Source organism: Chaetura pelagica, unplaced genomic scaffold, assembly GCF_000747805.2.
Source record: "Chaetura pelagica isolate M959 unplaced genomic scaffold, ChaPel_1.0 scaffold90, whole genome shotgun sequence".
NCBI lineage: Eukaryota > Metazoa > Chordata > Aves > Apodiformes > Apodidae > Chaetura > Chaetura pelagica.
The window spans coordinates 11,560,747-11,619,885 of NW_009953496.1; the positions used below are offsets into that span (position 1 = coordinate 11,560,747).

Below are 59,139 nucleotides of genomic sequence, written 5' to 3' on the forward strand. Positions count from 1 at the left end.
TAGGTATAGAGCATTATATAAATGCAAACATAAAGCTTGTAGCATACATCTAGCAGAAAAGGTGGGATGCACAGGACCCTATATTGCCCAACCCTATTGATGCCCATTCTTGCTCCCAGGAGAGCCAAGACAATGTTGAGTGGTTTTGAAAATTCTGTCTTTATCCCTGGTGAGTGATCTCAACAAGGGGGGAAAAGGCATGGGATTGGTGTGTGATTAAGTAAAAAAGAATCCCAGTGAAGCTGATTGAAAGAGACACGTATGGAAAATATTCTCTCCTAAGATAAAAGGAGATCTAAAGGTCCCTTTTTGCTGCACCTAACATGCCATCAACTGGACATCATAGAGCAGGTGAGTTTTGTGGGCAATCAAACTGATAAATGCTGGTTTCTTATAGTATTCACCACTGTTATCTAAAGTCTTCAGTACCTAAATAGGACAACTTCTAATCAAATCTTTTCCTGCAGTTAGGATTTTGTAGCCTGTCTCCAAGATGACTCTTTGGTGTTCAACATCAGATGAGTTCACCTGGCAGCCATTTCCTGAGGAGTGACTGAGGGAACTCTATGTTCATTACCCACTTACATCTTTACACAAAACGTTTTAAAACTCCAGATCCCTGAGACCTTCTGTCACACCCAGCTGAAAATGGCTAAAAGGTCCTAAAGTCAGCAGAAGGAAATAAGGCATGCAATCACATTAGCCTTGTCCTTCGAAAACAGGGCTAACACCAGAGGCAGGCACTGCTTGAAAATTGTCTGCAAGTGGCACCAGAAACAGAGCTTTGGGCCTGTGTAAAACTGGTCAAATGTAAGGCCCACAAAGCACCAGAGCAGGTATTCCTGGCATCAGCTAATAGTGGACAAGCCACAGTACAGCCTGGTGTCAGCAAATTCAAGCCCTGCTTTATCTGAAGTATGAAGTCAACGGACACTGAATTCTTACCTGTTAGCAACCAACCAGCCCATTTCAGTTTATTTTAAAATAGTTAAGCAGGTTTGTCTCATGGGCTAGATTTCTATTCTATTTCTATTCTTCTATTTACTCTAAAGCAAAAATTGTTAAGACTTAAAGAAGATTCATCTTAGTTATTAGTATAAACCATATTTTCAAATAATCCATTTAAAATATCCTACAATTCAAAACAACGGCCCAGGCAAATCAATTTCCAAGATAATACAGTATAGAATACAAATCAAAAGTATATAATTAACTCAGCTTGTGGGAGTGACAAGATGCAAGAGGCAAAGCTTTAAGGAGAAACCTGAGGACACTGCAGAGACCAGGACAGTAGTCTCAAAGAGGATTTTAAAAGAGATTTTATCACCAAGTGTTTGGCATAGTGTCAACACATCAGCTGTAATATGTTTTTGCTTTTGCAGTGCAAGCTTAAGGGATCCAGAATTCATCTTCCACTTTCAGAAGCTTCTGGCAAGAGGTAGCTAAAAATCAGTACTAAAAAAAAGAAAAAGCCTACATCAGGGACAACTAGAAACTTTTCTGCTAATACAGCTGGGAATACTTAGAGGAGATACTGAACCATACCAAATAAGTCAGAAGTTACTATATTAGCTGTTTTTATCTAAAGAAGAAAGGAAGTGATGCTGGGGTAGAAGTACAGAATGGGACTAAATAAAACAATCTGATATGTATAGGTGCAGGGCACTTTGTAATGAGGAAGTTAGTATTTTGCTGGTTTATACCTTCTTCTGTGCTATAAACACAATGAACTGAACATATTGCTCAACTTCCATTTTACATAATGTTTGTCCTTATCATTCCAGTCACACTAAAGAGTGAAGCAGCAACAAAGCTGGATTTGTGGCTTTTTACATATGCAACAAACCTTTTCTTCACTAGATGGCACCCACGTACTCCTATGAATCAATGTTAAGTATGGCAAAAAGCAACTATTTTAATTTCAATAGATTAATATAAAATGATAAAGGATTTAACCTTTAGTTAAATGCTTTTCCTGCTTGTGTTCTGCATCATACCCCTTATGTACTTTCACGGGTAAGGTTTCACAACATACACTTACTTAAATTATTTTATGTTGTATATTTGTGTCATCGATTATAGCCCAGAAATTTGCTTGAGAGATGTATCCATTACATCACCTCAGATTTCAAATAAAAGCAGTCAAAATAAATTATAAACATCAAAATACCTCCCTCTTTCTCTCCTTCTTTCTGAAATCTAGAGTTTATTAAGATACTGTGCCAACTCCTCAGCAGGTATAAATCAATTTGGCTTCACTGAAGTTGATTGATGCCAGGTGAAGATCTGCACCTGCAATTTAGATGCTGGCCTGCAGAGCGCAGCTTGACTTGTTTTCTTTTTAACTCAAAGGCATGATAATTGAACTCATTTGGGCTTACTTCTCACTGCTTAGTCTAAACTCCCACCTAGGCATTGGACTTAAAATCAGCGCTCATCTCTTTGTTAGAAATCTAACTAATCTTTTCATAAAGAACAGAAGAAAGCTGATGAAAGACTTCAGAGCTGGGAAATTCCTTCGTCAATACCACATCAGTGATTGCACTGCATGACATAGTATGGCCAATGTAAGCAGACGCAAACTACTGCTCGGCTCCTTCATTTTGCCTCCTCCAGCCACTAGATGATAGTATGGCAACACATATCCTTCAGCTGCACACCAGATTTTCCGCTGCTGAATTCTTGGCAGTATTCACACTTTCATATGTAAGGAATACGCAGAAATTCATCAATACTACACAGCTAGCCTTTGAATAGCAGTGTTTAATTATATCCCTAGTGATTTCATACATTAACATACCCAAAGAGTAGTGGATTCTATTATTTGGCCATAGACACAAACTGGGCTTTATTTAGGCACAGACATTACACTAAGTTGGTCACCTCCCTTTATTTTTGTAGCTGCCCACTCAGAGCTACAGTGAGATGTTTTGACAGAAAGGGCAAGAAAAATTCTATTTCCAAAGCAGGAAGCAGGAAAATGGATGGAGGTAACATTTACATTCCTCCTCATGGGCAACCCACTTGCTGCTGGTTCTGCACATCCACTCACCACTTCTCCCACCTTTTCCATTTCATGCTCCTCTTCTTGAGAGGACTTCCCTCTTCATCCAATTGAAAAGCTTCCAGACAGGAGGAGACATATCCAGGAAAGAACCTTGAGCACACAGTTCTCATACACTCCACAAACCCTTTTTCTCCCAATTCACATAGTTTGTATTCTCCTAAAACAGCAAAATTAAAAATAAACCGTTCTTTTTCTCAGCTACTCTGTAAAGTAAATAGTCAAAACCCTTCACTGCACATTTTTTCCCCAAGTAAATCTTAAGCCTCTGGTTTCGTCTTACCCACAATAACAAGGTCATTCCTCCTCTCCGTAGGCTGAACTGCCTCTCTCCAGCCAGAAATAACATACCCTAGGGAACAGGTGAGTGGCCAGCTCTAGTCCTGCACGATACCTCTCACATGAGAGGTGGTTTTAGGGACACACTTGCATTTCTCAGAGCATTTCTAGTTCCTCTTAAATGGCCATAGCCCCACCTCTTGGTCCATAACCTCTGGCAGACAGGTTGAATGACAAGAACCTACCTGCTGGCACTACAGGGCAAAACTGAAATCCAGAACCTCCAGTGAAAAGAGAAAGACCCTTAGGACAAATTTATGTACACATTTCTATACAGAGCTAGGTAAGCAGAATACTTCAAAATACAGGCCAAAGGAAAACATTCCATAAAGTGCAAGGGGCAGTTCACATATAATCAATGTTTGCATTGTAGGCTAACTTTCTGCTCTAGGATTTGAATCAGCCATACGCATCACAAGTCACTAAGTCTCCCACAAAAATTACATCTGGGTATAGACGTAAGCAAAACCTTGAATTTCCACTTCACTGGATTATTTATTACTTTGACTTTTTTGTTTTTTAATTTAGGCTGCAAGTATTTGTAAGATTTTCATATTTTAAAATGTTTGTCTTCTTTAATGAATGGACACTTGTAATAGTGCATAAACAGCTACTTATATGGCATAATGCTTAAAAGAATAATTTTCATAATCAATAAGAATATCTTCTATTTAATATTGATTGAACTATCTATTGCTTTGTATTCAGTATTTACACTACCATAGCAGTCCTGAACACTGTTAATTATGTGGTGTAAAACATTAACCATAATAACAATTACAGAAAAGCCCTTTCTAGCTCAAATTTATTCTTCAGAACTCACAAATTAAATTATGAAAACTTGCAAAAGGAAGCATCTTGAAAAATGTCTACTTCAAATTTGTTTTGCCAATTCTGAACCTTCATCATATGATACAATAAAAAATGTTTTATTTTAATTATATTCACTTTCATAAAAAACTGTAACCAGGAAGTCTAACCAACTGGTATTTTGTAATGCATCTTTGTACCGGCATTTCCTGAGCTTATGAAAAACAAAGCACTCCATTTTATTTTTATGAATAAGGATGCTCTATACCCCATGTATCAACAGCAATTATTTTTTTTTTACAGTTCTTCTCTGTGACACACAACATTTTAAAACTCCCAGCCAGGAAGAAGTTCTGCTGCTAACCTGCAACCTGTCACAAGACATATTTTCAGGGATAATTATGTCAGCTGCCAGGGCACAGCAAGGGCCAGCTGGTCCATGAGAGATGCAGAGCAGAATAAAAAGGCAAGTGGGAGCAGCACCTTCCACCAAGGAGCCAGGATGCAGAGCAGCAAATCAGGATGGCAATCAGGGTCAGACTTTATCCAGTGCTCTCCCAAGACATGCACAGCAACACAGGATTCTCACTAGCAATGGAGCTCCCCTTGGACTCAACTAAATACTCACCTCTGCAAGCTATTTCGTAGAAGGGGGATGTACATCTGGCCCTGACATCAGTAATACAACAGTCTTAGCAGCTAAAGGTGTGGGATATAGTTGAATGAAATATGCTTTTTATGTGAAGATGTCATTCAAAAGCATGAATGTGTGACTGTATTGAAAAAAACTCCTGTTATTTTGGCCTTCTTAAAATGCACTAACACGTCCCTTAAGAATAAAATAAATAAGGGCTACAGGGAAATACTTGAGGGGAAAAACCATGCATCAAAAGCAAAGCATAGAACAGCCTAGTGCTTTCCAGACAGACATTTTCCAAAGAGTTCCATAGAGCCACACAAAATAAGATACTACAATGCAGTTTTGCACACACATGAAAAATAGCCCAAATAGAAGAGGTTTATAATTTTTTTTTCCTAAAACAATAGCTTCAAATTGCACTGAGAGTAATGGAAATCTTACCATGCACATCAGCAGGCTGAGCGCTACACACAACATTGATTTCTGTGTCCAGCAAGCGCCCATCTATAGGGCTCAGCAACTGGAGGGTGAAAGAAATGATGAAGGACTCATTCATTTCCAACCCCTCCATCATTTCTTGCTGAGTTCCTTGCAGGACAGCTAGAGACCTTACAGAATAGCCTGGTTCCCCTCACCCAAAAGGTGAAATAAGGACTGTTGTAGCCAAGATACAGTGCTCTGACAATAGCACTGATTTCCTTTCTCAGGAGCTGCAAAAATACATCCTGAAGAACACAAAAATTGGGGGGGGAGGGGAAATGGGTTTTCCATTGCCTTTATTTTTCATCTTAAATTTTATTAGAAATTGAGACTGCTTAAATGCTGTACACATCAAGGCAACCTTTATAAGCACAGTGTGACTTCCATCTAAAATATGAGCATTTGCCATCTGAAAAAGCTTCCCATGTCCTCAAAAGGCCTCTTTTCATGTTTCTGAGGAACTTGAACATTATAACTGAGACTTTCAATACCTGGTTGAAAAAATAAACAGTTAGCAACTTTGGCACATACATACTAAGGGAGTTCCAGATATCTGTAACTCAGGTTTGGACTGTTTTAATACAGGTACAAGGATTTGACAGAAGTATGTCAGAGAACCTGTTTCTGAGGATTTCTATAGCAGGCAGGAAATAATAACATTCAAAAGGTGTTATTCTAAACAAACAAATAGTTCCACAGGAATTTTTAGCTCCCTCCAAATTCCGTGAAGAGTCTTTGAATATTAGCATAGAACCATATTCATATTATTTAATAGCTTTCAATATACAGTTGGAAGAACAACTAACATACAGGTATGACACCTACCTTTTATGAGAAACAAAGTAAAGCAATCAAAATACTGTTTGTATCTTAAAGTTACTGCTCTGGAGCTGAGCCGATATTCCACTACTACAGGAATTTGCTACTGAACTCCAAAATTAATAGCAAATGTATCAATATATGATGGATTCAAATTCACAGAGTAAATATAGCAAGCAAAATGGTTTGTTTTCTTAGGTATATAACAAGAGCATTGCATCAAATCATGTCAGACACTGTGGATATGAACAGAATTATATGGTCATTGATTGTATGTATGCTACAACATTGTAAAGTTGATATGAGTTGGTCCTGTCTTGCTGTGGGGAAATCTCTGGGACCACGTGCCACATCCACTGTGGATATCCTGTAGACCAATCTCTCATAATGATCAGATATGTATTTTGATTACTATGTTACACAAAGGTTCATTTCTGCGTTAACATACTGTGCAAGGTATTCCTGAAAAAAGAAAGTAAGATATTTTGCAGTCATCTTTCTATGCCTAACAGCAGATAATATAAAACTGGCTCCCAGGAAGATGCAAAATAATTATTTCCTTTGTGAAATGATGCTGATATTTTTTTAATACATTACATTTTTCATCAGAATCAGACACAATTGTAAATTGGGCATATAAATTATATATGCAAAATTACTTATTTTTGCTGTACATGTAATCAGGAAAATTTTGGAAACTTCTGCTGCTTTTGAGGGGGTCATCCTTACAATCCCAGTTAACATATAAGCTGTTTTCCTGCCTAAACAGCTAAACAGTTTTAATGAGATTCATTTACTATTTGTGAAGTCTGCCTTAAGTGATAGAGGACTGCTATTTCATTTTGTAATGAGATGCACCAAGATCATCTTATACAAATGCAAAATGTTCTTACTTTAAGAATTATTTGGGACCTGAAATAGTTCATGCACTCAATCGTTCCAACTTAAGAATGCAGAAGAACAAAATCTTAATTTTACCTTTAGCCAACCCCAAAATACCCATCTGGCTACAATCTCTCAGTACTAAATTATCAGAACTTGGTCCTCCTTCAGCACTAAAATTCAGTTTACTTAACTGCCTCCTTGTCATGTATCTGTGAACAGGCTAATAATGAAACATTGTAAGACTGGCAGGATTCCTGATGTGTTGATTTGCTTTGGCTGTTTTTAAAAAAAAAAATTGAAAAGTTGTAACACCTTCTCATCCAAAACACTTAAGTCGTATTTGTACTTATTAACTGGAGTATACAAAATATTTGCCTTATTGCTGAAATATCCCTGTAGCATTACAAGCAATTAACATTTATAACTACAAATTTTGCTAAGATAAAAGAATATCAGGAATCTACTTCTTCAGAAATAATCCTTCTAACAACTAGAGGCTAAATTCTGCCTTCCCTTACAGTCATGCCATCGCATTTATTAACTCTTGCAAGGGCAGAACCTAGCCCCAAACCATTTTTTAATCTAAATACATTTTCCTATAAAAAAAAAAAAAAAAAAGCGCTGTCTTATCACTGCTCTTCCCTTCTGAAGGGTAAATACTGATATTTGAAATACCTAAATTGTATTTACAGCTGTACAACACTGATGCAACACACTTGCAAAATATCACTTGTCCTCTATAAACATGGGGTAACTTGTACAACCAGCTTAAAACTTCCCTTAAAATAAAGAGTGAGCAGAGAAGCCTAGACATTTTCTTTGTCAAATTCACACACAAAATACATGGTAATATGACACGCAACATCATTCCACCCTCCAGATGCCACCATCTCCACACAGTCCTCCTCGTCATAAGCATTGTTGGGCTCCCCACTGCGCCATTTGTTGAAGGTCTGCATGGGCGATCGGTCAGAATAGACAAAGTTTCCCTCTTTCTCTAGGTCGTTAATCCCAATGAAAACTCTGGTGAGCCCAGCTTGGTTGATGTACGAAGCGATCAGATTGTTGGCAGTCTCATCTTTAGGCATGCTCAGTGTCCCTCCTCTTCCATGACAATAGAGCTGGGCTTCCTTGTATCTTTTCTCTTCCTTCACCAGCAGGTAGATCTTATTATCTGTCTCGCGCACACCAGCAACAGCTGCGGGGGAGGGCAGTGCTGAAAAGTGAGCACTCGCATTTCTATAAACCAACTTACTGCACACCCCAAAATAGCTTTACAAATCTGATGCAGGATGGTGATGCTCTCTGCGAGCAATGACACCAGCAAAATGCAGCAAAAAGGAAAATGTTTATATAATATTAACATACCATTTTTAATGAATTTTAGTTCCGTTGTTAGCTGGGCCACTTGGATATCCATTTCACCAATAGCCTTCCTCAGCTGGCTGCACTCACAGGGGATACCTGCAAAATGACAGACATACTAAAAAAAGTTATCTAATTTCAATAATTATGAAAAGGTCCAGCCTGGCTGCCCTGAAAAGAACTGTCTTGCAAATAACAGAACCTACAGCCTTCACTACCCTGTGCCATCACACGGTTCTCATGGGTGTCTGGCCCTATCCTGAACAGATCAGTTCACTTCCCATGAAGCTTCAGCCCTGCATTATTGTTAACCTAAACACAGACAGATATTCCCTGAAAAAAAAACAAAACAAACCCAAAACAAAAAACAAACAATCCAGATTCTTCTTTTATTATTATTTTTTTTAAACTAAAAACATTTACAGTAAAATTCTCCTCTTCAGTCCTCTCCAAAGAGCACTTTCACACAGCAAAATCTGCACGCTGCACCGTTTGCCTGTACCTCATGAGGAACATAACACAGCAGATCTAAAAGGCAAATGTTGCAAGCATGGAGTGCACATAATTGCCTGCAAAATGTAGTCCTGTACTTCTGAAAGTACAGAATTTACAGTATTTCTTTCAATAAAGAGAAAGCCAAATCAAATTGATACTGGTTTGACAAAGATAATCGGAGAAAACTAAAAGACTAATTGTTACATCAATGAGTTAAAAATCTCAAAATGAGGCCCAATTACAGTTTGCAGTTCTGTGTGCAATTATTCAAATCTGCATTTGACTACCCAATTACTCATTTTAGGTGTCTAAGTCAGCCTAAGCACAAGGTACTTACAGTGCAAATTTGTGCTTGATGACTAGGTACATGGTACTCTGGCTCAAGAATTGGAGTGACAAATTATGTTCTCAGGAGAAAACTAATTGATGTTCACCCCCTAGAGCACCCTGACAAGAAGAGCCAAATTGAGTAAAATCTGATTCTGCTATTTTTGGAAGGCTTACACTTCTTATGCCAGGCTTTCCCCTTTTTGTCTGAAAGATCAGTACTCTCGGTGGTCTCCTGCTCCTATAACAATAATCCTTGGAGTGACAGGAGCTTCCAACCTGCACCTTTGTGTTGTCTGGAAGCCAGAGTGGTATATTCAAGAGATGACCCTTTGCACTAGCGATGAATGGTATGGACAGTTCCATGTCAGTTCATGTAAGTCTTCTGGAGTGATCATAGCTCTGAGCAGCTCTGAGACTTGGTTTCGACAAACACACCACAAGTCCAACAACTACTGCAGCTTTAATAATTAAGCAATTTGAAAATATTACAGTGCCTATACAACTATTTACTTGTTCATTATTTCCCTCAGTATTTAAACAGGCATATATTTTTGGTGATGATGCATGCATCTTGGGAAACCCTTCACATACACAAGGTGTGTCATGGATTACCTGGGTCACCATTAGGACCTGGTGGTCCTATGTCACCATTATCTCCTTTTTCACCTAAAGACATGAAAAATAATATAAATGCAAGGCAGCTTTTTGATCAACAATTAACTTAGCACTTGCTCATTTCTTCTCTAGTAACATTCAAATGTGAAAAGCAGAAATACACCCAAGCAAAAATATTTTTCTTTCCTAGTCAATCCACAAAGGCCAGCCAAAGCTATGAAATCTGAACATAAAGAATATATAACCAATATCCATTTTTTCATATTCATAAACTTCAATAAACCATTAAGTTCAGGTGCTGTAGAGGGAAAAGGACTGGATATGCTATGCTAGTGTCTAAATCTAGATTAATAAACAAGATGTTTAAGTAAGCATTGATCCAAATGACTTAAAGTCACATGGGAAGCCTATGGAGTAGGCAAGATTAGAATTCAAGTCTTCCGGCTCTTTAAAGTCTGTCAAAATAAAAGGCATCTTGCCATTTGCTTCTCTTAACTGTCCACACTTGTGTGATGGTGCACAAGGTTCTTTATTTAGCTTTAAACGAGGATTCTCTTCCCACTCTAAGGCTAAATATACTGCAGTCAGAGTGCAAGGTAACTGGTTGAGACACCTCAGTCATCTGGCTGACTACAGTGTGAGAAACCCTGAGACTTGCTAAATCATTTTTCAAGCCCCTGACATTTTCTCAAACATAAATCACAGATTTTTCAACTGAAACAAATGAAAAAACAACTGAACTAAGCATACCTTTTGAACCAATAGGACCAATTTTTCCATGCCGTCCCATGCTGCCTTTCTGTCCTTTGTCCCCCATTTCTCCTATACATAACAGAAAGATGAAAACCACAGGGAGCAATGAAGTCTGATTCATTCAGATTCTAGCATGCTTGCAATAATCAGTTTTCACAATGAGTGGAAACAGGCTATGCCACAAATATTCACTGAACTCCAGAGTTCTATATATAACAACACAGATAGTGATTTCATCTTTGCAAAGTAATAGACATAAACAAGGCATGCAGGTGTAAATGAAAACTGATCTTGCCTAAGAACCGTGGGAAAAGCTTTTGCAAACATTATTCAGATGTTCATGACAGAATTATGTTGAAAGTGAGGAAGGAAGCATGTAAGCATGTGAGCATGTAAACACAGATCAGTGGATTAAAAATTATCATAGAGTTGAAAAGACCTAAAGGATCCAAGTATAACTGACAGTTTCATCTAAAAGAGTAGCCCCACTGTAACTGAGAGCTGAACTGGGGCTTAATGGCTTATTTATACAATATAAACACTGTGGAACTAGTCACATCCTCATTCTTTGCTCTTAAAGGTTACATTAATGAAAAATTAAAATTAGACTCATGCACTGACTTGATCACTTGCACATGATCAGACTCACGTCTAACTCAAACCAGCGATGCTGAATGTTACTAATTTCAAAAACAGTTCTGCAGAATACTTCACAATGCAGCTGTAGGAAACAAGATGCTATTTTTTTTTTTCCCTCAGCTGTCTTTTTACAATAAAAGGCAACTGTCTACCTCATAAGGTTAAATTAAATTATCAACAATTCTGCATTAACCAGCCACCATGACCTGTGTCCATAAGGCATAAGCAGAAATATAATGTTTGATTCAATTCATCTGATTTTGACCTCTTTTCTCTTAGTTGTACTTTCCTGTGACATGTAAAGTGAATATTAGAATGGCTTCAGGCAAAACAGAATTTGCACTGGAATAGGCAGTTTCTTTGTCATCACTGTCTTACAAACCAAGCTGAAGCACTGTTACTAACGTGTGCCACAGTCCAAGTACTGATGTCACTGATGTGAGCTCCTCCAGAGCTCGAATTATAAAACAGATTTTAAAATGCCTGTTACTTTATACAGTTTTTCTGGATTGTGTTTCTCAAACATTATGAAAAATAATTATCTTAACAGTGTGAAGCTGAGAGAAGAACTTTAACCTGTAACAGCAAAACCTTATTCAACCTCATGTCTACAGAGCTCATCTACCAGCTTAGGGAATCAGCAGCTGAAATTAATAAGGACCAGTCAACTCATAGAGTAAATATAGCAGGCTTACGCCTGACTGAAGGTTTTGGCTTAAACCAAGCCAAATATAGTCAATAAACTCTATGCAGTCTAAGCTCATCAGAATTTTATTTCTAAATGATATCGGAGTTTGGGTGTTGGTTTAGAGATGACTCCCTGATTTATTTCAGGTAGAATTTTTGAGAGCTATGAAATGAGAGCTATCTTTTGTTACAATGACTATGTAGTGACTGTGGCAGAGACTGCCTGATGCTGTGGCTCCTTATGGCCTGAGGAGCCTCAGGAAATAATACTGCATCTCAATGTACATCGGTGATACCCATTCCCAGGTGCAACACCTGAGCAAAGCAATGCTCAGGCCTCTTTGTATCATGATCTTTATAGAATCATAGAACCATTCAGGTTGGAAAAGACCCTTGGGATCACCAAGTCCAACCATCATCCCTACTCTACAAAGTTCTCCCCTAAACCATATCCACCAACACAACATCCAAAAGACCCTTAAACACATCTAGGGATGGTGACTCAACCAACTCCCTGGGCAGCCTATTCCAGTGTCTAACCACTCTTTCTGTGAATTTTTTTTTTCCTGATGTCCAGTCTAAACCTCCCCTGTTGCAGCTTGAAGCTGTTCCCTCTTGTTCTGTCGCTAACTTCCTGTGAAAAGAGACCAGTACCAACTTCTCTACAGTGACCTTTCAAGGTAGTTGTAGAGACTGATGAGGTCTCCCCTCAGCTTCTTCTTTCTTAAACTAAACATTCCCAGCTCCTTCAAGAGTTCTTCATTTATTCTCTAGGCCCTTCACCAGCTTTGTTGTCCTTTGTATCAAGGCCTCTGTATCATGATTTCAAGGAGAAAGGTGCTCTGAAAGCAGCACAGTTGTAGAAGTATGTCATATGAGATACATTTGCCACTGTACCACACAATATTAATCAAGACAGGTTATGGAGGGACTACAGAGATGAGAAGTCAAATGCCTACTGAGGCTCCCATCTTGCAGAAACCCAAGACCAAGACTGCTTTAAGAATTACTGATGCCATTTTTTCTATGATTGTTGAAAAGATTGTTTCTTTGCTCCAAGTAACATGCACTATTTGATTACACAGGAGCAAAGCATCTATGAGACTAATTGAGAGAAAAATCTATGATAGGTGCTTCTGTACCTATAACTTGTGCAAATTGTCATAACTCAGCCTCAGTTGTGTAACTACGACAACTGAAAATCTGTTACTGTCTGTTATTGCTGCAACTGGACAGTCACCCATTTCCTCTACATATTTTTAAAATATGGATAATTTCATGACTCATTTAATCCTTACCTTTAACTTAAAAGTGTAATGAGTAATAAGTTCCAGAATATAAACTGATCACCACTGGGCTATGAGATGCCCTCTGTATTACTCCATGATGTCTCAACTGTCACTTGATGGCATGAGTCAGGAAGAAATAATTTCCTCTGAACTGGTAGAAGCTAAATGTATATGTCTTGTTGGTCTAATTATTGCCAAAATGCCAATAATCAATTATTTTCCTTTGTTATCAACAAGGATCAAATTCAGTCACTACCAGACATGGATGCAATTAAGAAATTTTGCCTGAAATAAAAAATATTTTTCTCTTATGCTGTATGTCCTACTGGAAGAATGGAAGTAATCCACTCAGCCAGCTGAAGATCCACTTTCTGGAATATAGCTTCACTTTCAGAACAGATCCATGGTTTGCCTTAAAGATCATAGAATCATAAAATCCTAGGGGTTGGAAGGGACCTCGAAAGATCATCTAGTCCAACTCCCCCTGCCAGAGCAGGCTCAGCACATCCCACAGGAACGTGTCCAGGTGGGTTTTGAATGTCTCCAGTGAAGGAGACTCCACAACCTCCCTGGGCAGCCTGTTCCAGGGCTCTGTCACTCTTACAGTAAAAAAATGTTCTTGGATATTCACCTTGAACCTCCTATGCTCCAATTTGCACCCATTACCCCTTGTCCTATCACTGGTCATCACTGAGAAAAGCCTAACTCCGTCCCCCTGACACTCACCCCTTACATATTTGTAAACATTGATGAGGTCATCCCTCAGTCTTCTTTTCTCCAAGCTAAAGAGACCCAGCTCCCTCAGCCTTTCCTCATAAGGGAGATGTTTCGCTCCCTTAATTGTCTTTGTAGCTCTGCGCTGGACTCTCTCAAGCAGTTCCCTGTCCTTCTTGAACTGTGGGGCCCAAAACTGGACACAATACTCCAGATGTGGCCTGTAAATTCTTCCCATTTACCTCCCCACCCATTCTTGCAGGAGGGATGGAGGCAAACACTACTTGCACTCCAGACCCCCTAACTAGCCGTCCCAGGGCCCTGAAGTCACTCTTCAATGCAATCCATTGGGCTGTGCAGGTTATAAAGGTACTGATGCTACCACTGGATATTTATCCATTACAGGCAGGATATTGAGAGGGTATTTCCTTGAAAAAGTCTGAAGTATCAGCTTTCAATTAATTGATCAAGTTGCTCTGAAATGGACCTTTTTAGTTTTGGTTATTTATGAATTGAGATTACCAGAAGAGATTGCCAGGTGTTTGAATGCTTTCTCTGTTCAGGCTGCTACATCTGAAACTTAAATAAACATATAGGTCTAATGCATAAATAGTATATAAAATTGCTTCACTTTTTTTTCATAAATACAGCCCAGAAAGGGAACTACTTCTTAGTAATAGCCAGCAAAAGCTATATGATCTGTTCAGAAGTAGAAGTGTGTTATCTCAAACAATGAAAACATATGTAAGATCTCCTGTGCCCATTAAAATAATTGTTTGAATTTGGTTTTCTTACAGTGACTAACCCCTGCTTCTACTCCAGGGGCTTTCTTATTCTGCTTCTTCTGCAGAATAAATTACAAGGTTTTAAGAGAGACTCATCTGCCTTGAGGGTTTCAAAAGTTTTAAAACATTTTGTAAAGTCCTTTTTAGTGGCATTATGATTGCCAAAAATGCAGTCTAAAGAGTCTTAATGAAATCAGGAAGTGAGAACTGGAAAGAAATGAGGACAATGAAAGACATTAAGTCTCCATAGACCAAAAGTAAGAAATCTAACAGAAAGTTTGAATTGAAATATGAAGCAAATCATTAGTCATCTCTCAGATAAAGATGATATACACTTGAACCAATTATAGAAGACTTAAAATATTTTGGTAGATACTGAAGAGAATGAAACTGTGAATTATCTTCTTTGTGGCCTCTTCAGGCCCACAAACAAGAGAAGAAATAGAATACCAGAGATGAATTGTGGGCTGCACAACCAGTGAAAAAATGAGGTCTTTGGATCTGTACAACACTATTAAATAGGGGGTTTCATCTTTATGGCCAGTCTCTTCAGACAGGATTAATTGGAACAGACAAGAAGGTATAAAACTACCTTAAAAAAAAAGTGAGAAGATGACAAATCTAGTAGACAAACAAATTCACCATGTCACAGACAAAGTGAATTAAATAGTGCCAAAGGGAAGAGAGCAGTGGTTTACTTCCCAAACTTCAGGATTTGAAGACATATGAGATAGAAATTCTTCATGGTTTGACACAGCGGACATCTTGGAGACCTACTTAACAATGAAAAGTTGAAGTGAACCAAAGCAGAACCAAGGCCACTTCACTCTAGTACCATTTTTGACAGCATTCTGCAGAGGATACTTAGAAAAATAATGTGAGATACAGATCAAGCTTTCAATGTCTTCCTCCTGGTGTACCTCCTTAGTCTTGCAACAGTTAGTATTCCCAGTGCAAATATTTAGCCTGATTTGAATAAGAACAGTTATGGTAGTAATCTACATTCAGGACACAACTTCCTAAAACTATTGGCAACTGGAAATACAAAAATTCTGAACACACCAATTCTGAACACACCAATTGACCATGGTACATTATGCTAAATAGTCTGTATTGTGCAGAGTTTTGCATTTGGGGAAGAACAACACCATGTCCCAGTACAGGTTGGGGGCTGAACTGCTGGAGAGTAGTGTAGGTGAAAGAGACCTGGGGGTCCTGGTAGACAGGAGGATGACCATGAGCCAGCAATGTGCCCTTGTGGCCAAGAAGGCCAATGGCATCCTGGGATGCATTAGAAAGGGTGTGGTTAGTAGGTCAAGAGATGTTCTCCTCCCCCTCTATTCTGCATTGGTGAGGCCACATCTGGAGTATTGTGTCCACTTCTGGGCCCCTCAGTTCAAAAAGGACAGGGAACTGCTCGAAAGAGTCCAGCGCAGAGCTACAAAGATGATGAAGGTAGTGGAACATCTCCCTTATGAGGAAAGGCTGAGGGAGCTGGGTCTCTTTAGCTTGGAGAAAAGGAGACTGAGGGATGACCTCATTAATGTTTACAAATATGTAAGGGGTGAGTGTCAGGGGGACAGAGTTAGGCTTTTCTCAGTGATGACCAGTGATAGGACAAGGGGTAATGGGTGTAAACTGGAGCATAGGAGGTTCAAGGTGAATATCCAAAAAAAATTTTTTACTGTAAGAGTGACAGAGCACTGGAACAGGCTGCCCAGGGAGGTTGTGGAGTCTCCTTCACTGGAGACATTCAAAACCCACCTGGATGCGTTCCTGTGTGATGTGCTGTAGGTGACCCTGCTCTGGCAGGGGGGGTTGGACTAGATGATCTTTCAAGGTCCCTTCCAGCCCCTAAGATTCTATGATTCTATGATTATCCTTACCACTGCAAGTTGGTGATAAGCTAGGGAACAGTGGTTACAACATGGTTATATCTTATATGAACAAACAGTAGATAATCCCTGGTGGTACTTTATGTAGCTGAGGCAAATTAATTTCACCCAGCATTAGTCACCTGAAAGTTAGGTTTTTAGTGTAAGCCATTTATGTAAGCTCCCTTGGTAGCAATGGAGAAATAAACCCCTCTCAGCAGTGACCCATCCCACTCATGTCAGATAGGTATCTTAATGATAAAGAGAAACTATAAAAGCCTTGTCAAACAAATAAGGGGCAAAGAAAGAAAGAAAGAAAAAGGGTAAATTACTATCAATTCATGCCAACTAGAAATCAGAAATGCTAGAAAATTTGGAAAGGAAGCTAAAGAGAGTAAGAAAAAATCCAATCTAGGAAGGCAGCTGAAAAGTTTATAGGATTTTAACTTACATTCAAGACAAAGAAATGGAAATATTATGGTCCATTCCTGAATGGAGCAGTGTATATTCAGGTACACACAAACAGCTGCCTTATGAAGCACATATCTTGCCAGAATTACATTAAACTCATAACACCAAGATTGTTCAGACTAGCGACTTCTCTAGCCCAACACCCTCATTCCCAGTAGTAGCAAGAGCTGCCCTACAGGGCGGTCACAGCCTCAGCAACTATTTGCAGGCCATTGCAGAAGGAGCTGCTGAATTAGTCCCCCGCCCCCCAGCAGTTTCAGGGACTGCCTCCTAGTTCAGGCATGATGGCATCTAGTGGACAGCAGGTCACCTCACTCACTTGTTTTGTGATTCTATAACCTGGATCATAAGCTCCTCAGACTCCTCCATACAAATGCGAGAGTTAAACTTTCCAGCTTCCCTTGATATGGCAACTCCTCCAGCTTCTTCACTTTTCTGACCTCCCATGTCATTTTCAAGAGACAAAGGCCAGAACCACACTCATGTCAGGTGCATGTCAATCTTTTTTAAAGCAAATCAGCTGCAAAAATGAACTTCCTGTTTTGTTCTTGGTATCTTTTTTTGATGGTGGGCAGTAATTTGTTGGGTTTGGGGCTGCTGCTTATGATTTCAGAGTAGTTCTCAAGTTTTAACTGATAGTTCTGTTTTTTGGCATCAGGTCAGTATGAATTAAATTATGTATCCCTAATGTCCCTAGGCAATACATTTATTTACACTGAAGCCCATCTGCCATCCTTTGGTCCACTCAGTTTAGCATGGATTTTTCTCAAACCCCTGTTGAGTTCAGGTGGAACAGAAAGGCAGTTTTGAACCAGATACCCACTTTGTGAATTCACAACTGTCAATGTCAGGACTCTTACATGGAATCCTGCCTGCAGCACTCCTTAGTGAGCAATAAATTCATGTAAAAGTTGACTCAGAAATTTAAAGGATTGATTGATTACATATTAATGAGCAATCAGTAATACTAAAATATAAATTAAGATGATATTACCTCTCTTTAGAATTTGATTATACAAATGACTGAGCACTCTGGCTCCAATCCAGTTAAATTAATGAGTCTTCTCTCATACTTAAGAGGCTATGCCCGTACTAGTAAACTAAATGCCTGGGACTGTTTCCTGGCAATGGGAACCAGGTGGCTGGGAATCGTACACTCCACGATATTGAATTGTCTTATTCTTCAAACCAGGATAATCACTTTCAAGCTGTTAATCTTGTTAGCTCCCCAAATGTGCCCAAAAACTGTCTGGGAAAGTGTTTGCTGGCACAAGCCAAAACCACACCAGGGACTGTGCTAACACTGCAAAGGCAAAAAGAGACAGTTGAGTTCCACACCCAATAATAGCATGTGACAACTCTGCTTCACATATCAGCATAAATAAAGTAAGATCCATCAAGACATCAGATATTAAAAGGCCAAAATAATATATTTTCAACTGGTTATGGCTCTAGGAAAATGCATAGAATCATGTAATATTTTGGGTTGGAAGAGACCTTTAAAGGTCATCTAGTCCAGCCCTCCTGCATTGAGCAGGGACATCATCATCTACATCTGGTTGCTCAGAATCCTCTTTGCAACATGAAATATATTGAAAAACATATTTATAACATGCTATGCCTTTGATTATGCATTCCAATAGTAAGTTTACCATCTTCTCCTTATTTCGATTGCTACAAAACAAACATATCCTACTCTGGGAATGTTCATGGTATTGTATTGGTATTGAAATATCTCTAGAATGTGTATACACTGAAATTTCGGCTTCCCAGGTAGAATCACGACTCAGTCAAATACTTGAGTTCACTCCCAACATGGGAGTACAGCAACCAGGGCAAGTGGGGAAGGTTAAATCTATTAACTTGACACCAAACGTGCACTACAGTGCACTCTAATTTTGTCTGAATCAGCCATTTTACTTGATCTAGCACTCTGTGCCTTGCATAAGGCCAACATAGCTTTATATTCTGCTGACATGCTATGCATCATAATTGACCTATACAATTAATTAAAAGCAATGAGGAAAGTAAGTGGAATTTAACCTTAATCAGTGCCCAAAGACATCAGGATGTCTGATGTCACCCTGAAACATCAGGACACTCAGAAGCAGATTTATTTCTGGTAAGCACCTGAAAGTTTTAATATTCATAAGTTTCTCAACTACAAAAATCTGAAAATATCTTGAGGAAAGGATACAATAAAACACCTGCAGTGCTTTGGAATCTTGAGATTCTCATTTCAGGTCAAATACACCACATGAAAAACATTTATCTTGTATACTATGCACTTATAGATTATTATATACCTAAGGAGTTCAAAGAAACTAAGAACATTTTCTTAGGATGAACTTGCCTGAGAAATTAAACAAGGAAATGAGGAAAAAAAAAGTTACTGTAATTCTGATTATGCAAATTAACATAAAAGGTAGAAAATTCTACAAATGTTGCAGAATAATTGCCATCTCTCATATAAACCATCACTTACTCAAAAAGTAGAAAAATACACTGAAATCTAGCAGTTTCCACAAACAGACAGATTCAAATATAAGCCCAACAAGAAAACAGTTATCAGGTTTAAATAGAAATGCAGAGGGTCCAACACATGTTGGCATAATGACTGCAATTTAACAGGCTACTGCGCAGAAAAAGAACTGCTGTGGTCATCAGTGTATGCTCTTAGAAACAGGTAAATGCAAAGTGACTCAACAATTTTATCAATTTTTCATTATCCATGAGCTGCATGTTACATACCTGGATCACAGATCTAAGCTTTACACCACCTGAGGACATTAATGTATGCCCATCAAGAGATAAAAACCAGAGCAAAAAAGGAAAGCCAAGAGAAGGTCAGGAATGGATACTAGATAATTAGTCCAAGAAAAAGGGGATGAACTGGTTATTTCTGAGAACAGCACAGCGAACCAATTATCAGCCTTTAAATGATGCTTAGTTCTTAAAAATCTATAAATAAGATGTACAACCAAATAGGAAAAAAGATATCAGCATGTTGGATATTTCTGTGTTAGTGGCTCACATGGCTTTTCCCAAGAATATCATTATATTTTACTTTTGCCTCAAAGTTCCAGCTTCTGGATAACAAACAAGGAAATCCTTGAACTGCTAAAAGAATCTCAATTGAGAGAGTCTTTAATTGAGTTTCTGTCATTCAGCTTGAGAGTCTAGAAAATTATTTATGTATGAGCTTAACAGTAGTTTAGGCACTACTGTCCGACTCCACCCACTGTGGAGGTTAAGCAGAGACTAAAAGATTAGAAGACTAAAGTACTGCAGTCAATGGACATTGCTCTAAATTTAGGAAGGACAGGCAGGGAAGATGAGGAAAGGGTTATGCTCTGCACAGCTGGCACCTTTATATATGGCGATTTACTGCATAACAGGTAACTGGTCTTTTGAAAGCATGTAAATCAGATTTAAAGGGAGGCCAGCAAGGGAACATCATGGTGGCATTCATTACAGACTGTCTTGTCAAGAAGTGGGACTGGATGTGAAGAGTTCTTTTAACAAATGTAAGAAGCTCTGTAATTGCAGACTAGCAACTTAGCCTCTTCTGAAAGATCAGCACCACGAGGAACAATCAGTCCAAAAAGTGCATCAAGGACAATTATCCAATGTAAATACTGGGTCTCCAGCTAGAAACACTTATTCTAGACCTGTTACTCACAGGTTATAGATATGATAGTCAACAGCAGCCTTGGCAGTGACCATGACTGCCTTCATGAGATTGGAGCACTCAAGGTTCTGAAGGAAGTGAGGAAGATAAGCAGCAGGATAAGAGCTCTCAGTCTTAAGGAATAAATCCTTAAGTATATAATCCTTAAAGTATAAAGTATAAGAACTATCCATTGCAACGGGCAGAAAATGAACAGATATGGCAGGTGGTAGCTTTGCTGAACAGGAAACTGTTGACTGAGACCAAATGCAGAAAGAAAGCATGAAGTAGATGGATAAGAGGACAGGCTACCAGAAAGTAATATGGAAGTATACCCTGAGTATGCAGGGATGAAGTCAGGAAGGACAAAGCTCATCTGGTGTATGAAGGATAACATGAAAGACAGGTAAGGCAGGAGTAAAAAAAGAGACCAACATGGGCACTCTGCTTAGGAGGAAGGCAACTTAGTGACAAAGGACAGAAGAAAGGCTTGGGGAAGACTCGCTACTCATGCTAGAGAAAAATCGAATTACAGTCTACTTCACCTGGGTGTACACAGGTCAATGGCACTGGCCAGAAGGCATTCAAGGGTGCTGAGAGGGCTAGCTGATGCTGTTGCAATGCCACCAAAGTCTAATCAGCAGCCGAAAATGAGTGCTATTCCTCAGGGACAACTCTTTCAACAGTAGCAGAGAGGAAGAAGTGGAAGGATCCTCTGTGAGTCTGCAAGAAACCACATGCTGGCAGGAGTAGCTGGTGCACTGGATGGCAGTGTTGCCGGCAAGGAAGAGCTCAACAAGTTACAGGAATATGCTGACAGGAATATAATGAGTTCAGCCAGCCATGAAGTTCCTCACCTGCAATGAACTGATGAAGGCCTGCCAACAGCTGGCTAGAAAACTCCTTCACATAAAAGGACCCCGAGATTTTTCAGTCCTCATACAAGAGGAGCCAACTGGAGTCCATCTGAGGAATATGGATTTATCTCACTGGAGTAGAAAAAGTTAAGGGTGGAACCTAATTGCAGTCTTCCACTAGTGACAAGTGGTTTGTAGAGAAGATACAACCTCTGTCCTCAGAGACACACAGCAAAAGAACAAGAGGCAATGATCACAAAATATAAGAAAAAATTCAGTTGGTGCTCAGGAACAGGTCTTTCACAATGGCACTGAAGAACAGACCTATGAAAAAGGATATGGAACCTCCATACTTGGAGCTTTTCGAAAGTCTGCTGGACAAGAACCTGAGCAACCTATTTTATATTTGCAATCTGCCCCATTTTAAGCAGAAGATCAAACCAGATGAGCTCTTTTAACCTAAATTATTCTGTGGTACTTCAACTTTTCTTCATGCTGCATTACCTTGCAAGTTTCTGTTTATTTGTTTTATAAGGGCTGCACTTGAAGGGTACATACTTGCCTAAAAGAACTACATAACGGATCACGCACCATCATAAGGAAATGTAAATGATCACTGTGATTTCTTTGAAAGGAAGCCTGTAAATTCAGTTTAGTAAAAAATAACTCCATCATTCTGATGACAGGAATGTCAAATGTTTAATTTCAATACTGAAGTAACAGGTTTTGACTACTCCTAATGCAAATTTTTCAGGATATGCATCTCCCAGAAAACCTATGAAGGTCAAATATCCTCCTTCTTTCAGGAGAAAAACAAATGTGAGAAGACAATTTCTTGCAAGAAAGAAATACCACAGTTATTCCAGCTGTATAACTAAGTTCTGTTGAGCACCATTCCTCTCAAGAGCTCCAAGTATTTTGAATTACAATGAAAACAGTGTTACTACCATCCTTCCATACATATTACTAATGGTGATGCAAGAAATGTGGAGTTGTTCACAGACATCTCTGCTTATTACTGTTTACACTGCCATCCCCTCAAGTTTTAATTAAGGTTTTGTGAGCATTCACAACTATAAATAACAGGAAACAAGAAAATTGAGCCTCATTTTTTCTCTCTGAACTAATATAAAATTTGCATTTGCAGGAGGCAAAATATAAAGATGGCATTATGATGTCTTTCATCACAGACACCCTTCAAAAAAAAAAAATCAAGCTTTTTTTTTTTTCCCCAAAAATTATTCTTATTTGCCAGAAAGCAATAGCTAGTCTACAAATGAGTGCATATGTTTGTACTGCTTTTGGCTAAGAGAGAGTTAATTTTCTTCATAGTAGCTGGTATGGCTTTGTGTTTTAGATTTGTGACCAAAGCACTGTCAATAGCACTGGGGTATTTTCATCATTGCTGAGCAGAGCTTACACAGAGTAAAGGCCTTTTCTGATTCTCATGCCATCCCACCAGTATGCAGGCTGGGGGTACCCAAAAAACTGGGAAAGGAAACAGCTGGGACAGCTGAGCCGAATGACCAAAGGGTTCTCCCACAACATATGACATCATGCTCTGCATATAAAGCCTGGGGAAGAAGGAAGGTGAGGGAGGTTTGGAGGGATAGTATTTCTCTTCCCAGATCACCATTAGGCATGATGGAGCCCTGCTCTCCTGGAGATGGCTGAACACCTGCCTGCTGATGAGAAGCAGTGAATGTATTATTTGGCTTTGCTTCAGTGCACAGCTTTTGCTTTACCTATTAAAATGCTTCTGTTTCAGCCCATGAGTTTTCTCACTTTTACATTTCCAATTCTCTACCCCATCACACCGGGGCAGGGTGAGCAAGCAGCTGTGTAGAGCTGAGCTACCTACCTACTGGGGTTAAACCACAACCATGGTACATGATAATGCCCAAGGATCGCTTGGTCACACAGCAAAGGGAGAGAAGATTGCCACCATCATTACCTCCCAAGAAAAGGCAACACTTGGTCAGGAATGACTTTCAAAAACACATGTTTTTTAACAAAGTTACCTTTTTCTCCTGGAGGCCCAACTCTGCCTGGACGACCTGGAGCTCCTTTCTCACCCTTTTGTCCAGCCTCCCCTGTTGATACAAAAGGAAACAAAAAGAATATTATTTAAAACCAGGACTGTTTTCTATTCATGGGTGTGACGAGAGTGCCATTCTCCCCACTGAAAATAAAACCCTGCTATGACAAGAAGGGCAACATAAAACTAAATACAGTCTGACCTAACAGCTTTACTTGATGCATGGAGAACAATTTCCTGCAACTGGCATGGACACTGACAAAACCAAAGTCAATGTATCACTGAAGTCTCATACAATGAGTCTAGTTTTGTAGAGGTTACTTAGGTTGTCAACCCCTCAAAAGCTCAACAGCACAATTCAGTTAAGCAGAAGCTTCAGAATTAGACCCTAACTTGGGAAACTTCTGGGACCATGTTCACCAAACACCTCCTGAGTATCTGCTCAGGGCATGCTAAAGTCTCAGGTGAATATGGTTTAACTATAAACTCAAATTAAACAACAAATAGTAATAATAAATAAATGGAAAAGTTTATGCATTTATGAAGTAAGGATGGATCAGGTCTATACCACAGGCATTACTACATCACTTCTTTAGAGGATAACTTCTAAACGTGGAGAAGCATCTCCTAATGCACATTCTCATTTATATACTGTGCCTTTTAATCTCTGTGGTATGAACCAATGTGCACTGTACTTACATGAATATGGCTTATGGTGCATTATTATACCCAGCATATTTACACATCAGTTTCTGTAAATGTTTGCCTCTCCCCTGCCTGCCTTCCATTAGAAAAATTGGGAACGCTTACCTTTTTTACTTGCTCCTTACAATTTCACTACTATGGCAGTTTGCCACTGACATAAAATTAAAATCTCTTAAACAAATAGAATTTTAAAGAACAATTTACATAGACACCTTTACAAAAAAGATTTATATGAAGGACAGGAAAGCCCTCTGGCTTCAAGAGGAAAGAAAATGCCAAGATCTAAAATCCAGAGCTAGCATAACACACCTGATGCCTCAAAGCTGTATTTCTACAGAGGACAGTGAGCATTAGCTGCTCTCCAGGAAGTTGAAGGGAGCATCATAGCAGAGAAGTCAATACTTATCATGTACCTCTTGAGCTCTGCACTTTGGCATAGCTGACAGCTGTGGCTCAGAGAAGGACCATAGAGACAACATGTAAAAACAAAGTGAAACACTGTATGTTTCAAACACACAGCCTCCATATCTCTCTTTATTGCAGACATAGCTGGCTGTTAGCTGAACTTGGCCCTCCATCTGTTGTATTTTCCTTTTACAGGCTGCCAGCAGGCTCCAGACCACTTTCCCTGTCTTCAGACATGCAAAAATAGGCCAGTCTCTGACCTTAATGAGGACAAACTTCACATAATCCCCAATGAATAATCTTGTTAGTATGAAACAGGCTATTATTTGGCACATTTGGGAATGTCACTTTTTTATTATCAGGTAACCAATAGGCTTTGTATGATTGCCTTTTCCCCCTCAGGGCTGGTTATGAGTTCTTTGCTTCCCAAAGATAAATCCTGACAATGACTTTTTCCTGCTCTCTGGAGGCTGAGAGCAGGCTATTACAGCCTATTGCTTTATACGTTCTTCGGAGTGAAAGCTGTGCATTAGGGATCAATAAAATAGATCACCCTTGCTTCAGGCCATTACACTTGCCTGCATTTATTCCTGTAATAAGATGACACTGCATTCCTTAGTGTGGGTGTTTAAAAAACTTTTCCCGGCAGGAATTACCCTATTAGAGGCCAGCTACAGACCACTCTGCATTTTTTAGTATCAGCTGTTTTGAGCAGCAAGGCTTTGCCCATGAGGGACTGACCAGTGGTCCAGTTCAGCTTTGCCACGTTTAAGTCCCTGTTTCTGCTGTACGTACATGCACTGAGTGTTGCGCAAGCTGAGGAAGCAAATCCCGTGCAGGTGTCATGGGCAACAAAACAGTTTTCTGCCAGTGAATTTCAAACAATTTTATCAACAACTAACACTAACTTTCAACTTTTGATTCCTGAATTAGGAAGAAAAACACAAAACTGAGAAAGACACCCCTGCTACTCCCTTCTGGTGTTCAGCCCCTCTGCCACACATCACACCCAGTCCCTTCAGAGCAGAAGTTCAGGTCACAGCACTGCGGTACCTACCCACTTGCTCCAGCACGGCCTTGTCCTCCAGCCATAGTCCCTTTGCATTCCTACCTTCTTTTCACTCTCCTCTCCATCCCTTCCTGGGTGGCTCTTTACTCCAGCCCTACTGCAAAGAGTACCTTCTTCAGTGCAATGGAGCTTTTGCCCACACAGCTGAGATGAGGTGAGATGGTTGTGATGCCCCACACCCCCAAAATAAATTTAGCCCTGGTACCAAACTGAGCTGCAGCAAGATTGCAGATATCAGGCACAATCCTGATGCTACTACAAGTTTCTTGTTCTGTCACCACTGGCAGATATCTTTCATAAATCAAACAACATATCTTGCCACTGCTGCCAATTTACCTCTTCTTGTGAATTCTTAGGGACAGGGTTTGTCTCTGATTATGTTTCATCTTGCCTACCTTGAGCTGTCATATCTACTGCAATGAGTACAGCACATCAAATACTAATTACATAAGCTATTAAGCATTCCTAGGCTGGTGATAACTTTGTGTTACTCATATAACCCATACGAGTAGAATCATCAAGTATGGGTGTAAAAAAATTTGTTGCATTTTATTAACATAGCATCAACTTTTTCATGTATTGTAGACCACTGAGACTATAAAGACAATTCCTGCTTCAGATCCTAGAAGGGAGACAAAACAAGGTGACAAATGGAGAATTTAAGCATTGAAGAGTTGCTCCATGTTATTTTTTTCTCCACAATGTTTGTAACTTCAATCTCATAAGCCTATCAGTAGAAACAGGACTTCAGGAAGAACATGAGTGAGCAAAGTAGTGAGGCTTCATCATCCATCTCTTCTTCACACATAACACACTTTACTCATCTTTAACAGTGTTAGCTTTCGGTCTGCTGTCTTGATTCTCACAGCCATGGTATTTTTCCCTTCCACATTTCATCTTACTCCTTTATACTGTTGAGGTTATATATAAAAAAAACCCCTAAACCCTAAAAAGAAGTCCATAAGACCTGTGCTGCTGACCTTAAACTCATTTGTGCCTTTTTCTATTCTTTGTGTCTTTACTGGCTTTATTTTCCATTTCTAACTCCATTCTCATCTCCTCCCCTTCCGATTCCCCCTTTTATTCTGTGAGGTCTTAATTGGCTTTGTGTAATATTTTTATTTTTTTTTATTTTTAGTTTCTAGTCTCTCCACTCAATTTCATTCTTTGTGCACTTCTTTTCTCTTCTCCCTTTATTTCCTCCTGTTCTTCTAAAATGTATCCATTACACTTACCTACTTTTCCCTGGTGTCTTTCTCCTTCACCACCCCATGTGGACTCCACTTTCTGCACCACTTCACAGGCTTGACCCTTTCTTTCTATTTTTTCCCTTTCATATATCCCATGGTCTCCCTCATTTCTTCTATTTTTTCCCTGTACCTATTTTTCCCAAACCCTGACATCAGCCCAGAATCAATGCAGGGCTGTTCCCGCAGCACTTGAGATGTCGCCAGCAGCCCAGCCAAGGAAGAGATGGGGCAGATCTAAAAGCCACAGAGAGCAAATCCCACTGCATAGGAGCTGAAGTTTGGGTGCACAGCCACATCTATGCTCAGTTTAAAGGAAGCCTTGTCCACCGACGTGGGTTGGAGTTGTGCCAGCAGGGGACAGCAGTATCTCATTACCAGTTCTCTGAGCCAGTCCCCCTGACAGCACAGCTGGAGCATTGATAGCTTTTTAGGGATTTCACATTAACTAGGGCTGTATCAGGCCATTTTGTGCTTCACAGAATTTGTACATCAATCTCTACTTTCACAAGGCTCACATCTCATGAAGCAGAGTGAAATCATTAACACATGATGGTTTTCAGGCCTTTTCATTGCTTCCTGGCTCAGGATTGCCTTCTAACAAGGAACCAGGGTCCTGCACTGTTTATACATTTTAAAAAACTCTGCAGCATATAATAATAATAATAAAAGCCCTTTCATAAAAATGGTAATCACAGTTGTAAATTTTGATCGATTACACAAATAAGGAAACTAATGCAAAGAACCTATAAAACTTGTCAAAAACTGTCAGCTTTTTGAAATGAAAAATAATTTCAAAGCTTCAGTCCTCAATACTGTGGAGCCTGACCCTTTGACTGATCTTCTGTGTAACTTTAGATAGCATATATTTAATGCGTTCTTCTTTGTGAATCACATCAACAACATTACCTCATGCTTATTTCACAGCAAATATATCGAACAAACGAAACAACCTTACTCAAGATTTACTTAAACCTCAGAAGACCTGGATATAGCATTGTTCTTTCTAACCAGATGTTCTAGAACAACTACAGAAGGCATAAATGTTATTAATTCAAAGGCCACTTATTGAGGTAAAATAAAGAACATACAGATTTTAGTGTAATTCAGGTAACCAAAGAACAGGAGAGATTTTTTGGTCCTGAAGCCAACTGGCCAAGCCCAGCCCACATTCCTACAGCCCAAATCTCTTGCTTCCAAGGCAGCCACATCCAAACTGGTCAATATCTGGAGAAGGCAGTTTACACCACAGGAAAACCAGACTGCACACACAAGTTAATTGTATGAACAACTGCAGGACAAAACTGAGCATTGCCCTCACCAATCAACTCCTCAGCACAGATAGAGCCTGCAGTCCATACTGTGGTCCTCAGGCAACTGGGTAAAGCCCAGGTTTGCACTAAATAGTGTTATGGAAATGATACTGTTGGGTGAGTTTTGTGATACTACAATGCATAACAGAAAAATTGGAAGGCTAGCTGTGCAATTTTTAAACAATGCAATTTATTTATTTTTTTTAGAATCAATTATAAACTAGTGGTTTCATGGGGATTTTTTTGTCCTAAGTTAACAGGTATTTCCCCACACTCACAGATGTTACACTTCAGTAGAAAAACCATAGCCTCTATAAGGACAGTTGACTAAAAAGGTTAACTCCTTGCAGCTCTGGTTTCCTATCTAAGGTACTTTAATACACATTTTGAAAAAATAAAAAATTATGAATAATTTACCTACCACCTTTTTTCAGCAATAGTTTGAGAGCATATTTTTTAAAAATGTTGCTTTTGCCAACATAAACAATAGAAATGCAAAAATCTAATTTTTTGTTTCTTTTAAAAGGCAATTCAGCATTTAAAAATCAAGGGAAGACAAACATAAACTAGAAAATGCAAAATACTTCTCACTAGTACCTCACAAAATGACAATTAAAACCTCTCCTGGTATAAATGAGGGCTTGATTTTACAGTCTTTGGGTATTTGCACCATTCATGAGTATTAACACAGACAAAGCAACCAGGCAACATATCAGAACAAAAAGCACTACTGACCAGGAGTGAGTCTGGGAAACTTTGGCACACATTCTCTGAATCATGTTCATTTTAACAGACTGAAGTTCATCTTACAAACCTTAAAACTTCATTTTTAGGTAGGCTACAAACTAGACGAATAAAAGGACAACTGAAAGGCACCTTCTTTGTCTCTGTTAGAAATAGTGGTGCAAATGAGCCTGTTAGAAAGAAAGGATTAGTATTTGAATGATGGAGTAGACTTCTACATTACCTTTGAGGCCTGGAACAAGAATTTGAACAGAGCAGGACTCCTCTGCAATATGTTGAGGATATCCAGACCTTAACAGTGACAGGAACGCAAGGCTAATTAGAGTCACCAAGAAAACCAGATCTCTCTTCATAATGAGCACTTACAGGTCACTGACTCCTAAACAAAAGAATGAATAAACAGTTATGAGAATTCCAAAGAGTTTCAACAGTTTATGAACATATGCAGCATCCTACTATGAAGACAATATATTTTTGTATGCCATAACCTACAGAGCACGAGAAGGACATTTGCAGGTCCTCTGAGCAGGTTGTGTGTTCTACAGGAACACATGAAACCTGCAGCAGTGCATTCAGCAGTTTCTTTTGGTGTTAGTCTGGGTAAACTAAAGCTCAGAAAAACATTAGTTAAGGAAAAGTAAATCAGGCAATGATAATAATGGGCAATTCTGCCTTCATTATTTCTCACTGGAGGTAGAGATCTGGAAAGGTGAAAATGCAGTACATGTGCTTGCACTGAAAGATGTTAGTATTAAGTTGTCACTTAGAAAGAGTACATACTGCTCTACAGAGGTCATTCAGCAGACAACGAGACCAACCAAAAAGCCTGAAATTTCACTTCCCATCTACCTAAGCACTGAAATTTTGCCCAGTCAATTGTTTGATACAATAGCACTGATGTAATTCATTGAGGGTAGAAGGGAGATATTCTACTATATCATGCAATGAAGTTATATCAGAGCCTTCAATAAATCCTGAACAGATTAATCTCTGAAACTACCCTTGTCTAAGTTTACAACTGAAATGGCCTGCCTGATACTATGCTCTGAAGAGATCTCTAAGAAAACAACAGTACAGAAATGGAGTTTGTGTGAAAGGACCATCAAAAGCTGGTATTTAGGGGGTCAATGGAAACACTCTTTGCCAGAAGTGTAATTTATGTAGTTCTGGCATGTTTTTCCAGTACTTCCTTCAATAAGGCTCTGTACTACACAAACAAGCTGAAAGTCAAATCAGGGTTTCAAGAGAAAGTAGCTGTATATCATCTATAGCCATAATAGAGACACGAGCATTTTTTATCTAGAGCCAGAAGATTGACTGTATCGCTCTCCATTCCCTGATTTCCTTCAAAAATTAGCCAAGTGGGGCCAGTACATAGGTCTGTGTCTCTCAGCATGCTAGGGGTCTAGGAGTGTGGATCTATTATATTGCTGATAGCCTGAAGGATTAAGTGTGCTTCAGCAGGGACAGAATAATAAGCTTCAGGGTGACAATGGGCTGGTGAAGCAAATTCCAAAATATAAACAATGGAACAAGATGGGCAGACTGACCTCTGTGTGCAACAAAATTCAGTTTTGCCTAAACCAGTACATAGGTTTTAAAAGCCTTGCTCTAATTTAAAATTCCATCATCTGATATGTTTAGTAACTGTCTTAGCAGTAAGATTAAGTAGATGACTTTGGAGTTGGAGGAATAAATTATCCCCCTGAATTGCTGTCTAGTATATGCTTCCATTATCCTCTAGGATATCCTTCTAGGAGATAAAATTAATAGACTGCAGCAGGGGGATCAGATGGGAGCAGATTTTGTCTCCCTTTCTCATGTAGGGAGCTACAGGGAAGACTGCTTTGCTTCACAACACCCTTGATACACCATCTACACTGCAGGGGAGCTGTGCTCCATAGAACACTCTCCAGTTCTCACCAGTCCCCCAGGTTTGAGGCAGTATGCTCTGAGCCCCTTTTTTCTCAAATCTGTTTCCCAACTTTTCTTCCAATGGAGAGCAAGATGACACAAAGGTGACTCTAGAGAATGGCAATAGCTGGGAAGGGGGGAATGGAGGAGGGAGGGGAGAGCAATGAAAATTTGTATGTAAAACTTCTATTGCCATAGAGAAGCAGCAACCAGCCCTGCTCCCCAGGGCTTTGACAGGCAAAACCAACAGCAAAACATTTGCTCATGCTACTGTCCTCTGCTTTCTCGGGCTGCTGCCACCTTCACCTATGCACAGAGCCAGTCCTGATTGCTAGAAGCCAGTCAGGCCACTGGCCACTCTATAGCTATTTTCTGAGGTCATACAAACTACTGGATCACAGTCATGATACAGTTTTGAAGTATCAGAGCTCTGTGATAGCACTTTTTGCCTTCATATTCTCATCTGTACACCAAATTACTCTCCATAGATTAAGCCTGAATCTGGCCACACCTCCCCAGTAGGAGATTCCTAACCCAGAGATACAAGGCACTGCATCTTGGTGTACCTCAGGATCTAGAGGATCTCACAGTACCAACAGTGGATGGTCCTGGCTCCTTTTGCCAAGTCTGTGATTCATAACAGTCAGCAAGCAGAAGAAAGAGCAGCAAAAACTAGCCAAAAGGAAAGGTGGAGAAGAAGGGCGTTTCTCCAGAGCTTCCCTTCCAAGGCTTGTAGGGCCAGATTTGGCATTTGAATAGTTAGGCTTTACTATGCCAAGTTAGGGATTCATGCTGTCTACATGGGAAAGCAGGTGGTTGTCATTGCCTCGGCCAGCCAGGAGGGTGTGGTGGAGATTCCTACTTGGAAGTCTCTTCCAGATACTTGAATGTAGGTGTTTAACCCTCAAAAGTATCACTTTTGAGGTACAGTGAGTGGTACCATTCTGGATGATAGCCACACTCGTACTCCACAGGCTGAGCAAACAGAGGACATGGGTCCTGCCTGCCTGCAGCTCCCATCCTACAGCCCAGGAGAGCACCTGGCCACCAGCCTGCAGGACACCCTAGAGAAGGTGTTGTGCTTTTCTTTGTAGGTGGGGCACTTTGAGATCCAGAAGATCAAAGAAGCTTTCAAACCAAGTGGTTCAGATACTCAGATGAAAGTCTGGAAATTAAGCATTTTCAGCATGAGCATCCACCAGCCTGGTGATAAAAGATTCTTCACAGATCAGTCAGAAAAGACTGAAGAAATGGCCTGAGACAGAAGAAGGAATTAAAATTAGGAAGATGCTCCAGTCTCTGCATTAATGGCTAAAAAGGCAGCATTACCTTTTCTGGTTGCACTTTAAGAGGTGTTAGATGTATACAGAATACAACTGTAAGATCAAAGCCTCCAGGTATGTTAAATATTCATCTGCTTTGCAAACTCCTACACACCTCAGAAATGAGACCAGCATCAAGCAGCAGGAAAGCAGGGAGCTCACCCTATTTCATGATAGCTTGACTTGCAGAGAAAAGGGACTCATTCTAGAAAACAGTCTCTTAGTGTCAATTAGGTCACAACACCTGGACCCACATGAATACTGGGGAAATTACCTTGGTCTGAGAAGAGCCACTAACAGAGGAAATCGCTGAAGAGGTTGCAGATTAAATACTTTATAGAGTCTGCAGCTGCAGTAAAAGGATACATTAGTAGTAGAAATCAAACCAAAAGCACTTCAGATATCACTTTCTCCACCTTTTCCTGCTTTAAAAAGAAACCTTCCCTTCTGCAACTAAATGCCATATACGATTGAAATAAGAGTTTGATCTCCAACTATGTGCTTCAGCAGTAGCTTTTTAAAATTTTAAAATCCTGGAAAATTCTTTGCCTTTCCAACCTACTTTCAAGTCCTTTCAAACCCAGGTTAGTAAAGGCACTTAGAACACTAAATACCACTGAAATTGGTCCTCAGAAAAAGGCAGCAGCATTTTTTTTCAAACATGATCTTAGCCCTGGTATTTGGCGTATCCTGTCTGTTGGCAAAATCAATACCCAAAAGAAATCTGGAGATGTTCAACACTTGTAAAAGTATAAATATTTTCTCACTGTCTACACAGGTCAGGAGTCAAATTTGCAGAAATTGTAATGATGGCCATGAAATCAGCATAAGCTGAAAGCTTTGAAAAAAATTAGAGAAGGAAAAGACAGCATTTACATGGTCTTTCCTTTAATAAATAAATAAATAGATACCCCTATTCCCATTAGGAACAGAAATATACCAATGCAACCAATATGATCATTTCAAAACAACTTTTGAGACCTGTCAACTTTAAGGAATATGTCTCAGTTGCCAAGAGAGAAGAGTTTTATTAAGCCAGGCTTTAAGTGACAAATCCTTGAGAGGTCAGAGACTTACCAGGACACCAGAGGTTTGCTCAAAACTGCTGCAGGATCAGCCAGGCCAGCTGGCATCCCACACTCCTTGAGCTCCACCATTACCCCACCCTCCCATCTCCAAGCTGTGAATGGAAAGCTTAGAGATCACTTCAGCCAGCAAACATCTCGCACATGAAGACCACGTATCTGCCAGCGGCTGCTCCACATACTAATATTTTGGACCTAGAAGCAACAACACAGATGATCTGCCTAGTTGAATCCAAATGGCTGAGAAATGCAGAAGGAAAATTATGCTTGCTGGCAGTAGTGCTCAGCCAGCTAACAGCTATGGAGTAGCTATAATCCTCTGTATAATCCTATGGGATTCCTCTTTGAGCTCTTTTCATTCCCCTATTACTGAGGTTTTTCCACTCTTATGATTTTTGTATTATTGTTTTAAAACTATACTTGATTCTCAGGACCTGAGCTTAATTATCTATGTTCTGAACAGAGTATGCTCCTCATACACACAGGCACCCAAGCATGCAGAGCCATAGCCACACTGGGTGGGTGATTTTCCCAAGCAGGCTTGAGTCAGCACTACAAACACATTGGCAGCTTTCAAGTTTTCACTCCCTTGACTTTCCAAGCCTTCACTGTCCACATTCTGACACCTCCCAGAACTATCTGGCAGCCTGTGTATCCTTAAATGCTCCAGCAAGCCCTAAGCTGCATCCTAACGGATGCAACACATGCCCATAAACTCATGGCAGCGAAATGCCAGGCTGTCAGGCTGTCACACAGACCTCATAGCATTTCAAACAGATAAAAGAAAAAAAAAAGTAATTATGTCCCCAGGCTACAAGGGTAACACCAGTGCAGATCCAGGGATTCATTTTGGGGGGAGGGAGAAGGGACAAGCCTCCAGCACTGTGCATGCTGCTGCTTTTCACCCCTTGGCTCAAGGGCTATGGATCATTCCCTGGAGAAGATGTCTTTCACTCTGGAGATGTAACCTGTGTCACTGACCCCTTCTTTCTCCATTACAGCCTTCCTAACCTACAGATGTTTCATGTAGCTATGCTTTTATTTTATCTAGGCACTCTCTCATTTCTCCTCCTAGCTCCTCCATGCATTACCTTTGGTAATCAGACCATTTAGCTGGAATATAAAAATCAGAATCAATTATAAAGCTGCTTAAACAATGGGTGATCATTTTCATAACATTGCAAAACCCTGAAGTGAAATGCTACATGTTGCTTTAAAGGTTAAAGCAATGGGCTTGAAAGATCAAAAAAAAAAATCCTTAAATGTTAATACCATAGAATTGTAAAAATTAGAACCATAACTGCTGCAGCTAAGAAGTTTGTATGAAATCTATGGAGCATGGAGTAGCATAAAGCAGAGACATAACACATTTCAGGTCCTGATGATGCTGAAGAACAGAGAGGTTTGCTGCAAAGGACAAAAGAGTGAGCCTAGACTGATACCTAAAAGCCTAACTGATAGGAAGTCATTGGTTACTCCCCAAAGTGCACTTAATTCTGGCTCAATAGAGCTACTTCCTCAGAGGATGTTTGTGAGGTGTGAGAGACTATTATTTTTGTCTGCAAAACACGGGTGCCCTTGTCATACACAGGAACAGCAGCCTCACTTCTCATCAAGAAGAATGTTTTTAAAAATTGAGAAAAGTTTCTTCCTGATGTAGTTCTGCTGAATTCAACGAGTTTGTCAGACTTATTGTCATCTGGACTGAAAATATAAAATCAGGGCTTCAGCAAGGGTGAGGTGAAAATAGTGCCAGAAGGGGGCAAGTATGTTTTTAAAATCTATAACTAGAGATATTATTTCTTGCCCTAAGTCTCTCATAACATCTGTGTGTTTTTTAGATGGTAGAGAGTAACACTCGAGTAGAATTTTTTTCTTTTTCTGTGTATCTGTCAAATATAACCAGAAATGCTAAACAAAACTTCTCCTACAATGTTTTAAGATGACAAGATCTCTGCTACAGACTTGTTTGCAGCTGTGATTTACAAAAATAGCTTGTAATTTTGGGTGACATCCTTAATATACATGAGATCAAATTTCAAGAACTTCAAAACAAACAAACAACAGGGTCCAAATATAGCTGTCAGTTTTTCTACAACCTGTATCTAAATTGTCTCTGTTCAGCCCTGCTCCTATAAAGCATCCTCATAAGAGCCTAATACTATTCCCACACACTTATCAATAGATCTAAACCACCAAGGATTCACCAAGAATCAGTGAAGAATGACACAGGTATTTTTCTTTACATGACTAAATATGTATTATTTACATATGCATTTGTCATCTTATTTCTGAAGCTTTAGGGCACCACTTTTTAACCCTCCACATCAGAGGCTTAACACTGGCTGCAGAAGCTGAGATGTTTATGCAATATTTAATTGCTTAATGCCCATTTAACCAACTTATGGTTTCTAACACTGGATGGTCCCAGTTCCACAGCTATGCTCTCAAAGGTGCAGAGATGAGGCAGAAAGGTCTATCAAGGCCCATCCAACCGCTCCACACATGAGCAGTGGTGTATGCCTTCAGCACAACAGAAATGCTGCTCAAGTATTGCTCTGACAGGTGAGAAGTACTAGCTATGGAACATCCTTAACTTAAAAGGATTTGAACCCACAACTCCAGTTCCCCAGGAAAGCCATTGCTCCCATTGGATGAACACAGTAGGTGACATTAGATCGCACTCAGACATGCCTCGTTAGATGATGGAAAGAAAGCGGTGAAGAAGCCAGCTCAAGCCTAATGATAGAACACTAAACTAAAAAGGGGCAAAATTAGTGTTTTCCCTTCCTTGCTTTCTGTTTCTAACTTGCGTATAAACACACAGACAGGTCAGGAATTCCCAAACAGAAGACAAAAATCTAAGCAAAGCACCGTACAAGGCTAGATGAAGAGGAAAGACAATAGAAGAGACAGAATGTAGATTACAAGAAAGCTGAGGGGGGGGCTTTCACCACAGAGGGCAGAGGCAGGACAAGGAGTAATGGTTTCAAACTGAAAGAGGGTAGATTTAGGTTAGACATCAGGAAGAAATTGTTCACCATGAGGGTAGTAAGCCACTGGAATAGGTTGCCTAGGGAGATTGTGGAAGCCCCTTCCCTGGATGTGTTTAAGGCCAGGCTGAGTGAGGCTTTGTGAAGCCTGGTCTAGTGTGAGGTGTCCCTGCTCATAGCAAGGAGGTTGGAACCTAATGATCTTTAAGGTCCCATCCAACTTTAACCATTCTACGATTCTATGACTACTAGCAACACAAAGCAAAAATGAAAAACCAAGAGACCTGACCAGGGGAGAATGACAGTGAAAGGACAGAGGGAGAAATGGAACCATCTCAGAGTGCAAGTGGATAGGAGAAAGATTGGCTTTCAGCTGCCCCAGCATCCTACTCCTTACTGAGGAGAACAAAAACAGAGCAAAAACAGTTTTTGCCCCCATTTTCTCAGACACTAGATATGCAAGTCACATTTAAAGGAGGTTCTAAGAATAAAGGGAAGTCACTTGACAGCTGTCCAGCCCTTCTCGATGCTCCAAGTATGACACATCAAGAAATGAAGCACAAGAGAGCACAGCTGGCATTAGGCCTATTTATCAGGGCAACATTGCTTAGATCCGGATCTCAAGCTATCAAAAGTTATAAGCAGACCTTGGGTGGGATTAAAATATTTTGGCTTAGGTGCTCAGTCTGAGAACATCACCCCGAGTTCTCTGCATAATCAAGTCAGAGAAAGGCACTTTGGCATGTGGATTCATTTCATTCTAAAACAGGAGAGATAATTGACTCTAGAGGTATCTATTCCATTGCCCAGTGTGACCAGCTTAACCTTGTAGTTATGTGAAGTTAGGAGAAGGGAGGCCCACCATCACTAATTAGCTAAGCCAATCTACGGAAGGGCTAACAGCAGCCTGACCTCCTCACTGCAGTTGCACATTACACCCCCTCCCCCTTTTCTTTGGACTGTCACAAACTGCAAGCTGATCCCATCATGAGCTAGCACAGGTTGCTGTGCCACCAGAAAGCTGTTCTTCTTTTTATAATGTTATTTTTAATTTGTTTTAGTTCCTTGGTTTCTGGTGAGGGTAAAACAGCCATCATTCCTGTGAAAAATGTTGCCAGTCAGGAAAGAAATGCCCTTGGCAGCAGCTGAGATGGCCCTCAGTGTGCTACAAAATTGTGTCCTGGCAGGTCAGCAGCATACAGAAAACAAAAATGTGTAAGTAAAAGAATTAAGAGACTAAATTCACCAGGAAAAAAAAAAACAAAACCCAACAACAACAAAAAACCCCAAAAAACCACAAGCAAAACAGCACATAATTGGAGTGGGAACATTTTAAGAGGAGGAAAGATATGGCAAAATACCAGGCTACAATGGAAAAAATATCCAGGAAAAGATACAGAGCATAGGAGATACAACACAAGGCATTTTGCAATAGCATGCAAGCCACCAAGAGTCATGGAAATGATCCAAGAGTGTTATCCTCAAATGACAAGGACATATTGAGGACATCATTCTGAGAAGTATAAGAAAATACCATGGTACATAAGCATGCATGGTCAGAATCTTGCATTTGAATTGGAGTGGTGTCAATGCAATTCCAACAAAAGGTTATTTTTATTCTCAGGCTAGGGATCTGCAGAGACCAAATAATACTCTAAGTGTGACCCTACACTGAACCTTTCATATCACCTACCAGGGCCCTGGTAAAAGGAGGGAAATAAGTTATTTTGGCGACAAAAAGACCAAAAATACCTTCAGTAAAATGGCCAAGTCTCAATGCGAGAGAAAACAAGAGCATCAGAACAAAAAGCAAGCCTCACAGTAAACAGCTGCATGTCTTCACTGGACAAGAGAAGGTGAATCGATAGCAATAGTGTTATTCAGTGACCTTTCACTCCTAGAGCCCTGAAACACCTTTCCAAATGCAGATAAGGGAAAGAAGAAAAAAGGAAGGAGCAGCTCCCCAGATTAAGAGGAAATACGTGGTTGGTACATGGAAATGGTTATAGAAGAAAAAATGCAGTGGGGAAAAAAACCCAAACAGGTTTGTATTGATCTGATGTAATTTGAGTAAAAGCACATGCAAAGATATGTGGTTACTGAAGATGACTAGACACTAACAAAGTCCTCAAAGTATTCTTAAACTTCAGCAGACTTCCACTAATCAATCTATATCATTGGCAAATAGTCATGGTCCTACTTCTGAGGTCAGTTGAAACAACATCCTTCAATGGTGAAACTTTTCACAGAGCAGTTCTTTGAAATCCTCTGCCATGTACAATGCATTGGTCTACAAGGATTTAAAAATACTGAGGAAAAAGTACAAGTTATTGCATGCAAGTTTGAATGCTTTTTACAAACTTGTCTCATTTTGAAAAAAATGTGAATTCAGAAACAGATGTAATATGTAGAACATATCAGAATTCATATAAACTGAAGGTGTTACTTCCCTTATCCATATGCCAAGATGCTTCTGCTACCAAAAGATTTGTGAGGATGACAACTCCCTTTGGAATTTTTTTATTAAAGTCCCTCCATCTAACCAACTGCCCTGAGAGATTTCTTTATTTTAATAATGTACATTTCTAGGGAACAATATAACAAGCTATGTTAAGTAATTCATAATTACTGACATCTCTCCTGGCGTTGGTACTCAGCAAATTCTCTATCAATAGCAGCAGATACATCTTTCACACAGCTAGAACTTGACCAGAGTCTGACTGTGAACAAGTTAGGAAGCTGCACATCAGCTAAGCAGTGATCACTTGAACCTCAGCGTGTATATTTTTAGCATTTATGGGGCACTTGCAGGAGCAAAAACTAACGCTACTTCTCTAATTATGCAACTACTAGCAAAAGAAAAGGCTTCAGAGGTGTTAAAGACTACAGTGACCTTGCCCTGGCTGAAAACCCAGCTTCTGCCAGTTGGCTTAAGCAAAGGAAGAACAAACAACAAAATTAAATTTACCACAGTTACTCAGTGCTGCCAAAAGGTGCAAAGGAATCAACTCTAACATCTAAATCAAGTCCAAACAGGTAAAACTCTAAACATCTTAAATCCACGTATCCAACACTGTAGTCGCAACATTTTACATCATCTTCCCTAAAATCAAGGAACAATGTGAATGCAATTACATGACAACGAAGTCTAAACGGCAAATATATGTTCAAACAGAAAGTTGCTTCAAAAACAGGAAAAAAAAAACTTATGACCAAATCCATTAACAAAGCAGCTGACAGACTGGAACGAAATGCCAATAGATTTGTTTTACACTAAAGGACGCACACGCATTGTAGCTGATATAACATTTTCCCTGGGTATATCAAGGTGGCATTGCTTACACAAGAATCTTGACACACACCACCCAGAAATTAAACTTGGGATGCCCAACTGATCTCTTTTCAGGTGGGAGAGTTTCAAGTTGACAGTAAAATTGCCCCAGCATCTATAGAGCACTCTTTTCAACAGTGTACTAAGGTACTAAATTCCAGTACACCTGTAGCACTGCAGAAGCAGATAGATGTAGCAGTGGCCACAGGCTGTGTAAAAATCAATGGTCATTTAAAGCACTTCTGGTATATAACCTGTTAGTCCATCTCCAAAGAACTTATGAAGATAATACAGTTGTGTCCACATATGACACAAACAGACTTAAATAATCCCACCTGAATAATTCTGGAGAAAAGATACTCAAGACATTAAGATATTTGGAAACAGGTAGAAACTCTCACATTCTACCTAAGAATATCACAAGGACTTCTTTAGACAGATCAGGCTGCTCTTCACTGTTTCTTCAACAAAACAAGTGAAGATTATCTCTCAATGCTCTGTGAAGAAATATGCCTTGTCCTTTTAAGGACTGCCCTTGAAAATTCAAAAGAAAGATGGTACTGAAAAACCTGTATTTCTCCCTCAAAGATTTAAGACTTAGATTATGTTCAGAATTATTTAAATGGAGCAGATGTAAGGAAAGAGCTACTATTTAATTATAAATTACTGATACCTGCATCATACATTCCTGAAGGTTTTATATAACATTCATAAAAAAGGAAAGCAGAGTGACTACAGAGCTTTTGGTACTCCACAGTTATATGAAGGGCAATTCTGACATCAGCAAAGAAAGGAAACCTCCAATAAAGGGGTTTTTCAGCTGCAGCTCATAACATGGTTGTCATTATGTCATCTTACTTCATCTCTGTGTTAGTTTTAAACTGTGAATTCACTACACAACTACAGAGAAACACTGCAAATGCATCTGTGGATGCTGACAGATCTACCACCCTGGAGTCTCTGCGGCACCCACAAGCACTGCTTCTCTTGCTCTGCTACACATTCTCAGTATCTGTTCCCTTAACATTTCTTGTATGCAGCTTCACTAATCATTTCGCCATCAGAGACCTATTTTCTCATTAGTACCATTCTGACAAGAGAGCATCTTGAGAGACATTTTTCTCTTCCTATGTAATAAGATTTTTTGCTGTTTCCTATGATAAGTCTTCATTACATTCTTGTATAATGTTTTTATTTTGATTGGCTGTAATTACCACACCATCTAACGTTGCCAGCTCCTTCACATGTTCATTTTTTTAAAAACTCTTTGGTTTAATTTACAAAAATTATAAAGCCTTCTCTGAGGATAATAATAAAATTCTACTTTATAGAAGCACCATCAGAGCCAACACAGGAGAATTTGGAGGGATCCACAACTAAGCCTTTAAATCACTCAATTTAAACTGAAAATCTCAGAGTGCTATCTGTGGGATTTCTTGTTGTTATTATTTATGCTTATTCCACAGTTAGCGAATCATATCAACACAACCCAAAAAAAAATAATATCACAGACTTAGCCATGTTTAAGACCAAAGACAGGCACCAGTATCGTGAATACTGCTATGGACACAGGTTCATTCTTCAATATCCCTACTCAAAAAACATCTAGAGTGGAAGCAGTTTCTCTTTCCACTCTCCATCCTTTGCCCCCTATTCTTCATGCCTAAACCACCATGTAAGAGCTGCTTAAGTCAGCACTGGCAACGCTATCACTGAATTGGTATCTCTGACCTCTTCCTAAATTCAAACAAAGCATTCCAAACCATCTCCTAACAACTGGGCCACCTTAAGAGGCAGGAGGTACCTGCATTTTTGTCAGAAAACTTACTTGGGTGCCTAAGCTTTTCTTACTGTACAGAGCAGAGGTGGCCAACGTAGAACCACAGAATAGCTTGGGTTGGAAGGGACCTTAAAGCTCATCTAGTTCTAGCCTCCCTGCATGGGCAGGGACACCTCCCACTAGACCAGCTTGCTCAAAGTCTCATCCAACCTGGCCTTACACACTTCCAGAGAGGGGCCATACACAACTCCTCTGGGCAACCTGTTCCAGTGTCTCACCACCTACACAGTAAAGAATTTCTTCCTAATGTCTAACCTACCTCTTCCAGTTTAAAGCCATTACCCCTCATTCTATCATCACATGCTCCTGTAGAAACTCCCTCCTCAGCTTTCCTTAGCCCCTTCAGGTACTGGAAGGCTGCTGTAAGATCTCACCCAGAGCCTTCTCTTCTCTAAGCTGAACCACCTCAACTCTTGTTTCAGGACAATAACAAGGCAGTATTCTCCCACCTAGCCCATTTACGCTCATGAAGGAAAATAATCCAAATGCTTTTATTCTCCTCTAAGCACACTGTAAGCAGGAAGGTTAATAGAAAACACTGCCATTCCTTTCCAAAACACAGTGGGGAGGTGCCTCTCTCTCGCAGACTAGTTTAAGAGAGTGCTCATGCCAAAGGAATAGAAAGCCTAAACAGACCAGGAAAATCTCTTTTTTCTCTTTTAAAATCAAAGTAGTATCAACAACAGAAGTTGTCTTGGGAGCTGTGGACATAATCTTGGATGTTCAGTGGTCCCACTTCCAAATATGACTGTGCCAGTTACTGACAGGGCACCTTTCCAGCAGAGGGGAGATGGAGGTTTGAAGCAATGCAATGAGCTGCAAGCACATCCCTCACTTCCCTGTAAGTACTCCCAGCCAGTATATTATTACATGACAGCTCAGTAGCAGTCATCCATTTTTCAAAGAGAACTGTAGAAAACCCCTTTTTCAGAGCCTGTTTTGGAAGTCTCCATGCCTGAGGTAAAACTGGGCACACACATTCAAAGCAAGGTTCTAGCCTCTGGAACTCAAGTTCCTGAAAGCACTTGGCACTAAAGGTTGTGAATTTATCCACTCCCACATTCAGCAGAGGGAATCCCAGAGCATCTCCACCAGAAGCGTTTTCCACGGGACTGCTGTGGCCATCACACACTTGGCTGGCTGTGGTGTCTTTCTTCAGCACTTAGCTCTCCTCCATTTGCTCCATATAGCACAAAATCATCGTGGATTCTTGGCCTGGAGCCACATATCTAACTTGCAGCACTGTGAACCAGTTTGTCCACGTTTTTGTTTCATTCATGTGCTATTTTGTTGGACGACATGATCTTTAAAGGTTTCTCCCAGTCCAAGCCATTCTACTATTCAGTGTAAAAAACAGAAAAAGTAAAACAAGGTAAAACATAAAACTCCTTGCTACCTGTCTTACTGCTCTGTCCTGGAGTCCTGGACACCTTATGGACCTCCTAACCAATCTTCTGACACAGTTTTGAGGAAGCAACATCCAAACAGTCACAGCAGCTATGAGTTGCTGGATCCTAATAAACAAGTAAGAGACTGCTCCAGTGACTGATAAAGAACTTAAGACTAACCTCCACTCCTTATTGCTTACAGACATCTTATATAACTATAGGCAAATCACTCAAGACTAGGTTTTTCTGAAGCACTTAAGATGGGTGAGATGAGATCTTATTGGATTTTCAAAATCACCTCTTTCTAAAGCCTCAGGTTCCTAGTGTGTTGTTTTTCTTATGTTTACCTAGCTCTTAATATCCTGCTGCACTCACTTGCAGCATTCAGTTCCAAGTATATAAAATAGAGCATTTGTAGCATGAAAGTTGGCAGAAGCACCAACATAACCTTAGAACCACTTTAAAATGTTTTCTCCCTTTACAGTCATTTGCATGGCTGAAATCTTCAAAAGGCTTTAAGCCTTCTACCAACATATCAAATCCTCTTGAAGGATCCTACTCTTAGGACCCACAAACAGTAGGGTCTGTGGCTCATGTGCAAACCAGAAGGAAGCACTTTAATTTTAAGAAGCTGCCAGCTAGTTATCGACCAGTAATCCAAGGGTTTTGCCTCCAGTTGATGTCTCATGAGTTCAGTCTGTGCCTCTTTCACTAGACTACCCTTCTTAAAACACATCCTAACACTCCTCTTATCAAGGGAAATGAAACAGTGAGACCCTGACCACTTGGCCTATGGGAAACACAATTCAGCTGTGAAGTCCGGGCAGTAGTGAAATGCAACACAAAGCACAAACTACACTTCCCAAGAGACACTATGGGAGTATTTTTGGCTAAACTCCTCTGGTTTTCAGCCAAAATACTTTGACAAAAGAACTAAACTACCCTGGAAAACTGACACTTTTCTTTAAAAAGCTACTTTGCCAAAAGCTTTCCTACTTCAAAAGGATTCTTGTTCAAGAGCTTTTGGATGGCCCTAAAGATAACTAAATAAGAGCATTACAACCTGTGTAAAATAACTCAGAAGTAATTGGAAAAAAATAGCCTTCAACATAGTAAAATCAATATATTAAACAGTAGATTTCTGCTGTTTCCACAGTCCAATTGTCTGCTGACTCTAGGACCATGACATGTTTAAAATGGCATTTTGACTATGAATTCAAGTTAAATGTTCTCTTTCATGTATTAATTAAAACAAAAATTGTAACATATACACCTAAGTATTTTCTGAAAGACAGCCCAAAGATTTTTAAAAGGAATACTCAACTTGGAAGCATTATTTTTTTTACATCATCTGCATGCATTATTTATGCTATATCAGTAGCATAATAAAACTTCATAGATTTGTCTAATGAGTAGTCACAGATTAAAGTATCTTGATATCATTGCTCTAATTGAGAGCATCAAATCAGCGTTCGGTATTCTCTGATCACTGTAATGGCTTAGACGTTCACTATAATGTAAACAATCATCTAGATATGAAGTGCAGGACAATAGTTTTTACATTTGCTATATTGTTAATTCTTAAAATACCAAAGGATGGAAGTTCTAGTATCTTCTGGGGCTCTTTCTGTTTCACTGTATGGTAAGGGAAGTTGTGCATTTCAGTTCTCCACTATAACTTAATTCTCCTAGAAAACAATCCCCCTCCTAAATTTCACTGTCTGTATTAAGCATTCATAAGTCCCTTTACAAATCCTGTATTTCATACCTCATGACTGAAAAGCAGGTATGTGGCCTTCTGGTTACTGTACTCTCATATTTCAGCACATTTAGACCAAGATTTTCTATCTTTACACATCCTTAAATCTCATTAAGCAATCCTATATATTATTTCCAATTTTATTTGGTTTTCACCAAGTTTGCTTTTAATTATCCAGTGGTATAATTCCAGCCCTTACTGGATCTTCTGTCACCTCTTCACTTCTGCAGTGAGTTCTCATTCCCTGCTTTGCAGATGTATTAAAAGCTCACTTTTTAAAGTAGGTAACAGCCAGATGTTTAGAAAAAAAAAGTAGAAGGATGGAGAAAAGCTCTTAAACTAATACTAGTTATCTATTATCAAAAATTACAAACCATTAGTGAACTACAGTAAGTTTCAATTGTAGAAGTTACAACTCATACACTGTTTTGCCCTTTCCTGCTCAAAGGAGAACCAGCTCTTCAATGGCATTTGTACATTTTAATACAAAACAACACCCCCTCCACCCCCCCAACAAGAACTCAGTAATGTAACCCACATGGGTGCTTCTCAAAAGAAAGGTCCAACTTTGATATAATTGAGCAACCTCTTATTTTCCTTACCTCTCCCTACTATTTGGGGACCAACAGTTGTATCCTGCCACTTACAAGGCAATCTCCTTAACAAACATCCAGGCTTTTTCTTCTATGTGCTTCTGAAGAGTGAAAATATAAGTTTCTTACCTTATGGTTGCTGAGAAAATGGGAACTGCAGAATGCTCCGTGCCTGCAGGGACACTGCACAGATGAACCTCATTGCTGCTGTTTACAGAAGTCTGACAGTTTTTAATTTGAAAAGAGGTTGTCTTTTGCTTTTCGACAGTTCAACAAATCAGACAAAACAGTTACAAGTGTTATCTGTAAACAACTTCCTGTTTGAAATAGATCAGCTGTCCTGCAGGACAATAATTAGGAAAGAAGTGTGGGAAAGCTGAAGAGGTCCATGATGTAAGCTTTTTATTTTGGGAATGTACTTTTTTGGGAATGCACTCTTACTCTCCCCTCCTCCTCTCTAGCAGAGAACCCCTTTTTAACCATTTACATCTATTCAGCTCTAAGCCATGCACACAGACTGTCTCAGTATAGCACTTTACTTGCTTTGCCTCAGCATACATGAAAACACATGAAATAAAGCACTGAATGTGAACATCTTTCCAGGTAATTAACATGCTCTTCCCTTACTGAAATTATTTCCATTCTTGCTATTGGCTATGGCATTGACTAAAACATGCCACTATTTTAAGAGCCTAGTCTCAACATTCCACAATAACATAAATGTTAAATTATCCATGGACACATGGCAGACCTCTTCATGAAACTTTTTTGTTGTTGTTGTGGATTTTATTTTTTTCCACAACTTTTGATATCCCTTTATATGTCAATGGAAAGGGGGGAAAAGGAGACAGCATTCACCATAGCTTCCAAGTAATGGCACGATTCTGGTTTTCACCTTAAACAGCTAGATTAGTTTGAACCTGGGTAAACCACAGTATACATACATTCAGGCAGAAAAAACTTGGGCCAGCTGATTGTGACAAATGGGATTTTGAAAACACCTCCTGTGTTACTTCCATTTATACTTTAACAGACATTACTGGCTTCACTCTCAGCTTCCAGTAGTGGGAGGTTTCTTTTTCCATCTTTCATAGTCCCAAGACCAGGAAAGTATGAGAACAGCAAAAGGTTTTTGAATGAAGGAATAGAGAAAGCTGTAACAGGACCATATGTGTGTATGTTCACTTCTTTACCACCCTTCTGATCCACTCCTGCAGATGTAGGTCCATTTCACTGAGGATTTGCTGTGGTGTAGGTGGCAATACAAGTTAATGAGACATGGCACTGATCTGTTTCGCTCATGACATGCGGTATTCTCTCTCAGAACAAACCTCACCCCAGCCCCGGCGTGAACAAATCTCCCTCCCCACCAGAGCTCCCACTTCACAAGCCCACATGAGCAGCTTTGCTGGCAAAGATGACAAAAACTGGTACTACAGGTATCACAGCACTGCATAGCTAATGGTGCCTCTTACTCAGGACTCACTGTGGGCTACCTTCATAAAGGCAGACCTCTCCTAAAACACCCTGTTTCTATGTTGGGCTGGAACCTAGCTACCCTCCTCCATTGCTATGAACTCCAGTATTTTAACACACACCAAATGGTCATGACAAAAGAAAGAACTGGTGATCACTTCCAGACTCCATCAGTGAAGAAAGGACAAAATGGTAGAACATGAACATAACTGTTTAAGGACCACCCGACTCTGTTTTAATTATCAGTTTTACACACACAAGCCTGGTTAGTTCACTGGGAGCAGAAGGCAATTAGGATTGTGTCCTTGCAGCACTCTGTTGGCAGCAACTTGCTGAGAGGAATGCTTGATCTAAAGAATGCAACAAAGTGACTGCAGTCCAAGCCTTTGAAGATCCTATTACAACGGCAAAGGCAAGGGCCATTTACATACATATCTACTCTCCCTGTAAACACAGGCAAATAACTTCGAGGCCAGAAACAGAAATCAAGGGAGAAACAGCTATTTCAAGGAAAGTTAGTAGGAAAGACAGAATTAAAAGCTAGGGAAAAAGAAGCAATAAACAAACATAAATGGCTAAAGTTACAAAGGAAAGGATTAACACTATAAATGTGGTTAAAGTGTTTCTCTAGGAAAGGGAAAAATAAGTACCTGGCTTTCTTTCACCTAAGAGAGAGAAGAGGGTGCAGTCCCTTTAAGAAAGGCATAAGCATCCTTTATGCACGCAGAAAAGCAACTGAAAGGGGTGTATTGGTGCATCATATCACATGAACTACTACACTCAAACTGGGCTACTGACGCATGGACACGGGAGCAGTTTAAGCCATCACCAGGTCACAATACCTGTTGGCTATTGAGCTAAAATTTTTCACCATGTTAATATGACTGTCTGAGAGCTGCAGCACTTCAAGAGCTGAATCACAAGTCTTGCAGCCACTCTTGCCAGATGGAGAGGGACAGCCTTCAGAGGCTAGGGTATACAGCAACACACCAGCTAGACCAGTTATCTCAGCTTGACCCACAACCCAACATTCACCCAGCCTTTAAGGCTCAGGTTAAACACCATGTTGACACAATTACAGGTAGAAGTCTTGAACTGAAACCTACCAAAACCACAGAGACAAAATCAAACTAATGGTAAAAGGACAAGTCTGTTAGAAAATAGGAAAAAATATGTTGATAAATTTTAGGAGCCTTCAGCCAAATTTTTCTATTTCCATAGTCCATAGTTAGCATTATCTTTGTGTCTGTAGAACAATTAAACATAATACCTACTTAAAACCACAATGGCTATCATAAAATAGTGTAATGCAGATGACAAGGCCCTAGTCCTCCTCCTGGTTTGGCAAAGCATCCAATAGTATCAGCACCACTCCCAATCAGATTTTCCCAGGTGATGAAAATTGCCAATACCCAAACTCCTTAATAAATCAGTATCTGAGCAAAATTGCTAGAGCTCAGCTTATCACAGGCTGTCACAAATGGTGTTCCAGTTCTTGAATATAAGGGAGGCCTCACAAACCAACCTTTAGTAAGCCTCTCAAAGCAAACTCTCAAAAGAAGCAAGGAGATGCAGATGCACAGCTTCTCCATGATATAGATCTGTACACTGACGTGTATTAAACCTGGTAAAAACCAGCCTGTAAAGCTGCCCCTGTGGAGATACCCACCTGAACCTCATTCCCTTAGCACAGCCCCAGAGGGCAACCACCACCACTGTACCTCCATGGGAGAGGAGACACCAGAAGCTCCTCTGTACAATACACTAGCCTGTGGTGGGAAAGGTCAGTGCAGAAACAGCAATGCAGGTGTAACTTTATGTAAAAATCTGTTCTTCAGCTTCACTAGTGGTGTTGCACAATTGTTTTTTCCATAAAATTCCTGAGCAGTATTTCACTGCAACAGTAGTGCTTTTTCTGTTACCCCCAATCCCTAAAATCAGAATAATGTCTTCAGTGCTTGGCTTTAATTCTATCTTTGCTGCTCCCCAAGCAGATCAAAACTGAGCCAGATATGTCAGCACAATATCCAATAATGAAAAACATTAGCTATTAATGATTTAGCAACACCTAGTAGCAACTGCTTTTTGTTAAGTTCAAGAACAATTTTCCTGAAAAAAAAAAAAAAAAGGGTAACAGTAACTGGAGGGTAGAGCAGGGGAGACCTAAACTTGCAAACTGTAGCAAATCCAACAAAATTTTTCTTCTTGATGGCAAGAGATAAATAAAATCCTTTACATGTAGCTCTCTGTGGGGAACGGAGCATTAGTACAAAGAGAGGCTTGTGTCAATTCTTTCTCTTGCTCTCAGCAGAACAGTTTTCCACACAAGCACTCTCAGGGCAGGCAAAGGGGTCAACCATTCGTACTGATCAATGCTGCAGTCCGGCCCATATGGTGGATAGGAAAACTAACACTCCTTCAGCCTAATCACAAGACCTCTTTTTATGAGACTTCATGACTTTCTGTAATCAATAGATTTTTTTCTGTAATTGTTCTGATAAACCTCTAGAGACCTAGAAAGCACATCTCACAAAAAGAAAAAGTTCTAGTTTTTGGCATTGCTCCGGCTTTTAGAGGTAAAAGAGAATCAAATTTGGGCCTCCCACTTAGAAAATCTAGGAAAAACAAAGTCATAGGAAAGATTATTTCAGTCCATGATGCAGGAGTGATGGGATTCCTTTTAACACTGTTTGGTGTGAGGATCACTGCATTAAAACTTTCCAGATGCTCCCATTTACACTCAAGAGAGGCTAATTGGACATGTTATTATGCATCAAATTATCGTATTAATACAAAATAGGTCAAGCACTTACCACCCAAAACTTCAAACAAGTTCTGCCACACTATAATTGCAACACGACTACACATCTTTTCAAAGGAAAATCTGCAGGGAGCAGCTGTTCTCACATACAAAAACATTTGAAGACATTTGTGAAAGGATTCCCATGGAATGAACTATGAAAACTAGTATCAGGTGCAAGTCTCAAGAGCATCTAACTGATGTAAAGCCCTTGCTTCTCATTTTGGGCTACTACAGGAAAGAATCAACCTTTTTATACTCTCCAGTATGTGACTGTCTCTACACAATGACACATACCCCTGCTGCACAAGGTCTTGGTATAAAATGCCCCACTAGATTTTCACACATACCAGTTGAGAAACTCCAGAGGAACCATGCAGAGATCAACTGCACCAATGCATGCAAGCTGCATGGAAAGCCTAGTCACCCCATACTGAATCTGTTTAGTTTAAGGTAACATGTGACATCAGTATTCCAGCAGCCTCATTAGCTCTTCACCAGATGGCATCAACTGACTTTCCAGATTGCAGGCGTTCACTTGACATGCTTGTCAAGGGACAAAGGGAGTTGTCTGATTCCATCACTGACACTAACAGACAAAGGGGACTGTGAATAAAGGTAAACTAGGACTGAAGTCTTCTGCAAAGCATGTAGCCTGGTATTTTTGTGCCACAAAAATCCACCTTTCCTTGCAGCTTAGTATATATGTAAGAACTATGAATGGCCTTGACAGTGTTATCCTTTCACTCAAAGAATTTGCTTATGGGGCCACCACGGGCTTTTGCATTTCATACAGTTCAAAGGGCTTGCAACACGAGCCAAGAAAAATCTATAGCCAGCTGGCAACGCCTGGGAACATTTGCAATCTTTACATTCAGTTTACCAGACTTTTCCTCCCCCGCTTACTCCCTTCCCAGTGCTTCAAAACTAGAAACTCTGACATTTTTATTACTATGAAGATATCAAACCCCAGTCACATTTCACCATGAAACAGGAAACTGTCTACTGAAGCCTGCTAAGTACCACCTTTTCTTGGAGATATTACACAGCCCCAGCAGATTCACCAACCTCTAACTAAAGGTAGTCAAGTCTCTAAATATTCCCCAGACTACTTCTCTCAACCCACACCAGCAAATACCTGTTGCCATAGGCTACCAGCTGCGACTGTTGTAGTGAAGCTCAGTAAAATGTCTGACTTGAAACTAGAATTACTTGGGGGGACCTGGGACATGGCATTTCCAACCTGAGTAATACCAATTTTCAAAATGAAAACTTGAATTCAGAAGTTCTGATGCTCCTTTTGCTTTAAGATCTTTTGTGTTTACTCTCCATGCAGGCAGCCAGGATTCACTGTTATTATATACCTACAGCTTTCCTCATCTAATTCTAAGGGAATTTGATGAATTCACTGCTGCTGAATCATCCAAGATGAAAAGCAGCTGAGTAAGAAGATACACTAGTCTGAAAAGGGAGAAAAAAAAAAAAAGGTCTTAAGGCAAGCCAACAAGATACAGCCACTGTCAGTAAAAAGCTGGAAACTGACTATTTCAACAGGGCAGGTGTCTTCCCTGTTCTCTTTGCACTGTCTGCACCAAAAGCAATAGAACACAGCTATCTGTCCTGTCCTACTAAACAAAAGTTACAGCATGACTTAAAACCTTTACTTGTTCAATTCAAAAATAATATAGAACTGGTTTTAATCTTCTAGTTCTTCACAACTGAAGAGAGGTATCAACTGGGAAGCAACCAAAACCACAGTAAATGAGAAAAGAAAGTAAAGGTACAAAGACACTCAGTAAATGACACTTCACCTACTCTCAGGTAGGAAGACACAAGTCATGAAGAGCTCCAGATTCACAAAATGTTACCTACTTAGCTCTTCACTATATAGGCTGCCTCCATCATTAGATGCCTTTACTGCATGAAGCACTTACTCCTAAGTAAGAGAGCAGGCTGCTCAGTAAAGTTTAGTACTAAACTCATTAATTGCTCAGTACATTTACATGCCTGACTCCATGCTCCGAGCTGGAAAAAAAAAAATTCACTTGCTGAAAGCATTTCTAACCATAGATCCCTAAGTAAAAAATGTAGTGTTTTCGGGACACCATCACATAGCCTTTGGCTGCTGATACAGATATAGTCCTTTCCCTCCTCTCCCTGTATCACCAAGTGTGTACTGAACTGTTAAAACACAATCTAAAATAAACCCCAAAGATGCCAGTATGAAGCAATGACTGCTGGAATATCTATGCCTGCCCTCAGTTATTAGCCATGAGTAACATTACCTGAACAGTGTTATACAGACACCTACTGCTAATACACAGAGATACAAAAATCCATGATTTCTGAAAACAAGATCAATACCCAAAAACTAGTCTTTGCCCAGCAAGGCAGTCAAGGACTCAGAAGTGAAAGTGTCTCCCCTTTTCATTGTGATGAAGATGAAAAGCTGCAGGACAGTGTCTTAGGTAAAAACTAGTAGCAACTTCACCACTTAGAGCAAGAGTTACCTATACCCCCCCTCAAGATATTTCCCCCCCCCAAAAATCAATCCCCTTTTTCATATGCCATTGATCCATGTTTCAAAGGTCAAACCACCTGCTATGTAGACTTCTTTCAGTGTCAGCAAAACATAGGTTTTCAACTGGCATTCTTCTGTGCAAAACTTGTAAGTTCCACTGGTCTACAGTAATGCTCCACATTCTCCCCAAAAGGTGAATCTTGACGTACTTCAGCGTATTTTTCAATGCCAATTCTTTTAGCAGACACTGGACTTTTTTTTCCAGAGTTGTGTTGCGACAGCACCTAGAGTAACCTAAGAGGGCTACCAATGAAGTACTGGTGACTTTATGCTTTGGTACAGAACTGTCACTCACCCAGACAGTAAAGAAGTCCCATGAACCAGTTAATCCCCATCTGTGCTTATGGAACTCAAAATTAAAATGAAATTACTCTGTTATATGAACAGTTGTTTATTCAGCCATTTTTTTGCACTTTACAGCTGGAATTCTGGAAATTCAAACACCACATCTTTGCCTGTGAGCTTCTTGTAGACACCAGAAAATGTTTCCACCTGTGAAGACAAACAATCTTGTTTATAGATGCTGTGTAAGCAAATAAAATCTATGTTAACATACTTCAGGTACTACACTAATTCCCACTGCATCTTCACTCTGAGGTTCATTATTTTCTTCTAGATTAAAGTATCTGAGCATTTATACAGAATACATGTTTTCACAGTAGTATTTTGAACCTCTCTGATTTGCAACCATAGGAAACGTGGAGAGCCGAGTGGTTCTCAACGTTCCCACAGAAAAAAACCTAAGCAAAGTAACGGAGGACTTCAGACTGTACCTGCTTAAGGTAAAAACAAAGTGCTTCACCCAATATAGAACAAAAAACAATCCCCAAACATCCAACAAAACATTGCTTGTTCCCATGAAGGAACCAATACAGCTACTTTATGAACCAGGGTGTTGGTAGGTTGAACTAGAGCTTTAGTTCAAAACTGTCTCACCTTATCTTCAGCATCTTACTCCAAATACAAACAGAAGCTTCTCCACTGCCACAAGTCAAAATACTCTTTTGCTGTACCACGTAAGCAGCCTCTCAGCTATGTCAGAATGCCACCCCATCCTGTGTAAATAAAGCTTTTTCATTTACCTTATGTTCAACATTGTTCTGTTGTGCTTTGTCCAAATGGACTTTTATGAGCCTGCTGCCGTCCAGTTTTACACGGATTCTCTTGCCCACAATTTCACTTGGGAAGACCAGGTCTTCAAGAATGGCATCGTGTACTGCAGTAAGTGTACGGCTGAAACGCCACATATGTCATTAAAACATGTCCTCTTGCAAATTTTCCCATTTACTAAGGCTTAAACCTTACACAGTATGCTTGAGCTGAAAATTCAGTGGTGTTTTGTTTTAATGCTGCTGTGTGACAGTAACACAAAGGTCATGCAAAAATAAAAGTAAAATTCTACACTGAGTACAGAAGCTTAATGACTGCATGAGGAGAAAATGTCAGTGGGCAAGCTTCCCACCTTTTAGATAACATGGTGATTCACAGTAACAGCCCTTAAATGTTATTTTATTTCTATACATTTCAGGAAGATTTTACTTAAATCAGAGCCAAGTTGTCTTATCTGCAATTTTGCCAGGGACGCTCACTGAAAGAGTTTAAGTGTGCAAGTACCTTTAACTACACAGAGTATGCTCATAGGAGACTCAGTTTTGAAAAAAACAGATTTGTCTGCCTAAACCCAAGCAGCTTAAAACACTAATGAGTAACATGAAGTGGTTAAGTTTAGTCCATGTTTAGGACTACATTTGTGTTCTTAAACTGTGTGGAAGGAAGTCAAAATGAGAAAAGTGAATCCAGGTTATTTTGTGCATGAGTTTGTACGACTAGCAAGACTTCCAGCTTCCCCATCCGCAGTTTCAAGGCAGTATCACTAGTAACTAAGATCTGTGCCTACAGCAACATTTCAAACTTGCAAATATTGGGATAGCTAAGGAAGACAAACATCAATCACATTTCTGTGCTTCAAAACATACATATCACTTTTACAACACTACCAGCTGGATCTAGTCTCAGGCTGAGAAACTGACAGTCCTGCACACTCTCCTTCCTATATGCTGGAAGTGGGAGTGTGCTAATCACAGATAGAGATGTCAACTTCTCCAGCCCCTGTGCAATACCAGTTTTAATGTAACAAACAGCCCTCTAAAGGACTGCAGCTAGATGAGTACTATAAAACCACACCTTTAAAGTCTACGCCTATAGATTTAAAAATAAAATAGATATAATGCAGGTGTAATACTAGAGCTGAGAGAAGTTACAGGAACATGTCATAGAGATCAAATTTTAAGACATGGACTATGTAACAATATAGTAAGATAGAGAACAGTACAGAAGAGGCACCGACATCCACACTGACATAGTAGTGTTGATTGTCTAGCAAGAGACTAGATGAGAGCAGGGAGGCCATTTAAGACACGATTATGCTACTGTTACTAAAGACATACACCGAGAGACCACTCATACCCATGCCCTCCTTCAATCACTATCTCTCCCTTCAGTGCACCAGCCCTTACTTGTGTAGTCTGATATGTCATGTTGCTCTTCCTACAGCTTAAAAAAAAAATTTAATTCTTGCCAGCACGCTGTGGTAACAGAGACAGCAGGTGGGGATTTCTTAACTCAATATTGCTAGCTAAAAATTCGCTACAGCTGTAGCTGGAAACATAGATGGAGCTCTAAGAAATGCAACACAGTGGAGCTTTTTAATGCACCCTGCAGCAAATGGCAGATATAATTTCAAGTAGTAAGAGAAAGCACCAGACCACTAAATCACTTCAATGACTTCTCAAAAACTCAACTGAACCAAACTTGACCAAACTACCAAGCTACAAAAGAAGGCTGTCATATTGAATCAGTACTATTTACTTACCTCCTGGGACGCTTTTGCTTGTTTTTTGTGCGGCTTTTTCTTGTTGGCTTGGGCAGAATCCTCCTCTGTTAAGGAGACAAAAGAAACCAAAAAAAGGCATTTCTCAGTACCCTAGTATTTACAATCAACTAAAAAACCAACACATGCAGGGTTTTTTTCCCCAATAGAAACAGATACATGAAACACTGAAAAAGGACTGAAGCACTGAAACACCAGCACTGAAACCTGATATTGATTGCAGAAGCTGAAGTACTGGTATTTCTTCATTTCTAATCTACTGATCCTGTGTTCCGTGCACTTAAAATTTGTATTTTTACCCCCTCCACTAGAACTACAACCACAGCAGTTTACTGTGTCATACCAACAATCTGAACATACTTCTTTGGGAACAGAACACTCAAAAAGAATTTTACCATTTCCATTAGATACAGCCTCTGGTGTGAAGCAGAGTAGTAAACTATCTCAATCCCAGGGACAGCTAGGTGAAATCTGAGATTGCAAAGACAGTTTGAATAATGAGATGTATTATAAAACCCAGATGAAACCTTGGCATTTGTGTAATCTGTTTCAAAAGCAGGATCTAAAGATATTTATATCATCTTGGATCAGTAAAACTTATTTTCTACTTCCCTATCTGCAAGGGTGTATGTTTTCAAACACTGAGTTGTAGATGCAGTTGCAGCCACTTGCAGTGTTTTCTACCAACACATCACAGCTGTTCCATGACCACATTCCTAACAGTCTTACTATAATCCAAACTAGGTCATGTCATATTCAAAAGCATTTCACCTACATCAGAACCACATACATTCCTTTCTAAAATATGGATTACTAAGCTGACAGGGAATTCTCAGGTACTTAAGTGAGCCAGAGGCACTTCACTAGAATTCTTCTTGACATGAAGATTCAGGGTAAGGTGGTCTGACACTGAAAATTATGTTATGAAGTATTTTTGCTAAAAAGAGATGCAATCTAACAGCTAACTGTCCACCCTGCAAACAAATCTCTGAAATTGTGTCCACCTCTTAGCACTGCCCAGAGAGCCCTCTATCACCGTTTCACAGCTTAGCTCCTTCCATAAATTCAGAATTTGAGACAGGTTTTTTTATTCCTGTTAACTTAAATTTTAAATGCTTAGATTACATAAGTGTAGCAAAGCTCCAATTAGTATTTCCTTCCTTTTACTTTCAAGCTTTGCTTCTCAAACTTCTGAAGCACTAAGAGACCAGAACAAGAATGTGGTATCCTCCTGCAAAAACATTCACATCTCACCCAGTTTCCACAGCCTTGGCTACTGCCTGAAATCACTTTAGCTTACATCCAGAAGGACATTCATCATACTTCCTGCTGGTACAAAAATACACATTATATCACTGTTACCTTGAATAGACAAGACCAGAACAGTACTGAAGCAATGGAACAGGTTATTTGGAGAGACTGCGGAAACTCCATCCTCAGATGTTTTTGAGACTCAACTAGACAAAACCATGGCTGAACTGATCTAATGTCGGCAATAGCTCCACTTCATGCTCAAAGCTGGACTAGCTGACCACCAGGGAGTCCTTCAAACCAACACTTAAATCACTTAACGTGACTTACCTGAGCAATGAACACCACATGCTTTCCACTGAATTTCTTCTCCAGCTCCCGAACTAGCCGCACCTGAATCTTCTGAAAGGATTTCAGCTGAGGAACTGGTACGAAGATAATGATGGCCTTTCTGCCACCACCTACTTCAATTTCCTAAAACAGAAGTAGAAATTAAACACTACACAGGGGTCAAGAAGCCATGTTTGGTTTGATCTTGAATCCTCTGAGCACAGAAATTTGATAGTCCTGCTTACAACTTTGGAAGGAAAAAAAAAAGCAAAATTAAAAAAAACCATCAGAAAACAGTACCTGTTTTAATGCATTTAAGATCAACAATTAAACACAAAAACCTCGGTCACAGTGCTTGTTTTGCTATAAGAGTAACTGGGCAATAAATCCCACCAGTCCTTTCAGAGCCATATCATCTGAATAGCAAAGCCTGTTCTTTCTGTGGGACAGGACTCAGAAGCTGGAATTCTAACTACACTGAACACTGATCCTCACATCTGAAGTGGTAATTACACGCTGATACAAAGCTTCAAAAATTATCTGCTTCTACTGCAGACTCTAAACAAAGTTTAGAGTAACAGATCTCTTACTTTTGAGCTGCTTCATCAAAATGGTCTTCTATACACCATTTGCCAAGGCCTGCATCACTACTTAACTAAAACATTTCCTTCCCCACCAAAGCAGCAAGTTTACATCGCACTAACATGGATTATTTTTCCCCCGGTTTCCTTCTCCAACAGTTGACTAAAACCAAAAAAGTTTATATAGGTTCACAAGCTACTTCTTCCATGAACCTAACTACAGGAACATCCTTAATCTCTAACAGAATGAAAAGCTGAATTGTTTTTCATCAATTACATTCCCACATAAGCTAACTCAGATGCCCATAGGGGATTTCCCACAAATAAAACCAAATAGCTAAGCAAACAATGACATTTTAAAAACTCCTTGAGGACAGTATGCATTGCTGTACTTCAGCAGAAGCAGTTCTTCTGAAGGCCCCTGAATACCAAGCCGACTTCTGAATTCCCTTATTCTTTCACTTAGCCCTAAGCAGCCATGCATCTGTGTCTGTATTGGTGGGCCTTTGCAAGAACCAAAAAGCAACCTACTTAAGTCTTGGCTGCAGCAATTAGCTTCAGAAGTTCAATTCAATCTCCAAGGCTGGCAAAGATTAACAGTAGTTTCTTCTTCCTCTTCTTCCTTAAGTTTTCAGTCGCCTTTGTAAACTAAAACTAAAATTTACAAACAGGCTAACCTACATGAACAAAGTCAGTCTACTACCTTGATCCACCTTGTATTACTTGGTACATAAATGAGCAGTTACAATAAAAAAAATTGTTTCCCAAAGACTATTACAGTTTGGGTTCCTGACAAAGATTCTGCAATGCCTACACTACCAGGCAATATTCACACATAAAGTCAGTTTCAGAACTCAAACCCTGTTCACAGAGACATAAAGTAGTGCTTCCATGTTTAAACAAATTTATTTAAAACATCAAACTGCTATCTGAGGTTTTACAATTACTTTTCAGACCAGTTCATAAAAGCAACTATTAGAAAATCCTACATGTTAATAGCAAATACTAAAAGATAAACCACAACAGCATATAGTAAAACAATTACAGGCCATAAGACACAGTTAAGGACACCACTGACCTAGAATATTAACATTTGCAAAAATTAAACACAGAGCCAGTCACCCGGCAGCTCTTGGTGAAGGCCTAGCCTACCTTAGCTGCTGTGATGTTCAACTCCCGCAGCTGAGCCTTTAAGTCAGAGTTCATTTCCAACTCCAGCAGAGCCTACGAAAGTGAAGTTGTAGAATACAATTCAATCCATAAGAACCCTTGAAACTCGAGTCTGTCCACAGTACCTGAGAGCAGTTCGATGCTTTTTACCACAACCAATATCAAAGATTTAACTTCCAGTAAGCCACAGTGATAGATACCACTAGTTCAACTGGTGGAAATACAGGCTGACTGCCCCCATTTTAAGTAAAACTAGGAAAAAGCACACATTTAGCCAGGATCACCAGCAAAGTTCTCGCCTTAGACAACTGTCACAACGCTGTCTCGATAACCTGTAGTTACTAAACAGCAGCAGGAAGACACGTACCTGGGATATACCAGACTCAAACTCATCTGGCTTCTCGCCATTAGGCTTCACAATCTTTGCGCTAGAGCTGAACATGGCCTTTCTGCAACGCAAAAGAACATCTCAGTTGTCACAAGGAACGCGTCTTCTGCTGCAAACACAGCAGGGCTCTGCAATCCGGCCGCTCATCCACATATGCTGAAGTGAAGACAGAAAGAGCCACGCAAGCCCCAGCACATCGCTTCAGGGGATGCCGACCACAACATGGAAAAACGATTCGAGGGAACGAGACCTGCCGGCCTCTGCGTCCCGTGGGTGCCCCAAGGCGGCGGCAACAGCTGCCAGGCCCCAGCAGCTCCCGGGGGGCCGCCCGCCCGCTCCCCGAGC

The 59,139-nt window shown here is 39.8% G+C and overlaps 3 protein-coding genes across 6 annotated transcripts in view; 1 reads left to right on the forward strand and 2 right to left on the reverse strand.

Moving 5' to 3' along the window:
* Nucleotides 1–7,807: 7,807 nt before the first annotated feature.
* COLEC11 (collectin sub-family member 11) lies at nt 7,808–29,455 on the reverse strand. 4 transcript variants are annotated; one of them, XM_009999161.1, is made up of 6 exons: nt 29,326–29,455; nt 23,603–23,674; nt 10,593–10,664; nt 9,840–9,893; nt 8,406–8,501; nt 7,808–8,235 (listed from the first exon to the last, which is right to left on the reverse strand). In XM_009999161.1, exons 1-6 carry the CDS (start codon nt 29,453–29,455, stop codon nt 7,844–7,846), a joined length of 816 nt encoding a protein of 271 aa, XP_009997463.1. In that variant the 3' UTR covers nt 7,808–7,843. The 4 variants fall into 4 exon arrangements, with proteins under 4 accessions (XP_009997463.1, XP_009997464.1, XP_009997465.1 ...); XM_009999162.1 differs by lacking the exon at nt 23,603–23,674 and having other exon boundaries at nt 7,844–8,235; XM_009999163.1 differs by lacking the exon at nt 10,593–10,664 and having other exon boundaries at nt 7,844–8,235.
* A 23,099-nt stretch (nt 29,456–52,554) lies between these two features.
* RPS7 (ribosomal protein S7) lies at nt 52,555–59,001 on the reverse strand. Its single transcript, XM_009999165.1, has 6 exons — nt 58,774–59,001; nt 58,389–58,460; nt 56,656–56,799; nt 55,057–55,121; nt 53,267–53,417; nt 52,555–52,676 (listed from the first exon to the last, which is right to left on the reverse strand). The coding sequence occupies exons 1-6, from the start codon at nt 58,846–58,848 to the stop codon at nt 52,599–52,601; spliced, it is 585 nt and encodes a 194-aa protein (XP_009997467.1). The 5' UTR covers nt 58,849–59,001; the 3' UTR covers nt 52,555–52,598.
* RNASEH1 (ribonuclease H1) overlaps nt 58,847–59,139 on the forward strand; it is an 8,688-nt gene continuing 8,395 nt past the window's right edge. The window contains exons 1-2 of the mRNA XM_009999245.1: nt 58,847–58,857; nt 58,919–59,106. Coding sequence (XP_009997547.1) covers nt 58,847–58,857; nt 58,919–59,106 — 199 coding nt within the window. The remainder of the gene's footprint in view (nt 58,858–58,918; nt 59,107–59,139) is intronic.

What these genes read in the sequence shown, in the direction of transcription:
- COLEC11 (XM_009999161.1), bottom strand. Translation starts at nt 29,455, where the DNA reads ATGAAGAGAGATCTGGTTTTCTTGGTGACTCTAATTAGCCTTGCGTTC. An exon ending in TGGTCCTATTGGTTCAAAAG is followed by an intron (nt 9,894 to 10,592) that starts GTATGCTTAGTT and finishes TCATGTCTTTAG; the next exon opens with GTGAAAAAGGAGATAATGGT. An exon ending in ACTAAAATTCATTAAAAATG is followed by an intron (nt 8,236 to 8,405) that starts GTATGTTAATAT and finishes CCTCCCCCGCAG; the next exon opens with CTGTTGCTGGTGTGCGCGAG.
- RPS7 (XM_009999165.1), bottom strand. Translation starts at nt 58,848, where the DNA reads ATGTTCAGCTCTAGCGCAAAGATTGTGAAGCCTAATGGCGAGAAGCCA. An exon ending in TGAACATCACAGCAGCTAAG is followed by an intron (nt 56,800 to 58,388) that starts GTAGGCTAGGCC and finishes CTTCTGTTTTAG; the next exon opens with GAAATTGAAGTAGGTGGTGG. An exon ending in ATGTGGTGTTCATTGCTCAG is followed by an intron (nt 55,122 to 56,655) that starts GTAAGTCACGTT and finishes TCTCCTTAACAG; the next exon opens with AGGAGGATTCTGCCCAAGCC.